The sequence below is a fragment of the Dysidea avara genome, chromosome 7 (genome assembly GCF_963678975.1).
Source record: "Dysidea avara chromosome 7, odDysAvar1.4, whole genome shotgun sequence".
Classification (NCBI taxonomy): Eukaryota; Metazoa; Porifera; class Demospongiae; order Dictyoceratida; family Dysideidae; genus Dysidea; species Dysidea avara.
In genome coordinates this window covers 228-72,316 of record NC_089278.1, presented here as the reverse complement: position 1 = coordinate 72,316, position 72,089 = coordinate 228, and the positions used below count along the sequence as shown (strand labels likewise).

The following is a 72,089-nucleotide window of genomic DNA, read 5'->3' as shown; positions in this document are numbered from 1 at the left end:
GCTCTATTAGAGTATATCGATCTTTCTTTAAACAGGTATTCAAGTGGCCCCTTTCGGGCTGTGGTAGGGGGCAAAATACCCCAGTTACCCCCAATGTGGGCGGCCCTGGCCACTAAAATTACAGTTATATTTTAATATTCTGTCACTGTAATCTGGGGTTTCTGTCAAAACCATGGAAACTCACCTACTGTTATCAACAGTGCATTGCTTATTCTAACAAAAAGTATTGAAATCCCATCCAAAAACAGCTTATAGCTGTAAAAAAAGTGCGCGTCCAAGTAAAGCAGAGTTAACTGCGACAAAAAGTAATGATATCATAATGCGGCCATGTGCGAGGTGTGCAAGTTGTAAAATTAATATTAGCTAATCAGATAATACAACGTTATTGTTAAAGTGTTAATGAGAACTATGTGATGCTGCTAGTTTTTAAGTGTGTGAGCATCTTCATAAATGCCACATAAATTTAATTCTCAATAAAGCAATGTGTATGGATTCTCTGATAGTAATAAATAGTTTGAGTTTGGCCGCCTTTCCTGTATACAGCAATGCTACGAACAAAAGAAAGGTGGCCAAACTCAAACTATTTATTACTATCAGAGAATCTATACACATTGCTTTATTGAGACTTAAATTTATGTGGCATTTACGAAGATGCTCACACACTTAAAAACTAGCAGCATCACATAGTTCTCATTAACACTTTAACAATAACATTGTATTATCTGATTAGCTAATATTAATTTTACAACTTGCACACCTCACACATGGCCGCATTATGATATCATTACTTTTTGTCGCAGTTAACTCTGCTTTACTTGGACGCGCACTTTTTTTACAGCTATAAGCTGTTTTTGGATGGGTCACACTTTACAAATAATCAACACCACATTAGTTAGTATATAATTGTACCTAATACTGTGATTCCCTTTTTTTTCCTGGGAACACCAGCTGTGCTAACTGCCCAGTAGTCATAAATAAATAAATAAATAAATAACCAATGTCAAAGTCAGGAAATTTGTTTTCAGCAGTAAGCGAATACTGGCGGAGTATCCTTTTCGCATTGTACCTCCACAAAGTCACAGACAGTTTCTGGAGAAGTTGGTGCCTAGCAAACTTTCGAGGTAAACCGTTTCTAACAGTTGTTCTGTCAGCTATGGATCATAAAATTGATAGGGCATATGGTGACCAAACACCAAAGGTCTCACATAGCTACAAGAGGGATAAAATGTCCTCCATTATCATTCACAATGTCCTGGTATTGAGTGTCCTTAGCTATCTCACCAACAGCAGTGGCCACCCCAGCCTGAGAAGAAGCAGAAATTTGGTACACTTAAAGGGCGCATTAAGGTGGATCTCCGTACCAACTTTGGTAGGAATCCGATGAACATTCACGGAGTTATTACCAATTATTTGCATATAATAAGGTCGAAGGTCTGTCATGCCTACAGGGTAAATCCCTAAGAGGAATCAGTTGAAAATTGCTATGAAGATGGAGCAACCATCGTAGGAGCGACTTTTTGTGGTTTGACAGGAATTGAGATAAGACCATGCCGATGAAGATATGACACAAAACCAACCTGTGTCAAAACTACGCGATCGATTTTTATGAATAAATAAACTATTAGTTTTCGTATCTACCAGGCAAACCGCTTACAGCAACGAGCTGAAAATCAGTATGTAGCTGGAATAATCATCATATAAAGTCCTTGCAGGAGTACAGAGGAATCTGATTACAAACCACTAAGTTATGATTGGAAAGGCAACGACTTGTAGCACATGCTAGATCGAGATACACTAATAGAACAGCTGCATTTATAATTTACTCAATTATATTACATTGCACGTTATTCTATAGAGAATTCAGCTACAAACAAGTCACCCTGTAGTCAGATCAGCTAGAAGAAGGTACCTAATAGAGAGTTCAGTTACAAAGAAACCATCATGTAGAGACTTCAGCTCAAACAAATCACCCTGTAGAGAATTCAGCTACAAACAAATTGCTCTGTAGAGAGATCAGCTAGAAGAAGTTACGTTGTAGAGAGTTCAGTTACAAAGAAACTAGCATGTAGAGAGTTCAACTGCAAACAAATCACCCAGTAGAAAGTTCTGCTATGAACAGATCACCCTGTAGAGAGTTTGGTTAGAAACAAGTCATCCTGTAGAGAGATCAGCTAGAGGAAGTCACCTTGTAGAGAGTTCAGCTACAAAGAAACCACCATGTAAGAGAGTTCAGCTGTAAACAATTCACCTGTAGAGTGTTCAGCTAGAAACAAGTAACTCTGTAGAGAGATCATCTAGAAATAAGTCACCCTGTAAAGAGTTCAGCTAGAAAAATTATATTGTAGAGAGTTCAGCTACAAAGAAACTACCATGTAGAGAGTTCAGCTGCAAACAAATTTCCCTGTAGAGAATTCAGCTACAAACAAATCTCCCTGTAAAAAGATCAGCTAGAAGAAGTTACTTTGTAGAGAGTTCAGCTACAAACAAATCACCCTGTAGAGACTTCGGCTACAAACAAGTCATCCGGTAGAGAGATCAGCTAGAAGGATCACCTTGTAGAGAGTTCAGCTACAAAGAAATCACCCTGCTTCATCTTTCGTCTTCCTGTGGTAAAGAAAATATGATAGATTAAAAAGCCCTAAAGCCAGCCATAGGCCGGCTTTGGGTATACAAATGCAAAAAGAAGTGACATCTAATCCAAAACAGCCAAGGTGTAAAAAAAGAGTGCGGCCCTCAGAAAGCTATGGTGAAAAGCGATGTGAAATCCAAGGTTGCGGCCAAGAAATGGCTGTGATGGTAGGTTAATGGTAAAAATTTTAATAACGACAATTCAGGTAAATTTTGTGCCAAGACCAAGTGGCACCAAATTCAACTGAATTGTTGTTATTAAAACTTTTACCATTAACCTACCATCACAGCCATTTCTTGGCCACCACCTTGGATTTCACATCGCTTTTCACCATAGCTTTCTGAGGGCCGCACTCTTTTTTTACAGCTTGGCTGTTTTGGATTAGATACATATAATTCATGCATGTGTCAAACTAGTATAGCTAGTACCTCTGGCTAAGCTTGACTGTTGACTTTTGAATCCTCGAGACTATATAACATTGTGTGTAGTTTACTATCAGCAATGTAGACAAAATAATACCGCATTATTTTACTAATGGCACTGACAATTGTCACAACACTTATGATAGCTCACTTTCTGGATCTGATTCTAAGCCTTGAATTGAACTAGCCATAGCTTCAGCCTGTTTCTTGCATAAGAAAATTAATATACAAATAGAAATCCATTTCACGCTTACCAGCTGTTGCTTTCTTAGAACATTTCTTAGTTTTTGAACTTGTTTTACATTCTGGGACTGCTCATTTTCCTCCATTTTCTCTGCTATTGTTAGAACTTGTCCACATGACTTTAGCTGCTTTGTGGGAAGTTTGCTAGGTGCTAGCATAAGCAATAGATTATTAGCCAAGTTGTATATATGCCAACCTAATGGAGTTTTGTTTATAACAAGATATTAGAGCTGTGACCTGGACCAAATGTACATAACCGATTATTGGCTCCCTATAACCGATTGATTAACCGATTGATTAACCGATTAATTGGCTTAATGATTATTTTTACATTTTCATTGTCATTTTGTACATTAACAGTGCTTTCTTAATCAAATGTGCTGTTTGACATAAGAAGTAAGGGGAAAGAGTAGCTTTGTGATGTGCAATTCCTAGCAAACAAACAATAAACAGCCTCCTTGCTCACTTTAGTGCACTTTTCATGACTAAAATTGTAAACAATTCTGCGGTCATGTGATCCAATTGTATAATTGGTTGTTGTATACATAGCCCAATTATCAATCACCCTCAACAATAACCGATTGATTAACCGATTATTGCATAACCAATTCACAGGCCTACAAGATATGCATGAACTTTTACACCTAGTGATAGGCAATTTAATACTCTAGGTGTCCACAATGTACTAGGTCCCGGCGTTTCCTGGCGTTCTTCAGTAGCATCTGGCCAAAGACATGTATGGCATCAATAATCAACTGTCAACATCTTTTATCATCCACTTGTTAATTTGCATACTTCAATGAGTGTCCAGGTTGAGGCATTTTGCTTGGAATTCTCACACAATTCAAAACTAATTTTTGCCAGTAGTACAAAATAGTCTACCAGTCAGTACTAATAGTAATTCCTACAAAATTTCAAGTAAGTCTTATGCACGATTTTGAAATACAGTTAATCAATTGCTAATTAAACATACACTTCAGTACTTTAATGATTTAAGCACATTTTAAAATAAATAACACAGCACATACTTCATCAGAGATGTTACAAAGGTTAGCACAGTAATGCTGGTGCCAATGAGATGAGCCATATATAGCTATGTACCTTGCTTCCTGCTGTGTGGCATTGTAACCAATGCCTACAAGCTCTTTGTCCTTAATTAATAACCAACAACCTCTATTCACTGTGCATGGGATTTTTATCCACTATGTACATCTTGATCATGAGCAGTGGAATATGTCTTCAACACTTGACTGCATGACAAGCCTCCAAAATCTAAAACCAAGTGTATTGTAGTCGATGGTGCCTGAAAGCGGGTGTATTATAGTTTACAAAGACTCCCTTGTTTTTGTAATCAATTCTCCTGCAGTTATGTGGAGAATTTATTTTAGGAATGTTACGTAAACAACACACTGTAAATCACTAAAACCAGCTGACCTAATCCTATGAGTTCATTTTACGGCTAGGAATAGATTGTATAAACACTTACTGATCGTCTGATCACAGAGCTTTTAAACACGACTCCACTAAGACAGCATGATTGATCACATGCATGACACTGTAAATCACTAAAATAGCCAAACTAAACCTATTAACTTGTTCTATGACTAGAAATAGATTGTATGAACACTTACTGATATTCTTATCACCGAAAATCGCAGTTGTTTGAGTACTAGAGAAAATTGCTCCAAGCCAGATGCAACCATGAAGTATATACAATATAACACTTAAAGCACCACCTTGTTTGTGTATATGAAAAATACAGTACTCGGGAGATGTCTCGAGGCAAATACAGCACTCGGCTTCGCCTCGTGCTGTATTAGCCTCTCGACACACCCTCATAGTAAATTTTCCATACACACGTGCTGCTGTGCTTTAACTCTAATTTATTGATAAATCAAATAGATAATGTAATCACACATACAATCCTGAATGAGTATTGTCTGAACTCTAGCATCAGTCTGCCAGGGTGATGATAAGACAGTTAAAGCAGGCACTAGATAGCTAGCTAAATCCTGAGGCATAAATAACTGATGACTAGGCTTGAGCCAATTATGCTTTGAAAATTGCCTATTATTCTTTTGAGCAGTGCTCAAAAATCCAGCCTATTATGCTCAAAATTATGCTCTCAAAATCTAGATTATGCTCGAGCACTGACTGTTTTATTAGAATACATCTGCATTTCCTGACTGCTGGATTAGAATAAGTGACTGCTCTATTAGAGTATTTCAATCTTATTTCCATAAAGTGTGAATAATCAGTCAAGAAATGGTTAAAATAATAACACTACAAGGTTTTTGATATGAAATGCAATAATAACGTGCAGTGTGTTCATGTTGTGCAGTATTTTTGGCATGCGCATTGCGCTTTTTAATTATAATTTTTGAAAATCGTCCTATTATGTTGGCATAATGATTGATGCTTTTGCTAGCCTATTATGCTCAAAATTATGCTGGCATAACTGGCACAAGCCTACCGATAAGGCAGTTGCTTAACTGAAATCACTGTTTATCTAAAGAAGAACTTTTAATTATTCTATACAGTACAATATCATAATATTGTTGACTTACTTGAACATGTGAGAATGACAAGACGCTGCCGTGAGACTGTATTTAGTTAGGTACCTACCTAGATAGAGCTAGCTATACTTTACAGTTGCTCCAAAATATTGGTAGTCAATGAAAAGTAGCAGGATTTGAATGTAAACAGGACAGTCTATTGTTTGTTATAACCGTTTCATCAAATTAAGTGTTGCTATATCAATGAATTAATGTTGAAGACTCACGGTAGTGAGTCGCATGGCTAAGAAACTACAAAGTGCACATCCATATAAAGATGTGCGGCCACTACTGTGAGTTATTTACGTATAGGATTGGTTGCACAATAGTAGTCCTGGATTATGCAACATCTCTCGATAAATTTGTATGGTGTTACATGATTAAAAAATGATTGGGAGTCATCATCATAGTCTTGTGACCTCGTTAAAATAAAATAATAGGTATATTACACATATTTCACTTTATTACTCTACCTTATGTTGCACATACCATCACATTATACCAATCACCATACTCGTGTTTGTGCAGTCTATCAAGCACTGACACTCTCTAATTCTGGTTTGCCCATCATACACATATTTGCTTTGATGAAACTTCTAATCGCTATGATAACTTTTACAGACACGATGTGGACACAAGCCCCAATGTCTGATAAACTAGTTGTGAAAGTGTGTAGATCCGTAACTTCCCTAGGGATAGCATTTTAAGCAGAAATCTTTTAGATTCCAATTGGTGCCATGCCCCATGCCTTAAAAACAAAGTGTGAAGAGCATTTATAATTGCCAGATGACTTATAAACAAGGTGTGAAGAACAAAGTCACTAGGGAAGGTGTTTTAAACGTATGCATAATCTTCAATTTCTTTATTTAACTTTTAAGATTGACAACAAAATAGGGATTACCACCTATGTATTGTGTGATATTTAGTAATACCGTGATATTTAGTAATACCGTGATATATAGTAATACCGTGATATTTAGTAATACCGTGATATATAGTAATACATGGAGTTGTGGCTTTCATTAATCATTATGCATATATCATGGCACAACAAAATTTTGTAATGGAATGTAGTTTTCCAGTGAGTGTGTATGAGCTTCTGTTGTGGCTTTCAAGTTTTGTCACGGATTGCTGGAATGTGGTTCGTGGGTTTGTGCATATGAGATGGGGTTGTTCCACACAACTTGCAGAATATTGGAATTTCATGGATAAGATGGTTGCAAAATCAATGAAAATTTCTTGCCTTATGGTAAACTGACATACAGCAATGCTATTACAACATCTAACACAACTTTAATCAATATCAAGACATCTATATAATAATTCTCTAACTCTTTTCCGGCACTGCCCCTTCGTTCTAGGCCAGATTCCAATCGGATTGGTACCATTCAAATCTAAAATTTGAGGCAAATCTTTTGATCCGGGATTGGTGGCGATTCGTTAAACTACGGGAAATATCCTGTAAACCGCCGTAACTACCCGAGAAAGACACGAATGTGTCCAAAACTTTCTGGAGACCTTTATCGTGTTACCAGCCTTCCCCATCCCAGCTTACACCAGACGTTTCTCTCCCCCTGTGGACGACAGAACGAGAAACGGAAAATCAAGGCAGTAAAATTTTAAAACAAAGACTCCTCCCTGGTTTTTCCCCCGATAAGCTTCAAACTCGCTAGACCAACTACCCGTCCAAAACAGTGTGTTATAAGGTGGTTTTCGTGTCTGTCATTACGTGCTAACCTTGGTTGCGAGATACTTATCACTGTCAATGGCCATTATAAGTTTACGATACGCGTATACGGCGTTCCAGTATACACGCATTGCCAATAGAAATCAGATGACGTATTGGTCTAAAAGCTTACAATGAAATAGGATCAATCACTTTTTCATGATTTAACCAATCACATCAGTGAATTTGATCATGTAATCTGGTGTGTACGCTATCATCCGGCAACTAAAAAAAAAATTTTTTTATCACACCCACCAGTATAAAAGGAGAGTTTTGTAGTGGGTGTGGCAAGTCTACGAGCTATGATCGGGCTACTTGACAGTCTACAGAAGGAAGACTCGCCGGGAATACACACTCTGCACCCTGCTGTACTGTTCACTACAAGGATAGAGAAGTGTCAGCTACTGCGACACGAATATAAGCAGGTCAGGGACTACAGACAGACCTAAAACGGAGGATTACCAGCAACACCACTGTAAGGGAGAAGGAAACAGTCGTAGTAGGTGTGGCAATTTAACGAGCTATGATCACTCCAATCAGGCTACCTAACAGACTACACAAGGAAGATTCGCCATTATGAGAGATGAAGAACAGAAGATTACGTTCAACTACTCTAATAAAACATACATCTACCTTACCAGGCTACGAATCGTGGACAACATCATGAAGTGACTGTTGCAGTCTTCAATGTGTAGGGAGACATAAGATACGTTTTCATTCCTTGGTAACTCCACAGGGACAGCTGAAACTTCTAGAAGCTCTATTACTTATCTCCGTTGAACTACCCTAATAGAACACACATCGCGATATCTACCCTAATAGAACACACACAACCTCTCTACCAACAATCAATCAGTCAATCTCTCTCTCAACCTCTCTAGAGTAACCACGCTTCATATGAAGAATTCATCTTGGTAATGCACCTTGATTCAGAAAGCAACAAAATGCAACTCTATCCAAATCCACTTAGTTCTGTTGACCTTGCTCAGTACAGCTGATAAACTTGAATACCCATACTCAATACTGTACTACATACACACTTTGTCATGCAATAAGTAAACATCACAATACCATGACTAGGACATAGAAATGGAACTACAATTCAGTTACTCAAATTGACTACATAAATATAAACCAAAATGTATGTGACAAAAGCAAGTCGAATTAGAACAGCTCATTGTGGTGATTCACCAACTATTGGTAAACTGATCATACCACACTCAGACACTTCAATATAATATTATATGTTAGTTCATGCAGCATCATCGCCAAAATGAGGTTGAGTACATCTCTGCCACTCAAAACTAATCTGTTTCATGTATGTGCATGGTTGTAATGGGACACATCTTGATACGCCACCTTCATGAGAACTGTTTTCTGCATGATGAGTACTGCACAGATGTGCAGAAATTCCAGTGCACAAGGTCACCAACATTATAACTAGATGTTAGTGCCACACACAATTGAGGAAATTATGCGTGAACATCATAATCATGTCTTTGTTGGTATGTAATGATGTGATTACTCCTCGATCATTAGTAATGTTCAAATTTAAGTGTATTCACACAATAGGACATAACAATTGTCTTAGTATCATGCGCATTTTGCGCGGGTGCCACTAGTTAATATAAATAGTTTAACATTAGTGATGATTTTGTGAGACCTGTAAAAGGACAAGCAGGCACTGAACTATACCTTAAATTAAATACACCTGTAACTAACCTAGAACATTGGTTGCAACACCAAAGAACCTTGCTTGGATACCTGACAACCCAATCTGCCTACAGAAAACAGGTGGGCATTAAATACGATATGCCTACTCCTGGGATATGCTGTAAATAATCTTTTACATTCCACTAAAGACCAAGTATTTTTACTTTGCCATCACTGCCCATCAGCTGAAGAAACTCTCTCATTAGCTGGAAGAGATTCCAAAAATTCTACTGCATTTGAGTTCCACTCTCGCAAGTTCATGGAGGCTTCCCTAAAAATTTCTTTTGCTTCCTGATAAATACTGAAAGTCTGCTCTACCAAATCAGTTCCAATGAGTACATTGTCAACATAGAGATTACTCATAATATCCGGAGCAAGAGGTGTACCTTTTTTTCAGTAGATGATGTTTAAGCGTAGCAACAAGCAAAAATGGACTACATATCAGCCCAAAGGGGACTCTACAAAATCGATACACAGCAATATTGTCATCACTTACATCAGACTTGTTTATATCTTTCAACCACAGGAATCGGGTGACATCTCGCTCATCTTCCGGAACTCCTATTTGGAGAAATGCTTTTTCCAGATCAGCAAGGATGACAATTGAATGTAGCCGAAATTGTATCAGAAGCCCAACCAGATCAGGTAATATCACTGGACCACGAAATAAACAATTGTTCAGACTACTTACAAACCTTTGAGACTTAGCTGACGCATCATAGACAACACGAACTTTGGCTGTGGCCTTAGCTGGTGTAAGTACAGGGTGATGAGGCAAATACTGCTTTCTAGTAACACTTAATACAGAATTGTCTATCCTTTCAATGATACCCTTGTCTAGTTGTTGACAAATTATGTCATCATACTTTTGAAGAAGTACTTGGTCAGATTGAAGACGCTTGACCAATGATTTCATTCTCCTCAAAGCAAGAAGATAGTTATCAGGTAAACGTACATTAGACTCTTTCCATGGCCATTTAAGTAGATACCTTCCATACTCAAACCGAACACTTTCACAAAACTTGTGTAATGCTAGATCGTTATCACTTTCTATCATAGGGTCTGCAATTCCAATGATTTCAAGGGGCCACAACTTATCCACAGGTTCAAATGTTCCAGATATACAATGTGAAGCAGGCAACATAAAATTAACTGTAGATACAAACAATGTGCTGATTGGCAAATCATGGTCACCTCCTGGACATTTGCCCATAACTATGTATCCAAACTTTGAGGCCAACATAAACATCTCAGAAGGCAAAACTACGTTGTGGCCCCCAACAATTTCCCCAAAAATATCCGAGCCAATCAGCACATCTATAGTTGTTGTTTCCATTACATTAGGAATAGAATCAGCAAGCTGGTCAGGTGAAATCAATCTTAAAATCTCAAGATCCTTCTGTAACAGTGGTCCTCTTTGAATGCACCCAGTGATCTGTTGAAGCACATTGGCAGACAGTGTCATAAAAAACCATCATTGACCTTTACCTTAAATGTAACAACATAAGTGTCAACATTCTTAGCCTTTTGTGCTCCAAATGTAGAAACTGAAAGAGTTTCTTTATGCTCTGAATGTAGCTTTAATTTTTGTGCAAATTTGGTGGTCATGAAAGTTCTTTGGCTTGCACTGTCCAATAGCACTCTAGCATTAATCAAAGTCTGCCCATCAGAAGTTTGGATGGGGACAATTGCTGTTTGTAGCAGTACTCTTTCATTCGATGCTAACATTGTATGAGTGACATGAGAGCCAACTGTTTGTTCAGTAGGACTAGATTCATCATGTAAACTGTTCTTTGCAGAAGGTAAACTTGAACTATTAGCAACATCTGAAGTCCTATTATGCTCAGTAACACAAAACATGTTTGCTCCTTCTGGAAATTTATCAGGGAATAAACAACGGTTGTGGTAACCTTTCTTCCCATAATGATCACAAGCTTTCTTCTGTGAAATAGGACAACTTTTGACATGTCCAGGTTTCAAGCAAATAAAACATCTCCCATCAGAACTCAACTTCTGCTTTCTTTCTGATAAATTCTTATACCTATCACATTGATCATTATAGTGGTCATCCTTACAGAAAATGCAGGGATGCATTACTATTCGAACACTCTTACTATCACTGATACTACTGAATACCTCTGCAGGGATATTATTGGTTGGATGGTAACCCTTTACATTTGTGACCTGATGGACTGGTTTGTCCAAACAACTTTTAGAATTAATGGCATACCGGTGAACATTCTTCTGGATTCTAACAAACATCAGTAGGTTTCTTTGTTTCTTCTAATTTCATAACAACTTCAGTTGGAAATTTATAAAGCATTAATTGTATTAGCATTCTCTGATTATTTATGCTCTCACCTTGAGCCTCCAACTGCCGTAGTGTCTTTTTCACACAATCATAAGTTTTTTTGTATCTCTGTAAACTTATTACATGACCTTGGTAAACTTTGTAATCTCGCATATAGCGATTCAACTATCACCTCTTTTCTACCAAATCTTTCCTTCAGTAAAGCAATTGTAGTGTCATAATTTTTGTTGTGAATCAACAAACCGGAAATAACTGTTGCTGCTGTACCCTTCAAAACACTTTTTAGGTAATTGAACTTTGATACTTTGGGCAAGTTCTGCTCATCTACCGATGTCTTAAACATGTCACAAAATTCAGGCCATTGCAGAACATTTCTGTCAAAACAAGGAAGCTGCACTTTTGGCAGATTGACCTTAATGTTAGTGTCTTGACCTCTATGTTGCTAACCTTTGCTTGACTTGAGAGATTTTTCTGGGTCTCTAAAAATTGATTCTGCTGTTCAATTTTTCTTTCAATACATTTAATTTAAGCCTACTCTTAAGCCGACTTACAACCTCACTAGCATTTATTAACACTTCAAAATATCCTTTAGTACCTTTAGCAACTCGTGTCTGTTCCTTTTCTTCTGCATCCTCAGCTTCTCCATGCATTTCCCTCAACAGTGAGACCCAATCGTGGTTGCATCTTTCCAAAATAGAAATATTAGTGGAAAAACGGTCGATTAATTCCTCCACATTTATCTCTTCTTCTTCAATGTGTTTGTCGTTAATACGTGCCAAAAGAAGCTCTTCAACGTCCCTAGTGTATCTTAAAAGCCGCGCCTTCGTCGGACCAATCAGCTTGCGTATTGGGCCAGACATCTCTGGTGACCCTGCTCACTGAGCCAAATCTTTATCACAAAGAAGAGACGAACGACGAGCAATCAACTACTAACATTATTTTACTCTCAAGTAATTTTCATATAAAACTAGTGGTACATATAGCAACCATACAATTACGTATTATAATAATGACATCATAATTAACAATAAATTAGTCAGTGTTCTCTTCATGACAGTAGGCTTGGCAAAAGCAGCTGGTATTCTTGTGATAATACTAGTGCCATGGCAACTATGCATCCTCACGTGACAAAATAATTGCGCTCGTTAAATCACTGCACGTGAACACTGCATAGCGATTGGATAACCCTAGATTTTGAGCATATGTTATATTGTGCCTGAAGGCGTGGAGTATATTAGAAAACAAGGTGGAGTATACGAGATTTATTACCCATCCAAAACAGCCTAAATAGAGTCTAATTAGATGTTATTTAAATGTAACTTTATAGTCACTGTACTTGGATTTGTATAGGACTTTTATTCCAGTTGCACACCGTGTGAAAATCAAATAATAATAATAATAATAATAATGATGATGTAGCTACCTCTGTAAATTATATGGCCATGATTAAGCTATCTCATGTTAATGGTTTAGTATTAATGCTTTTGGCTTAATACTTACAGTGAATTGTTGATGCTGATTATGTTGTAGCAATAGTGAAGAGGTTGAGTTGATTATTTTTGTGATGTGTGTGTGTATGTGTCACAGTGTGAGTGTGTTTGCAATGTTTGTGTATGTGTGTGTTGTGTGGGTGTTGTGTGTATGTGTGTGCATGCATACATGCATGTGTGTGTTGTGTCTGTGTGTGCACACAACCACATGAAAATGATCTTTGTTTACTATCACATAGGAGGTCTGGAAAGGATAGGGTACTACCAGCCTAGTGTACCCTATCTAAATTTTATCCCGAAGATATCGCCACTAGCAAAACGGTGGAATTTACACTTTTTCATTGTGTTCACTGATACAGTAAATATTTCATTACTGTACAAGCAATGGCCACCATTTTTACAAAATGGTATGTAATTGTGAATAATTATATGTATTGTAATATTTTTACTTTGCAACATAGAAGAAACAATTATGTTTTTTAACCAACCGAAAACTCTTGGTGGTAGTTTTTCTACAAGAGTACCACAGAAGTATGAGTGGTTCTTCATAAAATTAATAATTACTGGTAAGCATACCTCAAGTCATACAATTAACAGATCCCATCATCATAGGTGCAGCTACAGATGATTTGAAAATAAAATTAAATTATTTTGTGCTTGCAAAGTTTGGTGAGTATGTTCTATAGATTATGTTATTACTATAACTATAGTACTAGATATGTTGTTACTATACTATAGTAGTTATTAGGATGTATGAGCACTGCTGCAATCAGGAAAATCACACCGTTATTGTATTGTGGGTTCACAGACAGACTAGGTACAATGTATTCATGTGAGGCACAAGATTTGTAGAGAACCTGTTTTAGGATTTAAGAGTTTTAAGATTTACACAGAAATTAACAATAAAAATTTATGCTTCAAAACTTTTGTCACTACTTGTCACAAAGCATTATTAGTCTCATTGCTAAATTTTAATCACTTTGCATACACAGATAAACAGAAATTCAAGGAGATCTAGTCCAATTTTGATATTTAAGTTTATATATTTCCATTACTGTGGTAGTGAGATTTACAAGCTCTTGAATTTTATGCTTAATCTGTGGTGTGATAAGTCCATAAACAATGAGAGACTTGTTAAAGGAGAGAACACTTCAATTCCTAAATGCCTGTTTAGGAATAATTTTTGATCTCACTTGAATTCCTTTTCTATAAATGAACACTTATTTTTGTGTTGATAGTAGCTATCTCTTCTGATTCACATACTGTACTTGGTTTAAACTTAACCAACACTTGCCACTAAAACAATTAATGTTTTATTGAGCTCATAAATTTAAAATTGATTGTAATACTGCTCAAGATGCAGTATAAAATTAATGCAATAATTCAATTTGTAGTCAACACCATTTTCAAAAGCCTGAACTTCAAAACGTGGACTTGAACATGCATGTTATAGTAAGACATGCCTCAACCTGTTATTGTATAGCTCTTGTTGTACATGACTGAAGCTGTTGCGCTCTCTTCTTATTATATTGAGTTGTATTTAGCTATAATCGTAGAGTGCAGCCTGACAAAGTTTGTACATCTAAATGGTTAAAAATTTTGCTCGGTTCATGATTGGTATTTGTGACTGGACCTGCAAAAATAGGTCATGCGGGCACATGATTTTTGCCTACTTTTTCAAGCTTCCATCAATCTTAACTTTCTATACTACCGTAGTCCGTAGAGTCGGGTTGTTAAGCACATGTGTCTATTAAGTGCATATCATACTGCTTGAAGTTTCTTAGTTTACTAGAGTGGCATATCCCCAGTATATGGAACAGTTAATTGTTTGTTATTTTAGTAGTTTTTCAGTAAACCCGCATTCACTGATGTTTTACTGAGAGTTTAAAACTTAGTAAAACAATTATGTTACATATACTTAAAGTTACTGACATTTTACTATTAGTATAACTGGGTACAACTACAGTAAAGTAGTTTAACAAATTAGTAAACTAAGAACCTTCACATTTCTTGTAATTAACCATGGATGATAAGCGCACATGGCAAAATGCGATGATAGAGCTACACACAGCAAGAAATGCTGAAAGTACTGAAAAATTAATGTCTCCTCAAGCACTTACGCCTCTTTGAGGTCTCTCTTCACTATGTACAGCAGCAAATCAGCCATTTGGATAGTGATAGTCTCATTTATCACGAAGGATTTTACCCAGAAATGGAGTCAATTATCCTTACATACTAGCGTGGTGACCAGCACAGACTATTAACTACTCTATTACAATGTAGAGATTCCGTGTTACACTCACCATAATTATTTACTAGGCATATGCACCTAACAGATAGCATGATTTGTACAAAAAGGTTATCCGAAAAATAATATAAGTGCATGCGCTTAACAACCCGACTTTACGGTATTATGCAATCATGCAATGGCAATGAAATTTTCAGGTCTTAATAAACATTTCATTGGCTTTATGATGCAACTTACAGAATGCTATTCTAGTACTGAGATATGATCTGTATAGTGTGACAGCATGTAGTTTGTGCCTACATGCCCTGTTTACGCAGGCCCGGTCACATTTTAAGGCACACCTTTTTCATAGCTTGGCTGTTTTGCAATTGTTCTAACTTACTCCTACAATTAAATTGTTGTATTCCATCATAATTGCTCTATTAAGGTTTACTTTAATGTTAAAGATCAGAAAGTTAGATGGATTGCTCATTACAATATCTCACATGCACCTGACTGTTTTTAATTAAGTTAGCTAAATGCTCTATTAGAGTATATACCTCAATCCTTCGTTGATAAGTGAAGAATTATTCCTGACATTGTGGTTGGTCTTCCGCCCATCTAGCTTTCCCCTAGCTATGTATGCTACTTTATTTATTGCAATCATAAAACATTGAGATGATCAAATAATGATGAAACTTCACCAAATTTAGGAGGTGAAACATAGCAATGTGGGAACAGGATCAATAAATTGCCTTAGAGTAGCTTTTACTACTCTATTATAACACCACTGAATTAGAGTATCTTGATCTTCATAAAGATTATCTAAATGCGTACCCTTGTCCTTTCTTTAACCACTTTCAAGGGCTTATACTAGCTTTACTGTCTTGTATTTTTGAATTTGTGCTGCCAAATGATAAAAGTTAGCTAAACATTGAGATGATGAAATATTGGGTAAAACTCACCAAATGTAGGAGGCGAAACATAGCAATGTGGGCACAGGATCAGTAAATTATCTCAGAGTAGCTTTAACTGTTCTATTAGAATACCACTGAATCAAGACACACGATAGTGTGTCGTGCGGCCCAAGAAGCCCGCGCGCCACACCGTGAGTATATTGAAAGCAAGAAAGAAACCGTCATTTTCACACCTTTGTATCTCGGTGATCCCTTATCCGATTGGAACCAAATTTGCTACAGCGTTGTCCGCTAGCAAGGGGAGTCTACATTCCACATTTGAAGAAAAACGCTCCAGCCATTTCCGAGGTACGAGCTGCCAAAGTTTCGATTTTTTTTCTTTTTCTTCCTCGTGTTTACGCACACTTGTGAAAATTGCTAAAAATGCCAACGCGTACTCCGATCGCCTTGAAATTTAGCACACAGAAAGGGAGTCCAAAGGCGAATGCTAGCATCAAATGTGGTGCAAATCCGATGAATGGTTCAGGAGTTATGACCGATTATTCGCGTAAAACAAGATCGATTTGTTGTCACGCCTACAGGGTAAACCGCTTCATGGATTGAGTTGAAAATTGCTATGTAGATGGAGTAACCATCGTAGGAATGCCTTTTGGTGGTTTGAAAGGAATCGAGATAAAGACCACACACAAAACCCAACCTGTGTCACAATTACGCAATCGATTTTTATGAATAAAATAGTATTAGTGTTACGCCTAATAGGCAAACCGCTTAGAGCAATGAGCTGAAAATAGCTGTATAGCTGGAATAATCTTCATAGGAAATCCTTGCAATTGTATAGAAGAATCGGATTACAAACCACTGAGTTATGATTCGAAAGCCAACTCTGCGTAGCAAATGCGAGATCGAGATACTTTAATAGAACAGTCACCCTAATAGAGCATTCAACTAATTTATTTACGCCATTATAGAATTCTATTACATTACAAGTTATTCTGTAGGGAGTTCAGCAGAAACAGTTAATCTTATAGACAGTTCAGCAAGAAGCAAGTCACCCTGTGGAGAGTTAAGCTACAAATATATCAGTGTTTTCGTTTTAGCAACTAAATGTGTCGAAGCCTTCACTGGTGCTACTTTCATCAAAGCATTTGCAGATTTACCAGATTTGCATGATGATAACACTCCCCAGTCAACAATTCCAGCAAGTCTTTTTATTACCCTCTACCGTCCTGATATTGTAATGTACAACCCTCAGAGCTCATCCATTGCACTGTTGGAATTAACGTGTCCGCTAGATTCTATTCATCATATTCAGTCGGCTCAATCTAGAAAACAGAACAAAACTAATTACCTTCAGTTGTTGGCTGAATTTGGTCGCCTCAATGTCACTAATTATTCTGAAACAATTGAGATAATAGTATTGGGGCATTGCCAAGTCTCTTCTATCCAGAACTAGGTCAATTTGTTTATAGATTTATCCTTCCTGAGTTAAACACATCAAAAAGTGGAATCAGGAGTTGGTTAGATGAAGCAGCCTCTGCCAGTATCTCTGCCTCTCAGAGGAGTTTCATGGCGAGACAATGTAAAGAGTGGTGTACGAACTAGATACATAGTTACCTAATATTGTAATTATTATTGTAATTGTAGGTGTATAATAATTGTGTGTTTTTATTTTCTCTTGTTGTACCTTGCCATGCCCACAGTAGTGCACTAGGCAGCCTACTCTGTGGTCGCATGCAGTCTGAGGTTATTGAATAGAAAATTCAATTGATTATATCTTCGATATAGTCAATTGAATTTGCCATTCTGTTACACATGCTTCTTTCTTTTTCATTCATGTACTTATTTTTCATGTGATGATGGCTCTCTCTCTCTCTGTAGTGATTCAGAACATTACAAGTCACACTGAAGAGAGTTCAGCTATAAACAAGTAATGCACCCTGTAGATAGTTCACCTACAATTAAGTCACTCTCTAGAGAATTCAGCTACACACAAGTCACTGTGGAGAGAGTTCAGCTACAAATAAATTACCCTGTAGAGAGATCAGTTACACACAAATCAACTTGTAGAGAGATAAGCTAGAAACAAATCACCATGTAGAGAGTTCAGCTACAATAAAATCACCCTGTAGAGATATCAGCTATAGAAACTAGACACAATGTAAGGAGTTCAGCTACAAGTAAATCACTCTGTAGAGAGTTCAGCTAAAACAACTCAACCTGCAGAGAGATCAGCAACAAACAAATCACCTTATAGAGAGTTCAGCTACAAACAAATTACCATGTAGACAGATCAGCTACAAACACATCAACCTGCAGAGAGATCAGCTACACACAAATCAACTTGTAGACAGATCAGCTACAAACAAATTACCCTGTTGAGAGATAGAAACTAGACACAATATAAGGAGTTCAGCTACAAGCAAATCACCCTGTAGAGAGATCAGCTACAAACAAATCACCCTGAAGAGAAAGTACCTTGTACAGACAAACAAATTACCCTGTAGAGAAATCAGCTAGAAGAATTTACCTTGTAGAGAGTTCAACAACGAAGTAACCACCATGTAAAGAGTTCAGCTACAAACAAATCAGCCTGTAGAAAATTCAGTTACAAACAAATCACTCAGTAGAAAGATCAGCTAGAAGAAGTTACCTTGTAGAGAGTTCAGCTACAAAGAAACCATTCTGTAAAGAGGTCAGCTACAAACAAATCACCTGTACAGAATTCAGCTACACACAAATCACCCTGTAGAGAGATCAGCTAGAAGAAGCTTCCTTGTAGAGAGTTAAGCTACAAACAAATCAGCCTGTAGAAAATTCAGTTACAAACAAATCGCTCAGTAGAAAGATCAGCTAGAAGAAGTTACCTTGTAGAGAGTTCAGCTACAAAGAAACCATTCTGTAAAGAGGTCAGCTGCAAACAAATCACCTGTACAGAATTCAGCTACACACAAATCACCCTGTAGAGAGATCAGCTAGAAGAAGCTTCCTTGTAGAGAGTTCAGCTATACAAACAAATCATCCTGTAGAAAGATCAGCTAAAATAATTCACCTTGTAGAGATTTCAGCTGCAAAGAAACCATCATATAGAGAGTTCAGCTGCAAACAAGTCGCCCTGTAGAAAATTCAGCTACAAGCATATCACCCAGTAGAAGATCAGCTAGAAGAAGTTACCTTGTAGAGAGTAGCCACAAAGAAACAATTCTGTAAAGAGCTCAGCTGCAAACAAATAATCTGTACAGAATTCAGCTACAAACAAATCACCCTGTAGAGAGATCAGCTAGAAGAAAAAGTTGCCTTGTAGTTAGGTCTGCTGCAAACAATTCACCCTGTAGAGAGATCAGCTGGAAGAAGTCACCTTGAAGAGTGTTAAGTTACAAAGAAACCACCATGCAGAGAGTTCTGTAACAAATGTATATATGTATTATATATATAATTTGTACATTTACTGATAAATTCAGAAAGTATTTAACATCTGCTTCATCTTTCTTCTTCCTGTGGTAAAGAAAAAAAGTCTCAAAGCTGGCCTTGGGGTATACAAATACAAAAAGAAGTGAAATCTAATCCAAAACAGCCAAGCTGTAAAAAAAGGGTGCAGCCCTCAAAAATGCTATGGTGAAAAAAAGATGTGAAATCCAAGGTGGCGGCCAAGAAATGGCTGTGATGGTAAAAATTTTAATAACGACAATTCAGGTGAATTTGGTGCCAACACCAAATGGCACAAAATTCACCTGAATTGTCGTTGTTAAAACTTGAGTGTGCTGAATGTAAAGTCGGACTCTATAAGAGTGTTAAAGTCTGCGTATAAGAAATAGAGAGCCACAGATGACCAATGGTTGAACCTATGTGTACCAAATTTTCACATGTTTTGCACCAATTCCTTTGCTTCCACAACATCCATTGTGCAAGTGTTCAACAACTAAGTTTCCTGCAATTTTAGATAGCTTTTAAACTGAGGTTGACTGTATCAGGCAAGCTGCAAAATGAGTGGGAGGTGGGGGGACTGGAAGGTGAGCAAGATGGTGTTCAATATTGGAAAGGAAGGCGTAGGGTTGAATTAGGTAATGGTTTGGGCCATTTAGGCCTCAAAATTGGCTAGAATGAAAGGAAATTCATAGCAGAAGTACTTCTTCAGCACCACAGAGCTGTACTTGTACAGCCACATACAGTCATCCCGAGACTGACTAGAGTTCCATTAAGGCTCCACCCTGCACGTACTGATCACCACTGAACTTAGGAAAAGCAGCTAGCTTAACCAGACCACTCAAGTCTAGCTGATTTTGATTGTGGAATCAGATAGTTTATTCATGTAGCTTTGTGTCCTGGGTGAAAAATCATATCTGCTGACATGGGCGATAAGATCGGTTTTGTTGGACTGTGTCACAAATAGTGATTTATTTTCAAGTAGACAATTTCACAATTGATATTTTGGTCAAAGAAGTTTACGTACTTATGAATATTCAGTACATGTTATAGGCTGCACATTGGTTCATGAAAGAACTCCAGAAATTTTCTCTGCAGTATATATATATGTATAATGCTAAAAAATTGAACAAGCTTGGAACCCGGCCCTTGGCATTATGAACTGAGGTACTGTATAGGAGGAGAATAATAATATTAGACAAGAAGTGAAATGTGTAATGCATACACTTTGGAAATATGCATCTTTTAATCCTATAAATCACGGTGCAATAGGACGTTTTCGAGCATTGCTACATTCAAAAATAAAATATGATTTTTGCATTTTTAAATTCACAAAAATCTAAACGAATGGTTTTGGTAAAGATATAACTATGAGTAGAAACCTAAAATATTGCATGATTATATTTTCATAAAGAATCATTACTCATGAAATTTATGAAAGTTTTGTCCTTCAAAAATTTCTGGCTCTACAAATACAACTGTGAATTATTTACCCTTCAAAGAGCTGCTGTATTATGAGATCAAAACTTTTAGCCTCAAAAGTGACTCACTATCAAGTAGAGGTGTAAATCAATGTTGATAGGGGAAGAGAATTCTGCAGCTCAGGGAAACAGCTGGTACTTTATAATGAACAAAACTTTACAGTCGATAGAATATTGACTCACTTTATATTTCTATGCAGAAACCCTACAAGTGTGCAGTCAGCCATGTGATATGTTATCACTTTAGTAGTTACCAATGTGTGTTTGTGCGTGTGTTTGTATGTGTCTGTGTTTGTGTAGGTATATATGTCTGTGTGTTTGTGTGTGTGTTTGTTTGTATTATGTGTGTGTGTTTGTGCATATATGTGTGTGTGTTTGTGTGAGTGTGTGTGCGTTTGTATACTATGTGTGCGTGTTTGTGCATATATATGCGTATTTGTGTGTGTTTGTGTAACATTTGTGCATGTCAGGTGTGGATCTAGGATTTATAATGGGGGACTAATTCAAGGTACTAGTCTCTTGGGTAGATGTGTGCAAACTCTGGGGGGTCTTGTGGCGTGCCCCCCAGGAAAAATTTGAAATATAGATGCTGCAATTTGGAGGCATTTCCACATAAAATGCATATGTCTGCCTGTAGATATTTATGTACTGCCTTTAGAATATATGACTCTCTGCAGCATTTGCTAATGAAAAGGTTTGGGTCGGTTCAGACAACCAAGCACATGATGCACCCTCTCACAATTGCATGCATGATAGAATAATAATGTTGAAACTGGAAAATTTTGAAATCTGACTGATACAAGATTGAATCTGAGAACATTTTCAATGAAAATTGTGTAACTGAATTAAGTATACTGGTGCCAGTAACAAGGGTGTAGGAGGCGGTGCGACAAGTGAGGCAATACCCCACCACATTTTGATCCAATTTTTAGAAATATCCGGAAATCGTATTGCTAGTGTTGTGGAGCATAGCATACGCATATTTTTGATTTATGCTAGAATACGCATCGGTAAGAACAATCGGTAGGATTCAAAACTCAAGGACTGTTAGGCGATATAAGTAATCGTTTGAGGAAAGAAAGCCTTAACCTTTACAGTCATGCACGAGGGTCACGCAAATAGTTTTCGATTAACACGTAGCGTGATTACCCGGGAGGGATTCCCGAACTCAGCCAGGTGCGAGGCCGCCACGTGTACAAGGATGTCATTGTCGAACTGGCTGTTAAATGGTCGACTCCAATGATTGGAGAAGAACCTCACCACCCAGCGATTTCTTTTACCTTTCCCCAGCACGAGTTTGGACAGAAGAAGGTAACTAAACGTTCGTTTCAAGCCAAATGGCTCTCCAAATGGCCCTGGCTGCATTACAGTGAAAAATTGACAGCGTTTTTTTGTTTTTATTGCATTACAGCATACTCACAAAACAAACTTCATGGAGTAGCCAATCTGGAAAGAACCTACATTTCGTTGGGATTTACTAATTGGAAGGAAGCTACCTCAAGATTTGCTTCACATGAAGGGAGCAGATGCCACAAAGATGCTCTGCTTACGATGGTCACACTTCCTGCCACTACATGTGACATTGCAGAAAACCTTTCAAAGCAGCATTCCAAAGAAAAACTTGAAAACCGGAGATGCTTTTTGAAATTGCTATCCAATGTAAAGTTTTTATGCAGACAAGGTCTACCATTTCGAGGTTCTGTAGATGGATCTGATTCAAAATTTCTGCAGTTACTGAAGCTCAGTGGAGAAGATAACCCTAGAATCTTTGATTGGATCAAACGGAAGAGCGACAATACACTTCACCTCAGGTTCAAAATGAAATTATCAAGCTTTTTGCTTTCAAGTGCTTCGTGAAATAGCTGCTAATATACACACAGCCCCTTTCTTTACTGTCATGGTGGATGAGACAACTAATGTTTCAAACCGTGAACAAGTTGTCTTGTGCATTTGTTGGATTAGTGAAAATTTTGAAGTTCACGAAGACTCCATTGGTCTTTATAAAGTTGATAAAATTGATGCAGATACCTTAATTAAAGATGTTCTTCTTAGACTGAATCTTGCCTTGACCAAAATCAGGGGTCAGTGTTATGATGGTGCTGCATGTATGGCTGGTATCAGATCAGGAGTAGCAAAGCAGCTCCTTGATGAAGAACCAAGAGCAGTCTATACACACTGTTATGGCCATGCTCCGAATCTAGCTTGCAGTGATGCAATAAAACAGTGCAGTTTAATCAAAGATACACTTGATACTACACATGAGCTTATAAAGCTCTTGAAGGAATCCCCAAGAAGAGATAGCTGTTTTGAAACGCTTAAAACAGAGATGGCTCCTGACACTCCTGGAATTAGAACTCTTTGTCCAACCTGTTGGACATTTTGAGCAGAAGCTTTAAGAAGTGTGCTTGAAGTTCTTAATGAACTGTGGTGCAAAAGTCTTGAATTTGTGAAATGAGAGCACGCATACTTGGTGTTCAATCACAAATGGAAAAGTTTTATTATTTTTGGGGAGCTGCACTTGGAGAATTGATTCTTTGGCATACAGATAACTTAAGCCGAACTTTGCAAAAAGCAAATATGTCAGCAGCAGAAGGTCAAAAGATTGTAGTGAGAACACTTCAATCCTTGAGAACAGACAGTAATTTCCAATTATTCTGGGAGAAAGCCATCAGGGAAGCAGATTGCCTTAAAGTCAATGAGCCTATCCTACCTCAATGAAGAAAAACTCCTAGGAGATTCGAAACTGTGGTTATAGTTTTCCAACCATTCCAGAAGACCATTACAGGCGCATATATTTTGAGGCTATTGATTTGATTACTGCTTGCATTGGCGGTAGATTTGACCAGCCACGGTACAAGATTTACTGCAATGTTCAAGATCTCCTTTTAAAAGCAGCTAATGGAGATGATTATGATGTAGAGCTGAAATTTGTGACAGAATTTTATGGCTCTGATTTTGATGGTTGTCAGTTAAAAACTCAAGTGTTTTCAACAGATTGTACTGCCAATTCAGAGTGTAAAGGAAAATGCCAGATTTCTGATCTCATTGAAATATTTAAAAAACAAGTCTGAAGCTCAGAAAGATTTACTGTCTCAAGTTTGCATCCTGGTAAAATTACTGTTGGTCATGCCTGCAACGAATGCTGTTAGCGAACATTCATTTAGTGCACTGAGAAGGGTCAAATCTTATCTACGTTCTACCATTAAACAGGAGAGGCTTACTCACCTTATGACACTCCATATTCATAAACAGCTTACTAATGAACTTGACCTTATTTTGTTGACCAATCAGTTTGTGGCAGAAGATACACATAGGTTAACAGTTTTTGGCGCATTCGCTTTAAAGGATACTGAGACTTCTTAGCTATTATTAGTTGACTATTCAAATGTACACTAAGCAGCACATCATTATTCTGTATATAAAAAAATAATATAAATGTGTATGCGGCTTGAACTAGTAAAAGTATTCATGCTACTTATATGCACAGCTAACTTTGAATACATAATGCTAGTTAACTATACTGTTTCTATAACCTAGTTAGCTTCTTAACTAACATGTCCTACTAGTATAATAATACTATATAAGCATGTATCAATGCATGCAATTAGGTATAATCATACAGCTATTATTCTAAATCAGTAGCAGGGAAATATGCCCAGAAATGGTCCAAAATGCACTCTCAGATTAGCTAAAATTTAAAATTTTCCTGGGGGGGCATGCCCCCAGACCCCCTACAATAAGCTGCTTTAGGAAACTCTTATAGTACATAATTTACCTAATTTAAGCTATACGATTGCACGGGGTCTTCAGAGACTTGGATTTGCCTTACCGCTTTTAAAAATTCTCCTATGCCCCTGAGTAATAACTGCACAAGTAGCCTTTTAAACAGACCACTGCACTTCATTGTATGTATATATAGGCATAGGAAAATTTGAAAAAGATTCTAACTTTTGTACTTACACTGAATGTTCTATTACAGAAGTTAGGTGGCTGTTCTGTTAGAGTATCTCAATTTTGTACACCTCCAATGCTGATCAGGGTCATTGTTGCATAACCTTTAGCATAAATCCACTAATAATGCCTTGGAAAGGTGTTTATAAGGTGGGTTTATGAGTATTTGTATTTTAGTTATCATCACTGCTTGAAGGTTCTTAGTTTACTAATTTGTTAAGCTGCTTTACTGTAGTTGTACCCAATAATAAAGTGTCAGTAACTTTAAGTATATGGAACATAATTGCTTTACTAAGTTTTAAACTCTCAGTAAAACATCACTGAATGCAGGTTTACTGAAAACTACTAAAATACCAAACAATTAACTGTTCCATATACTGGGGATATACCACTCTAGTAAACAAAGAAGTTCAAGCAGTGCATATAATTATCCTAAGACAAAATTTCATTATAATCCTCAGCATGTTGATCGAGTAAAGCCTAAAATTGAAGGGGGGGAGGATTCAGCCCCCAAAGCCCACTCACTCCCTAGATCTGCACCTGTATGTATGTGCGTGTTTGTGTACGTGTGTGCCTCTTTGTGTGTGCTGGGCACGCAAATTAGATTTTGCAAACCATTGTAAATTTACCCAGTTTTATTTTCCATGAATGATCACTAATAATGCTGCAACTGCTGTTGACATTTGCTACCAATATAAACCTTTACCCTTTTATGCGTACTAAATTTTGAATAATGGAGTTTATGGCAAGCAGACTACTTTTATGAAAGTGCAAAAAATTAAGAGAAAATCCAATTTTCAATTGCATCTCAGAAAGATATCTGGATTACTGTAGGTCATTCAATCACTTGTTTTATAGAGGCAGCACAGAACTATGTATGCGTTATCTTTATGTGGCACACTGGTGAAGTGTACTGACATTAAGGCCACATAACATGTAGGGCTGAGGTAATTATGCTCATGATTCTTTGCATTATTCTATTCAGAATTTCCTTGGAAAAGCTTGTATTATGCTCAAAATTATTCCAATAAATTCAAATACAAATGTAGAATTGACTGAATATTTAAATTTCTATGGTTAAAGATTGCACATAAACAAGATAATTGATTGTTCTGTAGAGTAGTATGCAAAAAATAGGATTGATTGCTTTGTTAGAGTAAATATAGGTGAATGTGCTATTGGAGTATCTCGATCTGGTGACTGTTCTATTAGAGTATCTCGATCTGGTGACTGTTCTATTAGAGTATCTCGATCTGGTGACTGTCCTATTAGAGTATCTCGATCGTTCATTCATGAAATCTTTAATAATTCTTTCAAACTGCTAGCATAATGTTAGAATAATGATTTCTGGAATTATGCTGAAAATTACTCTGGCATAATTACCACACCCCTAATAACATGCCATCTTGATATGTAGGCTTAGTTTCTTGATATTGCATTTACTGTGCTATATGCCATATAGTCATCTCATGGGTACCTAGTCCAACCACTTCAATGATTTGCTCAAATGCAAGCCCCACCCCTTCACCCAGTCTAGAAGGTTGGCTAATACTAATACATATTTAGTGTACACAATCATAACAGTTCTACCTACTACTGAAGTGGAAGATGAGAATGTTCAAGTGAACATCACCATGTCAGTTGGAAATGTTTGGAATAACACGATCACTATCCCTGTAACATCTCCACTTGGTAAGTCAGTGGTAGTCTCATCCCCTACTGGTTATAAATAGGCACCAGCCTATTGTTGGCATAATTTTGAGCATAATAGGTGCCTACACAATCATAGCAGTTCTACCTACTACTGAAGTGGAAGATGAGAATGTTCAAGTGAACATCACCATGTCAGTTGGAAATGTTTGGAATAACACGATCACTATCCCTGTAACATCTCCACTTGGTAAGTCAGTGATGGTCTCATCCCCTACTGGTTATAAATAGGCACCAGCCTATTATGCTGGCATAATTTTGAGCATAATAGGTGCCTGAAAGTATTAAGCATAATGCTAGCATAATAGGCAGAATAATTGTCATACTGTAAACAAAAATGCATAGCATAGAAAAAGGTCGACTTACAATAACAGAACAGTCGATGTCACTCATATGGCATTAAGTAGTTATTTGACATGACTGTTATTATAGTTTACAATGTAGCCAAATTCTTAATGCACAACAAGTACATTTCAGTTGTTCATAAGTCAAAGTTTATCACGATCCATTAGTAACAAAACATGGGAACTGTAGCAAAAAGGTTGAGCATAATTATGAGCATAATAGGCAAAAATTTGAGCACTGCAGCATAGCATAATAAACAAAATTAAAAGCATAATAGGCTGGTGCCTAGTTATAAAGGATTGCGCCAATTTTGCTGGTATAATTTCAAGCACAGCTAATAGGCCAGCAAAACTTTTAAGCATTACAGCAGCTAATTTTCAAAACTTTATAGTGTGTGTTTGTCTAAAATAAAACAACTAATGAAAACACTACTCATCAAGTCATGATACTCTAATAGGCAGTCACTTGCTCAAATACAACAATCAGGAAATTCTGATACACTCTAATATACCGGTTATTTCTCATGCATTAATAATGTTCTTTTGAGGCTATGTATTTTCAAAGCGTAACTGGATAAAAATTTTTCATTATGTGATACTAGTTCAGTAGTATTAGACTAAATTCATATTGACAACTGTACTAGAAAAGTTAGCTTAATAATTGGAAATGTTGCATTGTTCCATGTTTTCCTTTGCAAACTGACAATTATTCAACACTCATGTAAAGCGTAGATCTAGAAAGGTATTTTATTGGATGTAAGTATATATGAATAGTATATTGTGGGGACCAAGATATTGGACTAATACACCAGATGAAGCACATGTACACACATGTACTCATTGTATACAAGAAGCTTTCTAAACTAGTTCATGTGCAGTGAATCAGATTACTAGATTCAACCTGGATTAGTAAACTGCATTTTTGTAGGTTGGGTGGTGTTGATGAGTGACCTAATGGACTATAGCAATGTGAACATAATAATAATAATTAATTATTCTTATAGCATAGCATGTCATGACAGTGAATGAAGACAATGTGGTATACGTGGAAACATAAAAATTACAGCGACTCTCAGGAAATAGACCGGTTATGAGTAGTTCTTCAAAAGCAATAATTTTTTCTATTTTTGTAGCACAATAAAGGGAAGCCCTGCCCATAGTGCTAGTGGAGGGTTATAACTCGAGCTGCATATGCTGTATGGGATTAATGATAATTGTCACTGTCACAAATTCTAAGGCATGCTGTTTGGGCATTTTGCTTGGGCATGCTGCGGCTAATCAACGCAAATTGATCATTAATTTTGTTTAATAAATAGAGTATGAATGTAGTCTATTAGCTACATAGTAACCAGACTAGCTACTCCATTTGTTCATTTATAGCATTGTTTAATCTTTGATACAGATATGGTAACATCAAGCACTAACAACAATGAATGCTCAACAGCCTTGTGGATGTTTTATGCTGCTGGTGGTTGTGCTGTGATAATAATCATAGCATTGACCATCACTGTAATTTTATTTATGCTGAAAATCCATCAATATAAGAAGTGCATCAGTGAGTAACTATTTTACCACTATGTGAGTAACCAATGTTGCTACAGCTTCCAATCATAAAGGCAAGGTACTTGCAGGTATCAAACATGAAAGGTGGGTATTATTTAGAGTGAGTTATTGTATATAACATTTTTTTCTATAGCAACAGTACCAAATGAGAACTTACACATCTTGCATGCACAACAAAAATTGTATTATGTATATATATATAATAAAAAACATTTTTATATATTATTACTTTTAACTAGTGGTACCTGTGCAAAATGCGAGTGATACTAAGACAATTGTTATCTCCTATTGTGTGAATACACTTAAATTTGAATATTACTAATGATCAAGGAGTAATCACATCATTACATACCAACAAAGACATGATTTCACATAGCTACTGATGTGCACACATAATTTCCTCAACTGTGTGTGGCACTAGCATCTATTTATAATGTTGGTGGCCTTGTGCACTGGAATTTCTGCACATCTGTGCAGTACTCATGCAGAGCACAGTTCTCATGAATGTGGCGTATCAAGATGTGTCCCATTACAACCATGCACATACATGAAAAAGATTTTTAGCGGCAGGGATGTACTCAACTTCATTTTGACGATGATGTTGATGAACTAACATAAAGTGTCTGAGTGTTGTATGAGGATCATATACCAATAGTTGGTGCATCACCACATCAAGCTATGTTCTAATTCAGCTTGCTTTTGTCACATACATTTTGTATATTTATGTAGTCAATTTGAGTAACTGAATTGTAGTTTCATTTTTACACCCAAGTCATGGTATTGTGATGTTGACTTATTGCATGTATGCAGTACAGTGTTGAGTATGGGTATTCAACTTTATCAGCTGTACTGAGCAAGGTCAACACAACCATGTGGATTTGGATAGAGAAGAGTGGTCTTTTGTTGCTTCTCAATCAAGGTGCATTACCAAGATGAATTCTTCACATGAAGAGTGGTTACTCTACAGAGGTTGAGAGGGAGATTGACTGATTGTTGGTAGAGAGGTTGTGTGTGTTCTATTAGGGTAGATATCGTGATGTATGCTCTATCTAATCCAAAACAGCCAAGCTGTAAAAAAAAGGGTGCGGCTCTCAAGAAAGGTTATGGTGAAAAAAGATGTGAAATCCAAGGTGGCAGCCAAGAAATGGCTGTGATGGTAGGTTAATGGTAAAAATTTTAATAACGACAATTCAGGTGAATTTTAGCGCCGCTTGGTCTTGGCACAAAATTCACCTGAATTGTCATTATTAAAATTTTTACCATTAACCTGCCATCACAGCCATTTCTTGGCCGCCACCTTGGATTTCACATCTTTTTCACCATAGCATTTTTGAGGGTTGCACCCTTTTTTACAGCTTGGCTGTTTTGGATTAGATTTCACTTCTTTATGTATTTGTGGGCTTTTTTAACCTATCTTTTTTCTTTACCACAGGAGGAAGAAAAGATGAAGCAGATTTTAAATATTTCTGAATTTATCAGTATATAAATGTACAAATTATATATATAATACATAATATATTTATTGCAGAACTCTCTTAACGCTCTACAAGGTGACTTCTTCTAGCTGATCTCTCTACAGGGTGAATTGTTTGCAGCAGAACTATTTACAAGGTAACTCTTCTTCTAGATGATCTCTCTACAGGGTGATTTGTTTGTAGCGGAATTCTGTAAAGGTGACTTACTTGCAGCTGAGCTCTTTACAGAATGATTTATTTGTAGCTGAACTCTCTACAAGGTAACTTCTTCTAGCTGATCTTTCTACAGGGCGATTTGTTTGTAGCTGAATTTTCTACAGGGTGACTTGTTTGCAGCTGAACTCTCTACATGGTGGTTTCTTTGTAGCTGAAATCTCTACAAGGTGAATTCTTCTAGCTGGTCTTTCTACCGGGTGATTTGTTTGTAGCTGAACTCTCTACGAGGGAATTTCTTCTAACTGATCTCTGTACAGGGTGAATTTTTTGTAGCTAAACTGTCTACAAGGTAACTTCTTCTAGCTGATCTCTCTACAGGGTGATTTGTCTGTAGCTGAATTCTGTACAGGTGATTTGTTTGCAGCTGAACTCTTTACATAATGGTTTCTTTGTAGCTGAACTCTCTACAAGGTAACTTCTTCTAGCTGATTTCTCTACAGGGTAATTCGTTTGTAACTGAAGTCTGTACAAGGTGCTTTTTTGTTCTGCAGGTTGATTTGTTTGTAGCTGAACTCACTAAAGGGTGATTTGCTTGTAGCTTAACACCTTACATTGTGTCTAGTTTTTGCTACTAGATCTCTCAACACGGTGATTTGTTTGTAGCTGATCTCTCTACAGGGTGATTTGTTTGTAGCTTACCTCTGCAGGGTGATTTGTTTCTAGCTGATCGCTCTACAGGGTAATTTGTGACTGGATCTACGAAAACCGTTCTTATCGCCCAAGACAGGAAGTTTGATTTTTCACACAAACACAAAGCTTAATGAATACACTATCTAGTTTCACTGCCACAGTCGACCAGAGTAAAGTGGTCTGCTTTTCTAGAGCACAGTGGCGAGCCGTACGAGTGGTCTGGGGTCTTGATGGAGCCCTGGCCAACCAGGAGATGGCTGTGTGTGTGGCTGTACAGCTCTGTAGTGTTGGACAATGACCTGTGCTGTAAAGTTCCTTTCATTTTAGCCAGTTCTGAGCCCTGAATGGCCTATAACTTGGCCTAATTCATCCCAGCACGTCTCTTTTCAATTTTTGAACACCATCTTGCCCGCCTTCCACCCTTCTGGAGCTCGCCTGATACAGACAACCAGTGGCGTAGGCAGACTTTTCGCCATGCCTGGGCAATGGGTGGGCAAGCCATTTCCCATGCAACACACGTACACATGCCCATCTTCATATGGACATCAATATAAAATTTTTTAAATGCATTATGTATCATGCTACACTACTGCATGCAAGATGACTAATATCAACCTAATAGAAGCGAACGCCTAGCTAGCTATTGGCCTTCTAACATATTACATACATCTAGCTACATGTGTCTTAATACCAGACTACAAAGATTCTTGAATTAAAGCACGAGGCGCTCTATCACGTGATGACTATGCTCTGCCACTACAGTTGTTAGCCTAGAAAAGTGGAAACAAAAAGAAAAGAATTGCTGACTGAACAAGTACTCCATACCGTTTGAACTGAGCAGTATCCACACGGATAGATGGGTGCTAATTTCACAAATACCTCCAGACTGCTTTGCCTCCCGAGTTTTTACCACACCAATAGCTACCGTGATCACTTAATCCAAATGTAAACCGTCCATTCTTTGTCTTTCACTCCTTGCGACAATGCTGCGCGGTTTTTTTTGTAATCACGTGATCTTGCTTCTATTTATTGCCTCCTCTATTTGTGCACAATCAAGTTACTCGTAGGGAAAATCCCTTGGATAACCCCATCTCTGTTTAGCCAAAAAGAAGGAAACCATCGGCGAAAATGGCATGGTGAGTGTTGTATAAGTTGTGCTATACTTATTCTTGTACAGTGACTAGTTAAGTAACTTTAGCAAAATCTCGAGCTATCCAGCCCACGTCTTTATAATTACTCTAGGAGCTGATGGTGGGGCAAAGAAGTCTGATGCCCGGGCAATGCCCTGGCTTGCCCGGGTTTGGCTACGCCACTGCAGACAACCTCGGTTTAAAAACTATTTAAAATGGCGGGAAACTTAGCTGTAGACTACTTCTTCAGTGGATGATCAGGAAGGTAAGAAATTGTTGTGAAACGTGTGAAAATTTGGTATGCGTAGCTACCATGCACCATTGGCCAGCTACAACACACAGAATATTTAAAACCGACGTTTCTCGATACTTTTAAATGGGCGATAAGACCGGTTTTCCCAGAGACAGTCACATTTCATAGTGTTGAACTCCTTACATTGTGTCTAGTTTCCATCTGATCTCTCTACAGGATGATTTGCTTGTATAGCTGATCTCTCTACAAGTTGATTTGTGTGTGTAGCTGATCTCTCCGCAGGTTGATGTGTTTGAAGTTGAACTCCTTACATTGTGTCTAGTTTCTAGCTGATGTCTGTACAGGGTGATTTTTTGTAGCTGAACTCTCTACAGGGTGATTTGTTTCTAGCTCATCTCTCTACAGGTTGATTTGTGTGTAACTGATCTCTCTACAAGCTGATTTGTTTGTAGTTGATCTCTCTGAAGGTTGGTTGGTTTCTAGCTGATCTCTCTACAGGTTGATTTGTTTGTTGCTGATCGCTCTAAAGGTTGATTTGTTTGTGGCTGAACTCTCTGCGCAGTGACTTGTGTGTAGCTGAATTCTCTAGAGAGTGACTTAATTGTTGGTGAACTCTATACAGAGTGCATGACTTGTTTATAGTCGAACTCTCTTCAGTGTGACTTGAAATATTCCGAATCTCTACAGTGATATATTTGTAGCTTAACTCTCCACAGGGTGACTTGCTTCTTGCTGAACTGTCTATAAGATTAACTGTTTGCAGCTGAACTCCCTACAGAATAACTTGTAATGTAATAGAATTCTATAATGGAGTGAATAAATTAGTTGAACGCTCTATTAGGGTGACTGTTCTATTAGAGTATCTCGATCTCGCATTTACTACACGGAGTTGGCTTTCGAATCATAACTCAGTGGTTTGTATTCCAATTCTTCTATACTACTGCAAGATCTTTCCATTAAGAGTAACTTTAGTTTTGTACTTAAATTTATAATTTTTTTTCCTTGCCATGCCCACTGCTGTCCACTGTTGGTCAGACATGTGGTCGCATGTTGTCCGAGGACACATAATATATAATTTGTTTGTAATCATGCATGTTTTCTCATCAATTATTAGTGATGGTTTTCTCTCTCAGCTATACACCGATTTTCAGCTCATTGCTCTAAGCGGTTTGCCTAGTAGGAGTAAGAACTACTAAAAGTAAATTAAATTACAATACACCAAAAAAAAATTATCTATATCTACATATATGTAATACTTAAAGTTTACCTAAGGTGGTCTAAAAGATCCCAGTCCGGGGAGGTTCTAGAATTAAAAATTCTGTAAGAACAGGACACAGCAATGCGAGCTGCCTGCTCAAACAAGGATCTTATGGTTTTCTTTGGCACTTCACAAGCAGTAGCCATTTGAGCAATTGTTTCTGACAAAAGTGGCCTAAACAACCAATTTCAATGGGAACAAGTTTGACAGTTAACCCAGAAAGCTGGAGGTCATATTGCAAGGAGCTATATCGATCTTCCTTTCTAGCTCTAGCAGCAAGAAGATGTTGCTGGGTATTAGTTGGTACTGTCAATTCGAACAAACAAATGGAATCGTTAGAAGCCAATACCAAGTCAGGCCTTCTGAGGGTGGAGGAAAGATTGGTTGGGATGGTACTAGGGGGGCTGGAACTAGCTAGATAACCTGGCTGGAACTAGCTAGATAACCTTGAAGGTCAGCGTAAAGTTTGAATGTTTCAGGTAAATGCTGTTGGAGCCCATGAACAAGGACCTGTAAAACAGAATCATGTCTCCAGGTATACCTGCCTTGATCTAGAGCAGCAGGACAGCCAGTCAAAATATGGTTTGTTGTGGGTTGAGGAGCTTGACAAAGAGCACATCTAGGATCACAATCATAACAGTTCTACCTACTACTGAAGTGGAAGATGAGAATTTTCAAGTGAACATCACCATGTCAGTTGGAAATGTTTGGAATAACACGATCACTATCTCTGTAGCATCTCCACTTGGTAAGTCAGTGGTAGTCTCATCCCCTACTGGTTATAAATAGGCACCAGCCTATTATGTTGGCATAATTTTGAGCATAATAGGTGCCTGAAAGCATTAAGCATAATGCTAGCATAATAAGCAGAATAATTGTCATACTGTAAGCAAAAATGCATGCCACAGAAAAAGGTTGACTTACAATAACAGAACAGACGATGCCACTCATATGGCATTAAGTAGTTATTTGACATGACTGTTATTATAGTTTACAATGTAGCCAAATTCTTAATGCACAACAAGTACATTTCAGTTGTTCATAAGTCAAAGTTTATCATGATCCATTAGTAACAAAACATGGGAACTGTAGCAAAAAGTTTGAGCATAATTATGAGCATAATAGGCAAAAATTTTGAGCACTGCAGCATAGCATAATAAACAAAATTAAAAGCATAATAGGCTGGTGCCTAGTTATAAAGGATTGTGCCAATTTTGCTGGTATAATTTCAAGCACAACTAATAGGCCAGCAAAACTATTAAGCATTACAGCAGCTAATTTTAAAAACTTTATAGTTTGTGTGTGTGTCTAAAATAAAACAACTAATGAAAACACTGCTCATCAAATCACGATACTCTAATAGGCAGTCACTTACTCAAATACAACAGTCAGGAAATTCTGATACACTCTAATATACCGGTTATTTCTCATGCATTAATAATGTACTTTTGAGGCTATATATTTTCAAAGCGTAACTGGATAAAAAATTTTCATTATGTGATACTAGTTCAGTAGTATTAGACTAAATTCATATTGACAACTGTACTAGAAAAGTTAGCTTAATTCATAGTGCATTGTTCCATGTTTTCCTTTGCAAACTGACAATTATTCAACACTCATGTAAAGCGTAGATCTAGAAAGGTATTTTATTGGATGTAAGTATATATGGATATATATAGTATATTGTGGGGACCAAGATATTGGACTAATACACCAGATGAAGCACATGTACACACATGTACTCATTGTATACAAGAAGCTTTCTAAACTAGTTTATGTGCAGTGAATCAGATTACTAGATTCAACCATTAGTAAACTGCATTTTTGTAGGTTGGGTGGTGTTGATGAGTGACCTAATGGACTATAGCAATGTGAACATAATAATAATAATTATTTATTTTAATAGCATAGTATGTCATGACAGTGAATGAAGACAATGTGGTATACGTGGAAACATAAAAAAATTACAGCGACTGTCAGGACATGTTGCAAGACCTGGGACACTAAAGGACATCCTAAGACAAACCTGGTGTTATTCAAGTATTGTGTCCCAAGTCCAAGTAGTCCTTGCAAGACCTGGGACATCAAAGGACATCCCAAGACAGTCCTGGTGTTAATCTCTTTTTATTAGTGTCCCAACTCCAAGTTTTCCCTGCAAGACCTGAAGCACTAAATGACATCATAAGTCAACCTCTTATCAAATTAACATTGAAGCTTGTTGATGATTGCACTTCTTGGAAACATTTTTACATGTTGCTGCACTTGGTTTATTCTTTTTATTAGTGAAAATCATGTAAGGAAGGTAAAAAGGATAAGAATGTGGTCTTTTTCTTATTTTGCTATTTGTGAGCTTTAAACACATACTGTCTTTGTAAATATCTTTTTTCACTCTTGTAATAAAGAATGGCTATAGCCAATTGCTGGCATCTAAATGAAATCAACCATGTGTCTGGATATATGGTAGTAGTGGGAGAGCTATGCTCAGGATATAATTTGTTGAATTTAACAATCCAAAAGTAGCTTGTAGCATTTATTCATGCTGCTAAGTGCTTCAAACCTATCAGGGTTGCAGTCATCCGAACACCACTTAAGTGCATTTTGTCAACCACAATCTCTTCTTTGCAAAAAGTTGTGCTGTCCAGCTTACCTATGAAAATAATCCCATTATACTATATGTGCATGGGCATAAATCGTTAATTTAGTAGCCACTTTTACACTCCTTAATAACAATTGACCAGTTTTTATTACAGTATTCATCACAAGCCTTGTATTTCAGTCTCGTGTTCTCCAATTTGTTTTTTGTTGGGTTTTTTATTATTATGCAGGAATTAAAAGGCAAAGCCTGTAAATCCTGATCCTATGTTACAATAAATCTATACTAAACATAATGTCATTGTTCAAGTTGTCAAACAACTTCTTGAATTCATCAGTTGATTGAGCCTCCACAATATCACTAGGAAGGGAGTTCCAGTTGTTCACTACACGGTGAGAAAAATAATTCTGTCGTACCTCTCTAAAAGCAAATCGTTTGAACAGTTTGCAAGAGTGCCCTCTATTTGCTGTCCATGCTCTTGTAAAAAAAGTAGTTTCATTCACATTTAGATGTCCATTTAATATGTTGTAGGTCATGATCATGTCCCCACAAAGTCTCCGATATTTTAAAGTTGGTAATTTGAGGAATTTTAGATATTCTTCATAAGGTAGATGTTTGATAGATGGTACTAGCCTTGTTGCATATCTTTGGACCTTTTCGATTGCATCCTTGTCTACTTTGTAATTAGGACCCCAGATGATGTTACCACACTCAAGACATGGTCTTACGATAGACTTGTATAAGTAAGAAAAGGTTTGAGGACTTAAGTTAATAAAGCACTTACTAATAGACCCAGAAGTCTTCTTGCTTTACTAGCAGTTACTGCTACGTGCTTATGAAATTTTAGTTGACTGTCAATCATGATCCCTAGGTCTTTTTCCTCACTAGTTTGCTTAATGTCACAACCGGCCATGGTATAAACATGACTACAGTTTGTCTTCCCTAGATGTAAAGTTTTACATTTGGAAATGTTAAATGGTAACTGCCACATCTCCGACCACATAACTAGATTGTCAATGTCCTGTTGCATGCTACAAATGTCAGCATCATCTGTCACACAACTGTATAATTTAGTATCATCAGCAAATAACAAGCAGTGATTAGTCAGAACTTGAGGTAAATCATTGATGTACACCACAAAGAAAATAGGGCCAAGGACAGAACCTTGTGGCACACCTGAAAGGACATCAGCCCATGAAGATTTAACTCCACTAAGTGTTACTCTTTGTTTCCTGCCTTGAAGGAATGATCTTATCCAATCTAAAAGCTTCCCAGTAATTTCATGTGCTTTCAGTTTAATGAGAAGTCTTTCATGGGGCACTTTATCAAATGCCTTCTTAAAATCAAAGTATAACACATCAATTGGGTGGTCCATTAAACCATTTGCTGACATGATGTACTAGTTCTGCTGTAGACAGGCCTTAGATGGTCTACCTGCCACACCACACTGAGCTGACAGTGAAAAGACACCAAGTTTGGTCCCAAGAGAGCATTTAATGCTTCCTGGTTGATCTCTTATTCAGTTATTGGGTCACATAAATTGGTGCTTACAGTATGCATGTGACTTATACATGTACAATACATACTGTATCACATGCACATATTGAAGGCAAAGGTTCAAGTTCTGTTTGTGGTGATGGATCATAGTCCAATCGTAAACATAATTATGGGTGTCATCTTCAAAGATATGCTCAACATGAGTCAAAATATGATTAGTAAGAGGCCCATTATAAAAGGCTCCGATTCTAGTAGTCCAAAATTAAGGTTGGTTAGGGTTTGGGTTTTGCTTTAGCTAGTAATTGCAGTTAGTTAGGGTTATGGTTTGGGTTAGTGATATTCTGTTGCAGACTACATCATTTTTTTGTATTGTTAAAATCCAGATTCCGACAGCTGGTACATAGTGGTGATACAGTGGACAGGGCTCAATGTATTTAAAAAGTGAAGAGTTCTACTGTATGTTCAGAAATCTCTACAATATAATTTTTTCTTTTTACAAGTTTTGAGTTGTATGTAAGTCACAAAGGAAATTTAGTGTTACCCGTGAAGAGAAGAACAACAGAAATACAGTAGTATATAAGTGATGGATGATGAAACTGATTATTGAAGTTTTGGTCACTACCAAAAATGTGACTGGATTTTGGAAAAACGATCCAAATCGCACATTGGAAGTTCCGAGATAAACGGTTTTAAAGAATTGAAGCCAGCATAACTCTCCAAGGATAGCAAGCACGCGTATGAAAGTTACACAAAAGATGCATCAATCTGTTACCTTTCAAGCCACTTCCAGTACTTGTAGCTGCTTGTACAGTTTCCCGCCAAATAAGATAGAAAATCTGAGCAGTTGGACGAGCGAAGTAGTATCACGAGTGCTCACAAAGGGGTGGAGGCTGGGGGGTGGTGGGGAGGGCAAAAGTTAGACCTCAAAATGGAGGCAGACCACGATTGGAGTCCAGACACGAGATTACAGGGCTGTGCTGGCTCCTTAGTGGCTGATATGTAGCAAAATCAACAGAGAACACGTCTGGCCAACATTATAAGGCTGTCCACCAGTAAGCCACTGACTCTTGCCAAGCCAGGTCCTTCACAAGGCCTGAAACCGCCATTTGAGCACTCCACACCACCCAGAAAAGACGTGTGTAAAAACCAGCCTCGTGTAGTTTGAGTAGTGCTGAGGGTCAAAACTTGTAGTACGATGGTGTAGCTATCCACTGGTGGTGTTAGTTTGATTTTGCCTGATGTGCGATTTGGATCGGTTCTGTAAAATCTGGTCACAAATGTATTGTATAACAAGAATTTAAAGCAAGAGTAACATTAATTTTTTAAGTAAGAGAGAGCAAGGTTACTGTAACTACTAGAAAATGTTGACCTTGTCACAAACTATTAAACCTTCAACTGATTATTGAACATGTAACACTACAAGCTATGCATGAAGTACATGCTGTGACTTTAACCTCAGTAACTCATCGTACCTTTATGACTGACCAGCTACATACATAGTCAAGAAGTTGAAGTTAACTCCAGTAGATAATGAGTTAGTGTCTCTGTCAACTTTTGCAGCAAAAATACTTCAACATGTTGACATGTTTGTTGTTTGTTTTATTTGAGTAATGACAACTATGCTTGCAGTTTCATTGTAATGTGATAAACTGACCCTTTTACTGGATAAATGGCTGATACCATTTCTAGCAGTGCAGAGCCAACAAATGTTGACCTCTTAATAGGGTGTGAATACTTTTGGGTACTGAGAAAAAGTTGACACCGCCATCAGATTGTTTTTGATATCTTCAAAGATTTGATACATCTTTTTAAAAGTAGAAGGAATTTTAAGGAATAAAAGTATAAACAAGGGAATAGCTAAAAAGTGGTGAAACAAGGAAGGTTACCTAATACCTGCAGATATACTAGTGGATATTTAATCTTTAAACTGCAGTCTATACCCATGACTGCGTTATGGATTAATGTCCACTAGTATATCTGCAGATCTTCCTTGTTTCACCACTTTTAAATATATAGCTGTTCCCTTGTTTCATTACTTTTTCTTCGATCCTAATCCAGCTTAAATTTTTTCTTTCTACCTGTATTTATAACATAATTCACTGTATTAAAATAAAGAATGGCACCAGGAATGCCATGAAAGTAATTTTGCATCAGAACATGTGCCCCAACAATCAATTACATAATGGAAGATGAGGTGGCCATTGCACGTTGTTTTCACCTATACTTCACCCGTTGCACAGCATTACAAGTAAAGAACAGCACAAGAAGTATCTCTGCAATCAATCCAGTCACTATGGATAAGTCAACACAGCCACAGGGAAGCCGCATCACCCTATCGTGAATCGACACCTTGCAGTGTCAGCAAAAAGAACTGGAACACAAAACAAGTCCATGATATGTGTATTGTACATACTGTGGTTGGAAAAAAGGCACATCTCTGGAAGGGTTTGGAGTTAGCCTGAAAACATTTTTGGGGTTGGCTGTGCTTGGTTTAGCCAATGCTACCAAGCTATCATGAATGAAATTGCGGCTGGTTTTAGGGTGATACTTTTCGCTGGAAAAGCTCAGTTCTTCATGATCCCTAGTATACAGTACTACCATCGTGTATGATATTACAGGAAAGTGGTTCAGGTTCTAAGCATCATTTACAGTGTATTAGATGTTAATCAAATTCCACTATTTGTTTTGAGAATAGCTGGTAGATATCGTGGCCATGGAAGAATGAGAATTTGCATTTGGTAGACTTGGGTCCTTGGGGAGAAGCTTTCAGAAGGATAGAAACCTACTTGAGAAATATGATGAAGTCAGTTGAGCAGAGAATAGTTGGGAGGTCACTAAGAACAAGTCTAAACAGGCTTATCATCCTGCAATAACACCAGTCAATAATCACATATTGTGTATGATACTTCAGTTGCTATAATGTAAAGTGGGGAGGGAGAATTTAATGAATGTCTTCACAGAAGTCCAGCTATATGTGTATTACTACATTTGTATAGTGTCTTGTTTGCCATGCAAGTGTAATAGTCACTGACATTTGCAAAAGCATATTTTGAAAATTGGTTGATATCCAAAAAAGATGTAAGTAACATGTATGATGATTCCTCTGGTTTAAAGATGCTCATGATTCAGGTAATTTTCCTTTTTAACTTGAAAAGGTACACCACTCCTTGTAGCTTACAAGGCCTGCTTATTTTTCAGTCACTATATACCTGTTACGTAGGCTAGCCCCTACTGAACTTTTATACACATCATTTCAGTGACTGGCTCTACCCTTTGACAAAAATAGATAGCTAACCTTTAATATGGTATGTAAACACCCTTTATGCATTGAGTGAAGGTTTATTTCTGTAGCTCAAAGCCTGTTTGCTCACGTTGCTGTTGGACAGCCATACCAACACGCAAACAAGGAGACATGCAGTTTTTGACAAACCAATTACAGGAAACCACGTGCGTGTCCACTGTGGGGGTGCTCTTGGGTTAAAAATGAATAGCGAATAGCATAAATGGAGGGTGGTGAATGAAGTGTCAAAGATCTGGAGGATTATTCTCATCTGAAAAAGTGGTCCAGTCTGGGAAAACCGGTCTTATTGTCTATAAAAGTATTGAGAAATGCTGGTTTTAAGTATTCAGTGTGCTGTAGCTCACCAATGGATGAGGCTATGAGTACCAAATTTTCACATGTTTTATACCAATTATTTACCTTCCAGAGCATCCACCATACAAGTAACCAACAGCTAAGTTTCCCGCCATTTGAGATAGATTTTAAACTGAGGTTAACTGTATCAGGCTAGCTCCAAAGGGGTGGAAGGCAGGGGCCGGAGGAAGGCAAGGGGCTACTTAAAAAGTTAGAGAGGAAGGTGCAGGGGTGATAATTATTACCCCATAATTATGTATCAGCCCAGTTCCTATAGTAATGTATTCATCACTGGTTTTAGTCAACTGAAAAGTAACAAAATGGCACTTTTGATCCACCTGCAACTCTCCATTGCAATGACTATTAATGTTCTTAATCACATGATATTACAACATTCAAGGTCTCACAAATGTGACGTAAACTGTTACTTCAGCTTTGTGTGATGTAGGCTGACTTAAGCATTTCAGGTACGTAACATGTTGAATGAATTGCATATTATCTAACAAGTATGGATGGTAGTAGTGTTTAGGAAGGTTCCTATTAATATAAATGGTACCCGTATGCACCAAAATACCACTGTTAAAAAAAAAACCACCTTTATGGAATAGTCTTAGTGACATCAATTCAGCATTTACAACAAGAAAATGCAGACAACTGGAGATTGAATTTTAAAATACTTGAAACCCAAGTTTGGTCCCCTTGCCTACCCACATTCCTATCTGACTGCATGCAGTCACAAGAATAGAGAACAAACGAGGCCACTATTTCACTCTACAGTAGCAAACTCACAAGTGGCATGTGATTCCTCTGGTTCCGACAAGTGTTTGCCTTCTACTACAATTTGCCTTTCTTATGTTCTAGACCACTTTACCAAAAGCTATGGAATGTTAATTGGATAATAAATTGGCAGTCTGGTGTACTATGGCAGATCGGATTGTCTTCTAGAAAAATGCTATTATTTGGCCTATGCTTTGCCACAAGTCAATGAAACTACTGTAGTACAGTTATGGTCTAGAGATAACTGATAAGGTCAATCAGAGCTATGCTCATGATTTGTATGAGTGTGTTCAGTGATAATGATTTGTAGCACAGTAATAAAGTGTAGGTTAGAGACCTAGTAGGGTTAAGTGTGTTCGTTTACTATAATGTAATCCTATTAGCGCACACCACAAAGCTTAATGCGCTTTAGGTGTGACGATAAGTGGACCAATTTTAAGTGTCATTGGTAGGCAGTAGTTAGAATTAACATTTATTATAACGCGGCGCTTATGATCACCTTGTGATCTCCAGAAATATATTGCTGGGGTTAATGACGGGACTACCTGCAACTAGCGTCAAGACTAGTAAGCTGCTCCATGTAGATTCGTTAGTATTCAGGTGGGGACACAATGATGGGTGGATTCGAGGGTGTTCATAACTTTCTGTGACGGAAGGCTGGTGGCTAGTTTGGTGCTGGCCTCCCCAAACACTGTGGACACATCCCTCTCCACTAGCCATCTCACTTTGGTACCAAGATAGGTATCAGAAAACTGGAGATACAACCGGTAGGGTCTTAATTTACTGCATCTTCTAACCATCACTAAATAAAAGTCTATGCAGTAGTAAACACGTTAGTTGCTAACAAAAGTACAGCCTAAGGGTCCATGTTGTACATGTGTAATGGTAGGAGCCGTTACATGTAAAAGACACCTATCATTGGTGCTTGGCACAACATACTGACCTTTGTGTGGGTCATGTCGTAAGTTTGCACTTAGTATATAGAATGGTTGACTGTTCCATGACTTTTAAACTAGGTGCGGAGTGGCCTTTGCTTAGCGTGCGTGTTGTGCGTAACATGTTTCTGTGCAAGACTGTTCAACTTTTTTCTTTAATTTTTGTAGCAAATACAGTGCACTTGTAACCTCATCGTTGAAGAACTACAGGCCACAAGGAAATGTCTGCAACTCCATCATTCCCCAAACTGGACAACCACCAGAATATGAGGCGGTCGTTGTGATGGTCCCTGCTCTGATTGGTTCCATCTATTTCCCAGATTTTAATAACCCTCCTTCAGGTGAGTGAATTGTTTGTATTGTTCCATTATGAAAACCCATTTTCTTCATCATATTCCAATAGTCTTGTATGACCAGACTGCTTTGCCTTTGAGTGATAGTTAACAGAAACTCTGCTGGCCAGATAGTCCGAGTAAACCAGTCTGTAATTGTACTAGCGATGGAGGGACTGTCACAGTGAATGCCAAGTTCTAGGCCAGCTAGTCCCAGAAGACCGTTCAACCAGTGTACCAGTGGTGGAGGGACCATCACAGTGACTGTATTATTATGTTTTAGGCCAGCTAGTCCAACTAGACCAGTTTATCAGTGATGGAGGGACCACCATGCACAGTCACCAGTAAGTTCTGTATTGTTGTTGAAATATATAGTATGTTATCGCAATGTAGGCTAGCTAGACCAAGGGGACCAGTCTGTAATTATATAAGCATTCCATATTTGTTTCAGATTATGATGTTGTTGTCATGGGAACAGCCTAAGCTGATGAGCGTACTAGAGAAGTGATGCTACGTTATGTCCAGGAACTTGTATCTGGGAGGAATGAGAGTACTTATAGTAAGTGTAATGTGTGCTGGTACACCAAGCAAGTGTGTGTGTGTGTGTGTGTGTGTGTGTGTGTGTGTGTGTGTGTGTGTGTGTGTGTGTGTGTGTGTGTTGTTGTTGTTGTTGTTGTTGTTGTGAGGCAGCAAAGCCAAGTGGTTAGGGCATTGGCCTGGTAATCAAGAGGTCCCAGGTTTGATTCCCAGTGTGGCCACTTTGGTGTTGTTGTTGTTTCCTTGAGCAAGGAACTTTACTCACATTGCTCCAGTCTACCCAGCTGTATAAATGGGGACCTGGTGGCCTAGTGTTAACTGGCTGGTATAAACTGGGGAAGCAAACGCCAAACTGTCCATGTCTTGCATAATGGGTGAAGGCTGTGGTGGGACTTTGGGTGCCCACACCTTCATCTGTGAGGCATGGTACAGCTCCCTGCAGGCTACTAGTCCTACCCCAGGGGGATTTGCTGGAGCTGACTCCTAGTACCTGAGTAGCGCACAGGTACCCCAGTGCTGGTTCACTGGGTAGGCGTGACCGCTTTGTGGCAGCCAATAGGCTTTGCTTTTGCTTTGTGCGTTGTTGTGTGTGTGAACATGCGAACACGTGTGTGTGTATGTGAACATGCATACACACAGGGTTTGAAATGAGCTAGTAACCTTCCCAATGTAATACTTTGCAGAGAACTAAGTGAAGCTCGTAACTCCAATTCAGTGCTCATGATGGAATGCACAAAATTTAGAGGAGAGCTGTCAGCTGAAAAGGTTTGTTATGATGCTACTTTGTGGTCTGCATGTGTATCTATTGTCAGTTGCTATACTAATATGAACATTCCTACTATGTGTATGTTTTACTGACTCTTTGTCATCTCAAGATAACTGTAGTCAGTAGATTGAGAAGATCAAGACCAACTACTGGTCACAAGTCAATGAATTGAATGCCACAATCGATGATTTGGTGAGTTGACAAGTAAACTCATCAGTATGTGATGTATTTGGTAATTGTCTTAAAAGATAGCACAAGTGGATGAGACAAAAAAGAAATACGACCGACACAAGCTCAATGTAAACAGGAGAAAAGGTAACTAGACAGTTGTGTTGCCATAAGTAATATAATGAGTTTTGTTATTACATTTCTAGGAGGTCTATAAAGAAGTTGTGGATAGGCTATCTAGTGATGCTGAAGAGCTGAGGACACTGTAAGCTGAAGTGTCAAAACCACAAGCACAGAATCAACGTGAAGAAATGTCTGTTACCAATAAGGTGATTGCGTGTGTGTAGTGATTAGCATAGGATACCAATATATTGTGATATATGAGGCCATGTCAAATTAATTTATGTTTCATGGACCCCGCCTGGTCACTATTTTGGCAAAGAAAGAAATCCAGTGATCTCTAAAAGTGCTATTATGGTATAGACTATTGTGGAAGAACTAATAGGTTAAGCGTCAGAATTAAGTTCTCTTTACTTCAGATACTTTAGTACCTATACAACTATGAAGATCTAGACACTCTAATGCATACAGCTGTAGAAGAATGACTTCTAGCCGAATGCTAAGTATGAGAGCAGTCATACGTATGTACTAAAATAAGCATCCAACTGCAGCTAAAAATGATTTTTTTCCTTCATTTTTTGATCTGCTGGATCACTTCTAGAGTGCAAAAAGTCCATGATATAATTAATTTGGTATGGCCTGATGTATCGACTCATGTGTTGCGATACATTGATATATCTACTTCTCACTCACAAAATCAGGACATTTGTCTAATGTGTTTGTATTTCAAAGACTAGATGTAAATATACTCGTTGATAATGTATATTTATTCCTACTTGATAATTCCTACAGGCATTTATGACGAACTTATCTCAGAAAACAAGACTATGGTGGAGCAGAGAGATAGAGAGAGACCAGCTACAGGCAACTTGTAACATGTATACTGAAGAACAACTGCTCCAAGATTGAGAAGGAGAAGGCCAAAGCACTGGAGGAACAAAAGAGGGCAATGCCAAAGGTGCAAGAGATTACATGTAACATGAAATGTGACTCTGCTCAACTACAGGTACTGTAGTCTTCGTAAGCTTTGTTACCTACCCTTGTTAATACTATACACAGTCTACCCCTTCACTACAAATCCCATGGAATTTTCAGACCCACGAAAAACCACCACTAGTCCCAATGGATTCGGATAACTGAGGTTCCACTGTAATAGTTTGGTGAAGAACACATTTTTAAAACAAAACAAAAGTATAATTTTGTATACATACATTTATATTCTATATATTACTGGAGATAAGTTGTTTAAATTTGATACACTTGAGTATAAGCAAGCAATTACATAACATGTTAACTATTACCATCCAATTGTCCTATGAAATAAGTGATTGCACTGCATAAGATACCGGGAGTTGAAAAACCGTCAACCAACTGTGTTGCCTGCATGTTCATTTTGTCCTTATCACTTACAGTGACCACTATATGGTAAATGCCCAATGCCCTATGAATATGTAGGCCATGGCCTTTCAGCACAGTGACCGGCTTTCTTGCCAAATACAGTTTAGGAGCTCGGCAAGCTATACTAGTATGTACAGCAGCAACAAGTTCACCTACTTTATTGGTGAGAATAGAGTTAGGATAGTAAGATGATGAGCAGGTCATCTGATGGCCCATTTGAAGTTTGCCACTTTCTTGACTGCTTGGTAGATCATCACCATCGTCATTCTGATCACCATTATCACGTTTATCAGCATCATTACTCTGATTAACATCATTACCATCACTCTTACTATCCGTACCAAGGATGCCGTCAATGTTTGTTTTTTTAATGATCATATCTGGTGAGCCACGAAATAGTAGGTACTTGGAAGCTTCTTTACGCGGCAACCTACTGTTCCAAGATTGTGCTACGTCAGTGCATCTGTAACAACATGTAAGTTCAGCCTTAACCTCTCCCTTAAAATTTAGGCAATGAAATAGCCTCTCTGTCCAATCATCTTCGCTGTAATTCCCTGCCATATTTGCTTTTAAAAGACAATTGGATATAGGCGACATAACATTCGGGTAATTACTCTTCAGCAAAACTTCACAGAATTCATTACCGTAAAAATACGGCAAATAATGTTCATGACAACTTCTTTCTTCACAAGCTTCAACGAAGTGTTTACTCTCATGTATTTTACAAAAAAAAAAGATGCCTTTTCCATGCTTACTGAAGAGTAAGTCAAGTAATCGTCAAAGGAAAAAAATATATAGATAGTCAGGATCATCTTCACTAGTCTTACCACATTTAAACACTTCTTGTACAAATTTCCCCTTTTTGATTTGTAACTCGTGAAAATCCAACTTTATCCTGCCACATGAATCCTTTGCGTATTGCTCTAGTTTGGTGTTTTCTGCTATTAAGGTAGTCCAATGTATTATCGGACGTAAGTAAGGTTCAGTTGTTTCCACATTAAATTTCACAAATACACTTCCCAAATAGACAAACAATGCCTACAATATATGAAATAACATCCATACGTATAATACTTTTGCATACTTTATAAGTTCTGTAAGCTGACAGACTTGTTGTTGACTCTCCACTTGGGTTTCTAATACATGAAAACACAACCATTGTAACACCCCAGCAATACTAGTAAAGTAACACATAGGGTATACTATCTATGGTAACAACCACATTCAAGAGTGCTTGGAATAAATGTCTGCATGTCAGGTATACAAACATTCCTTTGCCAAAGCAACACAGCCATGCTGTCAGTCTTGATTTGATCATGAGTTTTGTCAACTTACCTAGTGGTCACTTCAGCTATCCCCTCGTGTGGTACATAAATTTGTCACTTGTCAACGAGGGCTATATACAGTAAAAATCACACATGCAGGGGCACATCTTGTATCGTGTTGCCATTAGCGACACCATTGTTAATAGATTTGCTAAGTTAGCTAGTTCATGGAATATAGCACTTGGCCTTTTCCCAGGAAAGTTTCTGATGTATTCATTCACCATGCTACATGTGTTTACACACACCACCATGGTAACAATACATCAACACACTCACCATTCCAAGCTAGAGCTAGTACAATAGACAATATGCGCACTCTATTAAAACTGATCAATTAAGCGTAGACGGCGCAAAACTCAACGGTTACTAAAAACCTGAAGTCCCATATAAAAGTAAATGCGGCTCGAGCAATAACTTACCACTCAAGCTATGGGCAGAGCCTTTCACACTTCATGCTCTTCTTTGTCACGGAATGAATAGTATGAAGAATGAGACGCCCTGTCCATAGTTTGAGTGGTAAGATATTGCTCGAGCCGCATTTGTTGCCCATACTTTTATATGGGACTTCAGATTTTCAGTCACCGTTGAGTTTTGCGCCGTCTACGTTTATTTGATCATTTTTCGTTTGAGTAATAGAGTGCGCATATCGTCTATTCATCTACTGTTTGGGGTTTAGAATAATATACCTGGGTACCCTAGAATTGTTTCGCGCAAAATATTGCTCCATCAGTTTTCACCCACAAAACTAGGCACTTTTACAAAACAAACTACATTATTTGAATCCTTACACGATGAGCAACTGAAATATCTAGCGATTATCAGCGATCACCACCATTTGCTAGTGGGACTATTCAGGTTCATGTAATATTTTAAACAAAACTATGTAATTAAAATTAATATTATCAAGTAGCGTCTAAAGCACTTCCACCTTCCTCAAGGTGACTGGGGTAATTTCGTGAAGATGAGCTGTCACTCCCAAACTGCTTTATGAAAAAATCTACTACTAGAAATGTTCGTGGTGCATAATTTTTTTGCGGATTTCGTGGTATGAAGCTGATCCATGAACATAAAGCTGATCCACGAAAATTAATCCATTTAGAAACTCCGCAGAAATTGATAGCAGGGCTACTGTCATACTGATGGCCTTGTTCAAGACCGGTTGCCTGATTCCAGCAGGCAAGATTCTTTGTACACACACCCTCCTCGTGGCACCATCGGTAATGAGTATCAATCGTTACTAGACTGAGCTACATCTACGAATTTGCTCCCCACGAGGATCCTTGAGAAAATCAACTCGCTCGTCGAGATTACATCACAAAAATTATACCCACAAATTTCAAACTTATGGTTTTGGCAAACCACGAAAATTTTACCCACGAAATTAAATATGCTTATAGTATTTGTGAACTAGAGATACACCAGGTACAGTAAATACCTGTACCAAAGTAGAAGTTTCTAGCTACTATGGTTTTTGCGACAGCCTGGTTTTATCAAAGTTGAATAGTGCCATTTTGTCATGAATTTCAAATTTGATAGACAGTAACTCTCAACGAAATCATCCAGCTTTCTTGTAGAAGATACACCAGGACATTGTGATTACCTGTACCAAAGCAGAAGTTTCTAGCTATTCCAGTTTTCACACAGTTCAGTTTGATAAAAGTGGTGTACCGTGACTATGCTTGCACAAAATTTTCCTTCAAGAGCGCTACCTCCAGCACTACAAGGCAGCTGAGTTAAGGACTGATGTTTTCTAGCAGGTTTTATAACAAAGACTGTTTCCTTACATTACAGCAAGATTGGTGGTGTTTGCTGGGTTACTGTCAGTGATTCACAAAGTTACTCCATACGCATTTTTCAACACAAGCAGATACTTTGTGCCATATCTCCTTAATGGCTTTGTCGAATCATTTACAATTCGGTATGTATAGATGTATGTTGCTTTTACCCAAGCTTGGTTATAATTGGTTCTGTTAACGATAAGTTATGAGCGTGAACGCATGGAGTTACCTCCACTTACCTCCGTTTACATTATTGTGAGTACAGTGGAACCTCTCTTAACAAACTCTCTATTAAGGAATAGGAAAAAAACTTCCCAAAAGTTTGCTGTCAAGAGGGAAAGTCAATACTTTTTTACCTCAGAAAACCTGTATATCACAGCAAAATTAGTCAGGTCCCAAAATGTCCATAATAGAGAGGCTCCACTGTATTGGTACTTTACTTAAAATGGTGTCACGTGTCCAATGCATATAGGTTTATAGATTGATGTCAAATGTGACACACCTTGAATCGAGCCTTGAATCCAATTTAACAACAATACATTCCCACTGTTTTCAGCACTAGCTTACACAGTACATTTTAAAAACTTGTGGACAGGCTTCTGTTAACAGCTCAGCATATAATACATGAAAGGGGCACAACAATTGCAAGATCAAATGATTATCTCTTGCCAAGCACACTGGCAGCTAAAAACTCAAGGGCTGATGCCCCTGGGTTTCTGAAACTTAGGACACTGGCTTGCCCTGAATATTAGCACTTACTACATTATACTACATAATACATGTATAGGTAAGACATGCAGTGCTAGGGTTCTTCAGTGGATAAACAACCCCGAAGGAATGATGTAATAATCACCTAGGCAGAGCCGAGGTGATTATTACAGCATTCCTGAGGGGTGTTTATCCACTGAAGAATCCTAGCAATGCATGTCTTAGTTGTTTAGACAATGGCCTGTGTAGCTGGAATGTAGTTATGAATCCACAAAGTATGCAAATTGTTTTTCAAAGTTTGTGGCTAGGTGTCTTACTGGGTACACAGGTGTCTTACCAGAATAAAAACCCTGCATACCTTGCAAATATCAAAGCATTCTTTACATACCATTGTTTAAATTGTAGTTTTTTCTCACCTCGTCATCCTTTCCAGACCTCCTACATGCACATTAAAATTTAAAATAGCTCCTGTAATACCAAAGCACTCATTAGCATTAGACAAACAATATTCTACATCTTACAGTAGAATGAGTGATGTCATCTATGTTGCAGTCATTCACACAAAAGCTAGCCTCCTTATTTGATCGAGGTATCGTCAATCTGCATAGAAGGCATGGTTAGATGTAGTCTATTACACATACATGACATATCTATATTCAAGCATTACTACATATATCTAAACAGGCTGAACTACAAATGCGACAAATTCACTTGGCTGTGACCAAATAATAAAGTTAAATTTTATGGTTTTAACAACAAAGGTTTGGCAATGTGTGCTAACAGTTAAACTCAAGCACCAAAATCAATAAATGCATGTACCAGTGTTGCTTAGAGGTCAACTGATAATCAGATCGGCTATATCGGCCTTCTTTTTGTGTATCGGCATGGGATCAGCAAGATGTGTAACAATGTGCAGATACAATCATGTAGGGCTTCCATAGCTTATACAAAAGTTGAGACTACAACCTTGAACATAATCATGTTTTTCTACTGACACAGCTACCCATAAACATGTGTTTCACTGTTGCTTTACAACGGAATTTAAAATGTTTAAAGAAAAATCTATGCTATGTTTATCCGCTTGTTGATATTAGTTTATATCAGTTATCGGAATATTGATATCAGTGCACCTCTAGTACGGCACCTTCTTGAAGTTAAGCAGCTCTCTAGCTACAGGACGATTTGTCACACATCTGAAGTCTTTACATGCACTGACTGAGTTAAATGTAGCTACTCGAGCTACCAACACATGTTAAAAAGAGCAACCAAACAAAGAAGTTGTTGTAAGGAGGGAATATAGGAGTTTAGATAGAAGCCAAGCTAGTGGGAAGCTGAGAAGTCACAGAAAATGCTGCAGGCTCATTGTATATCCACATGGTCTTCCTTGCTGGTAGTACATTAAAATTAGGCAATAATGTTACAGTATCAACAAGAGTGGCCCCTTCGTAACACACTCTAGCTAGTAGCTAATGACTGGCTACATAAATTTCAAAAACTGTCGGCTAAATATCCACTTCGAATGCCACACATCTTGAATCCTCAGTTTTTAGGGTAGTTTCCCCCCACCCAAATACAAAAGGGAAAAAGCGGTCTGGGAAAGAGGGTACATATGGACTGGCTTCTGTCAACAGCCCAGCATATAAATAAATGGGAGGGCGCAACATTTGCAAGAACAAACGTACAATTGATTATCCTCTTGCCTCCCACACTGGCAGCTAAAGTCAAGAGCTGGTGCCCAGGGTTTCCGAAAGGATAGGACATTCGCTTGCCCAGAATATCTACAACAGTTAACACCACGATACGTACATCTACAAGAAACTTGCCAAAAAAACGCCGCCTTGACCTTTAGGATACCCTGCATCTTCAGACTGCTTGTCGTGTTTAACGCGCACTTCTGAAGCGCACTTGATAGTGGAAAACAGGGCCACACTACAGCTACCTTAACCATCTCCGTTCACGTATGAACCTTTAACCTTCGTGGATAGTGACAAATGGTTTGTACTTCAAAACTACATCAACTGAACAAGATCAAATAAGCGTACACATTCCTTATAAGCGCCACATTAACCAAAAAAATGTTTCCATGAGCTACATATTTAAAGGTAGATTTCTCATTCATGACAACTTGAAAGCAAACAAAAATTGCTGCATAGCTCTACCACACATAATTCTATTTCACCAAGAGAGATCAGTTTTGTAGCTGATTGGGATCCAGCTACCTGCATGTTTGAAATTCAGCTTTGATCAATTATACGATGCTACTTAATTACATAACGGATTAATCAACAACTACAATTTTTTGTAAGATACATTTACTTAATCCTCTACACAATTTTATCAAAAATTGAAGCTTTTCAACAATGGCACTATGATATACCAGAATCCGCAAGTATTAATGCCGAGTCAGCAATCGGGATACTCTCAGTTTTTAGTCCTTCTCACTTCAGAACATTTTAAATTTTGTTGGCTACATACAATCCAAATTTGGAGATAATTGCACTTGTCATCTTGGAGAATTTAGCGAAAGTAAAAATTTTTAGTACATATTTTTAAAATTTGTATGTCTGGACAGCAGCCATGCATCCACATAAAAACCAACGTGTGACATGAACAAACACTACTGTATAAACTGACAAATTTTCATATAATTTGAAGCACTGTTTCTGCCACAAGCAGTGCACCTTTTTGTCCTTGATAATATACCATCTGTGTTTGATAACAAGTCACGCCCCTAATGACTTTTATGATATGGGCATCATCACCATGACCTAAACACCCATTGTTTCAGTAAAACAAAATGAGTAGTTTAGTGTGCAGGCATTTATGCAATGAAAGGACTGAGCACAGAAAACCTATTAGAACTTGACGAAGGCTATGCCCCCAGGCAGTTTTTTGGTGGTCAATGATAAATGGACATCATATTGATGTAATGGTATGGATAGACTGCTTAAAGTCAGTTTCTGGTATGTACAACATTGCCAAACTTGCCTGGCAAGACTTATGATATTTTTTTACTTGCATCACCACAAACAGGTATATACTCTCTGCGCAAGTAAGCACACATAAAGATCAGTTGGGTGTAATTGATCATGATGCAAGTATTATATATAAGTTTGGCAATGTTGTACATACCAGAAACTGACTTTAAGCAGTCTATCCATACCATTACATCAATATGATGTCCATCTATCATTGACCACCAAAAAACTGTCTGGGGGCATAGCCTTCGTCAAGTTCTAATAGGTTTTCTGTGCTCAGTCATTTCACTGCATAAATGCCTGCACACTAAACTACTCATTTTGTATTATTAAAACAATGGGTGTTTAGGTCATGGTGATGATGCCCATACCATAAAAATCATTAGGGGTGTGGCTTGTTATCAAACACAGATGGTATATTATCAAGGACAAAAAGGTGCACTGTTTGTGGCAGAAGCAGTGCATCAAATTATATGAAAATTTGTCAGTTTATACAGTAGTGTTTGTTCATGTCACACGTTGGTTTTTAAGTGGATGCATATCTGCTGCCCAGAGATACAAATATTAAAAATATGTACTAAATTTTTTTGCTTTTGCTGAATTCTCCAAGATGACGAGTGCAATTATCTCCAAACTTGGATTATATGTAGCCAACAAAATTTAAAATGTTCTGAAGTGAGAAGGACTAAAAACTGAGAGTATCCCGATTGCTGACTCGGCATTAATACTTGCGGATTCTGGTATATCATAGTGCCATTGTTGAAAAGCTTCAATTTTTGATAAAATTGTGTAGAGGATGAAGTAAATGTATCCTACAAAAAATTGTAGTTGTTGATTAATCCGTTATGTAATTAAGTAGCATCGTATAATTGATCAAAGCTGAATTTCAAACATGCAGGTAGCTGGATCCCAATCAGCTACAAAACTGACCTCTCTTGGTGAAATAGAATTATGTGTGGTAGAGCTATGCAGCAATTTTTGTTTGCTTTCAAGTTGTCATGAATGAGAAATCTACCTTTAAATATGTAGCTCATGGAAACATTTTTTTTGGTTAATGTGGCGCTTATAAGGAATGTGTACGCTTATTTGATCTTGTTCACTTGATGTAGTTTCAAAGTACAAACCATTTGTCACTATCCACGAAGGTTAAAGGTTCATACGTGAACGGAGATGGTTAAGGTAGCTGTAGTGTGGCCCTGTTTTCCACTATCAAGTGCGCTTCAGAAGTGCGCGTTAAACACGACAAGCAGTCTGAAGATGCAGGGTACCCTAAAGGTCAAGGCGGCGTTTTTTTGGCAAGTTTCTTGTAGATGTACGTATCGTGGTGTTAACTGTTGTAGATATTCTGGGCAAGCGAATGTCCTATCCTTTCGGAAACCCTGGGCACCAACTCTTGACTTTAGCTGCCAGTGTGGGAGGCAAGAGGATAATCTGTTGGTAGTCTCGCGCAGCCAGACCGCTTTTACTTCTTTTGTATTGGGTAGGGAATTTCAAAAGTGGTCTTGCTGCGCGAGACTAAATCAGTTGTACGTTTCTCATGTATTTATATGCTGGGCTGTTGACAGAAGCCAGTCCATATGTACTCTCTGCCCAGACCGCTTTTTCCCTTTTGTGTTTGGCCAGTTCTCCTAGATAAACAGCTAAGAAAAAGGCCTAGTGCTGAGATGCTTCGAGTTTTTCGCACATGATTATCCCTTACCTGAACAGTTGGGTATAGGTCGGGATTTGATCTAGTGGTTTATCCCCAAGGTGGGGAATTTGACTTTCTACATGGTCAAACCCACCCTCCCCGTACTTTGGGGGGGTGGGGGCTTAACATTGATATCTGCATAATTAAATCGTGACTACTACTGTATTAAATTTGCACCGATTCTTATCTTGTTTTGTTTTCTCTGTAAGGTTCAGTGTGTGCACTATTGAAGTCAGGCAGACAAATCCTCCTGCAGCAAAATTGGTAACCCAGAGAAGATGAAAGTGTCGGCACATGAAGTACCACCTTGGCCTTCACCCACTGTATGAGTAAACAGCATGTACATCCAACCGAAAGTCATTCAGAATAAAGGATGGTGAAAAGCCAGAATCCAGTGTGTGTATGTGTGTGTGTGTGTGTGTGTGCGTGCGTGCATGTGTGTGTGCGTGCGTGCATGTGTGTGTGCGTGCGTGCATGTGTGTGTGCGTGTGTGTCTGCGTGCGTGCGTATGTGTGTAGTGTAGAAAAGGCATGACATGTATTAGGCGCACAGGCAAAATTATTTTGCTAAGCACTTGTCTGTCATCAGCAATGAGACATGCATCCTGTGTATCGAGACATGCTGTTCGCATGCTAGACCACCAATGGGTTATTCTTAATCTAGGGATGAAGGAATTATGACATTGGACATTATGACGAAGGAATTATGACATTGTGATGACGCAATCCCTATGGTCTAATTAGCGCACATCATATGCGCGTTAGGTATGACGGCAGGATGACTGATTTTAAGTGCCACTAGTGGGCACTAGTTCGAATTAAAGGTTTTTGAAATTGATGCGCTTAAGCTGAGGACGTGCTGTCTTAGCTGTATCTTTCGTAACGAGACTGGTAAGCTGTTTATACTTAAGCTTGTGAGTCTCAATGGCATATAAATGATTCTTGAACACCTATAGATTCTAGATAGGGTTCCAATGAAAAATTGCTAACTACCAACTGAGTGTTTGTGTCCCTGCAAGCATGCTGGAATTATGAGCATGGCTAAATCACGGGGACACCTGGCTAGGACTGCGGTATGCAGATAGCAAGTAAGCCTGTATACGTATAGTTACTTGTATGATTCCGTGATGTTAGCCACTGTCTTGCATGTGAAACTCTTTTTGTGTGATAATCGGTGTACTGCACTGCTTTAGGTTGGAACTATACCGTAGATCGGGAAATGTTCGACAGTAAGAATATTTCGTGGTTGCCTAGTGTGTAGTATGTCTCTGTGCAAGACTGTTCAACTTTTTACTTTTTTTTTTTTACTGTAACAAATACAGTGCACTTGTAACCCCATCGTTGAAGAACTACAGGCCACAAGGAAATGTCTGCAACTCCATCGTTCCCATGTGGCAAACCGGACAACCACCAGAATATGAGGCGGTAGTTGTGATGGTCCCTGCTCTATCTATTTCCCAGATTTTAATAACCCTCCTTCAGGTGAGTGGATTGTTTGTATTAATTGTGCCATTAGGAAAACCCGTTTTCTTCATCACATTCCAGTAGTCTTGTATGACCAGACTGCTTTGCCTTTGAGTGATAGTTAGCAGAAACTCTCTGCTGGCCAAGTAGACCAGTCTGTACTTGTACAAGCGATGGAGGGGCTGTCACAGTGAATGCCAAGTTCTAGGCCAGCTAGTCCAAGGAGACCGTTCAACCAGTGTACCAGTGATGGAGGGACCATCACAGTGACTGGATATTATATTTATCACAATATAGGCCATCTAGTCCAACTAGACCAGTTTATCGGTGACGGAGGACCACCATTCACAGTCACCAGTAAGTTCTGTATTGTTGTTGTTCTGTATTGTTGTTGAAATATAATTTTATGTTATCGCAATGTAGGCTAGCTACCAGTCTGTAATTATATAGCGTATTTCAGATTCTGGTGTTGTTGTTATGGGAACAGCCTAAGCTGATGAGCATACTAGAGAAGTGATACAACGTTGTTGTGACCAGGTACTTGTATCTAGGAGGAATGAGAGTACTTAATAGTAAGTGAAGTGTGTGCTGGTACACCAAGCAAGCGTGTGTAGTGTGTGCGTGCGTGTGTGTGTGTGTGTGTGTGTGTGTATTATAATGTGTGTGTATTATAATGTGTGTGTATTATAATGTGTGTGTATTATAATGTGTGTGTATTATAATGTGTGTGTATGTGTGTACTGTACTGTACTGTACTGTACTGTACTGTACTGTACTGTACTGTACTGTCAGTAGTGTTGCACCGATATGACATTTTGCCGATATTCCAATAACCGATATTTGATAATAGTTCCAAGTCGCCTATAGTGGCAGTAGTACTGAAACAATATCTGAAAGTACATTCTAGCAGTATTAACAATGTTGTACTGCAAAAAACAGGACTCAATACATTTATAGACATTGCTTGGTACACAAATATGCATGTATTTCAAGCAAATGCAGATATCTGTATCTGCTGCGTTTTCTGTCATGGAGCCGATCCGATATTAAAAAAATACTGCCGATATATGGTTTTTCCGATAACCGATCCGATAATCGGTGCAACACTAACTGTTAGTAGTAGTGTGTACAGTAGTGTATGTGTTCACACCATATAAACATGACCTACCACAACACATGCACAATGTACTAGAGGATATTGGATGATACATGCTTGGAGGATACTGGAAATGTGGATTCCCCAGTACAAGTTTTTTTAAACTGGCTTCTATCGTCACCTGGATTTCTCTGTGTTTCATATAAATTCTTAAAGTCACAAAATAAGCAAACTGTAGTAGTATTTCCTTGGAACATTGCGTGAATGCTAACTCCTTACATGAAGAGTAAAGAAAGTGAGACACAAGTTATGACATTGATTGCAATTTTCCCCTGATAAAAGAATTGTGAACTCTTTATGAGATTTGAGTCTAAAAATGTCCAGATTAAATCCGCCAAGCTACCACTGAGTGCTATCAAATAGTGGGCTTCTAAGTAGAATACCTCTAATTTTTTTTGTACAGTGGAGATGATATTTTTGTGAGCAACTGTAGTAATCTCTCAACACAATGGTTATTATTGTTTAGCATGCATTGAAAGGTCATGTTATTGATGAAAGGATGCATAAAATTTTAGCACATCTTTGGTGTACCAATTTTCTTTTCCAAAAAAATGATGTGGTAATAACACCTTCCTGTGAGATACATAATTCACGACATGGGATATTGTACTGGTTATTGACTCTACAGTGAAGCTCACCTGTCAGATGAGCAGCATGTAGTGACACCACTTTGTTGCTTACAATTTATTTTTCTCTGCTATGTAGTTACCAAAGGAGACCATGGTGTTGTTACCACAATTTTAATTTTGGGCAATGAAATAGGCTGCTAAAGTTGTGCTAAAATTTTATTCCACCAACACCAGGACCAGCCCAGCCCAGCACTAATGTACTGTGTAGAGTGGGAAAAAAAATTCCATTTATCCATGTTTAGCTTGAGGTACTTTTACCATAATCAGCTCCAGTGAGTCATGGCATAGCCCCCTACAGGCTACTAATCTTGTCCCATACTTGCACTCAGTGAACTAACTGACCCGTAGTATCTGCAACTGCGTTTGTGTACATGCAAGCTTCCTAAATGCATTAGTACACCACACATTCATGTCACGTTCACACATACAGTACTATGCACCCAGTTTCTGTTAACTTGATTCAGCCAGTAATGGGCGTGGCTACCTACCCGGAAAAAGTTGTGGTGTAAATCTGTATAGCTTCGTGTAGTTGGGAGGGGCTAGGAGTAGGTGTAGTAGCTGTAATATAAACTAAGCAAATATAAATTTTCCCATATACATGCGTAACATGTACACGTCTTGCTGTGCTATTCCCACTTGAGTGTTAATTGACATAGTGGCCCATAACTACTCTAGCATCAGAAGACCCCAGTCAACCGGAAATTGTCAGCAAACTTAAAAACATGTGACCCCAAGCCAAGTGACAGCTGCACTTTGGTGGCTTCACTATTGTTCTTGGCGGTCACTCTTCATACCAGTCACTGAAAGGTGAGTCCCTCATTACACAATGTTCTGTGATCTCATATGACATCACAGGTTCGATTCTATAATGATGAGCGGTAACATTTCTACTTGACTGAAGTAACTTGTTAAATGGTTGGTGTATGGTACTGTGTGTGTGTAATGTGACATGACATGTCTTATTCCCACTCAAGTGTTAATTGACATAATAGCCCATAACCATGTCTTTCTTAGACACTAACATGAGTGTGTGTAGTAGCTAGTCTAACATTAATTTTAGTGTTTCCAATGAATTGTGTCAAATTTGTACTATTCCTTCCAGTATAGTCCAGCTACAGCAACCAGCATAATACAGCTAGCAGCTGTGAGCATGCATGTGAAACTTTGCACTGAAAGTTTGAAATCATGTCCTGTTCTATTGCAGATAAGGAAAGAATAGCTCATGTGATTCAAGGTAATTTTCTGCTGATGGCTTTCACAATATTATGTGTGTGCTCACACTTTAGATGATAGTATGGAGGCAAACAATGAAGATACAAAAAACTTGACGAGCTATCCAAAACTGTACTTAATAGATTGGTTGAAATTTATAATGACATGACAGTATAATATTATAATAAGAGTATCATCAGGAATTGAAAAAAGTTTGTAGTAGTATAGCATCCAGCTGGAATGCTGCTTTAGTTTCACTTTGTTGAGATGATGACCTTGTATGGTAACAAGTTAGTACTCTAGCGGAGTTTGTGATGAACCAAACTGTGGGTCACCTTGTGAGGAAGACGAAGAATACTGGGTTCCTTGTGAATTGTGTTGATGCCATCTCTTCAAGACTTGACTTGTACTGCTTGATTTCATTGTGCAACGTCTCTGTCAGCTGGATTGACAGTCTTCAGTTAACCAGGCTGTAGGCTACAGACCTTTAGCTCTTATGTTGTAAAATATATAAATAAATATTAGAATGCTAAAAGTGTAATTGTATCATAGGCGTAGCAAGATTAGGCGGGGCTTTGTTCTAGGTGGTTGTACGCCTAATGTGCAAAGCGTGCAATTGTGGGGGATTCTGAATACTCTATTAGAGCAACTGACTGACTACTACCAAATCAATTGGAGGGCTCCAGCTTCCCCCCGGGTTGCTATGCCTATGTGTATATATTCCAGCAGCACTGTATTTCATCAGTGATTTGAGGTGGTAAACACATGTGTATAATTGTTGTGTACATATTTCAACATGGTGTATACCACTTCTTAGAGGATGCTCCAAACTATGGCACAGTTCTCCTGTGCTAGTGGAAGGGAACAACCATACTGTAACAACAAAGCGACTCACGTGATATTGAATACATCACCCCCTTCACATTTTCCAGTACCTTTTGTAAACCCTTTCCAGGTTTCTTCGTTTGAAGATAAGCCTTTTGAATTTCAACCCATGACCTGCTTATGACAGGCTGTTTTGTGGTCTGTACCTTTAATCCGTGTCCATTAATCTGGTGCCCACCTTCTTGCTACATGTGCAATGCCAACTGTCTATGTCTTGCATACTGGGTGAAGATTTTGGATGCTCACACATTCACCTGTGAGACATGGTACAGCTAGTACAGCCTTACTAGTCCTGCCCCAGGAAGATTTACCTGCACTGCTGTATATCCACTAATTAACAGTACTTCCATGGCCAAATTCGTACCCACAGTGCAATTATGAAAATTATGGAATTTTTGCTACAAAAATTTGTATTAATTTAAGTAAACAGCTTATAATGGGGTAGGGAGAGTGTTGAACTGTGCTTTTCCCTGTGTACCATAAAGTCCTATGGCCTTGTTCACTACTGACTTTACAAATAAATTTAACATGTCTCCAGGACAATGGCTTGACCTCAATCCGGCATCACCTATCAACAGTTCTTTAAAGTTACAGTTAGAACATAACATAGGTTACTATGCTATTTATAGCCTCTTTGATGACACAAGTGTTGTTGATGAAACATAAGTCATGCAATGTACACATGCTGCATAGACAGAGGTGATGTGATTAAATTGGTGTGCAATCAAAATTGATATGTGACAAAGTATCATAGTATGGTATGGAAGGAAAATTTGACGAATCAGTTTAATTCATCCAAGTTAAATGCGTCAAATGACCATAAGTGCCTTTTAAGTACATTATATCCACAATTTCTTGAGTTTTGTCAACATTTAATTCGTAAAATCTGACTAAGTGTGAATCATCATTTTTTTCTTGCATACTGTAAGTGACTATATTTTGTCAAAATCCAACCATATGATTTTAGACAATCCACTAAAAATACGTTACTATCTATAGCTTATAAAGGACACGTTACTATTTATAGCTTATTTCAAAACATTCATATAAGGACAAGTCTCTGGGTACCATTAATTAGGAAGAAAACTCTGGCGGTCAAAAACGTACACCAAGGCACACAAAGGTTACTATACTAATTGGGTTATCTTGACATTTATCTTGACGAGGATGTTTGTTACTTTCAGGACTTAAGACTCTCCTGCGCTTTAACCCACCGACCATCTAGATCAGCAAAATGACAAAACTATAAGACAATAACCCAATTGTATCTACATGTATATTGCTACATACCAACATTATGAAATAGTATCGTTTAAGTTTTTTCCACAGGACACCGTAATCTGCATCTCAAACATCCAATAATTTTCGTACTGCCACACAAATATTTTCTGGAATGACAGAATTGAGTTTCGTTTGTAGTGTTAACTTGGCAAAGCTTTCTCTAGATCTGGTGGACAAATCTTCTGCCTTGACAACTGGCATTTCATATGTGAACAGTGATATTCCTGACGGCCTACTAATTAGAATTCCTGCAATCTTTAATTTTTCAATATTCATGTCTAAAAGCCTTTTTTCTTTTAACATTTTGTCAACTAAAGAGATGTGCATGTTTGCTAAAAGCTCACCAGATTTCTCAAGTATTACTTTCCTTAAAAGAGGATCCATGAATTTTTCATCTTCCTTAAACTTTCCTTCAACTTGCACCGAATTCTCTACTGTAGCTACAGTTGTACCTTGACGCTGTAGAGAAGGTACAGCGGGAGTACCAGGATCATCTGTATCTGAATAACTTGATTCTTCTGTTGCAAGTACTGTAGCCACCCCTCTTTCATCTTGATTCATTCGAATAACCATATCAGGTGCTCCATGGAATCTGTGATACAAAAGTCGATTTGTATATATACGATTTCCCTTGTCACCTGTGTATTCAACTGTATAAGGATCTTCTAAAATAAATTTTTTTAAGCATGCAGCTAGTCTTTTCGACCACACATTTTCATCCCAAAGTCCACCCTCTTCATCAAATTCCTCTTTGTAGGCAAATATTCCTTGTTTCTCTTCCTTCTCTTTAGCCGTAACAAGCACGCCTTTCAATTCACTTGCCTTAGGAACTCTGCTACATTCCTGTAAATATTCTTCCATGGCTTGATTATCCCAAAAGTATGGTAACAAAGTGAGAGAACAATTATGGTTCAAAGAACATGGTTTAAAATTGAGGGTAGAAGCAGTCATATTAACACCCTGTACCATAAATATTTGCCGCCAAAACTGCCACTTTGAATCACTGGACCTTTGATATTTCTTGTAACAGTATATATAATAATTATGTTGGTGAAGAAAAAAGTAATCGTTCCTAACTCCCTCGTTGTCACGTAGGTAGGAATTCTTAAAGGAATCGAAAAAGTTGGCATTGTCTTCACACAACTCTTTTTTAAAGTTTTTCCAAATGGGCAAGTCATCATGGTTTATCACTTGATCTACTTCATTTTCAGTTAATTTTTTAGGTAGATGATCCCCTACTTGTACTTTGGCGCAAAATCTTAAAAACTTGTATACACCAAGGTACATAAAGGTTACTAATTGGGTTTGAGATTCATCTTGACGAGGACGTTTGTTTTTGTTGCTTTCAGGACTTCTCCCCCGCTTTAACACACTGACCGCCTAGATCAGAACAAAACCAACAACATCAATTAACAGAAAAACAACAACACTACAAGACAACAATCCAACTGTATCAGTATTGCTACATACCGACATTATGCGTTTCAGCTTCTTCCACGAGAACCGATTCAGTCGAACCGCAGCCGTAACAAATTACGCTTTAAAACGGAGATTTAGTTGCAAGCGCGTATTCCGAGCATAAAATTATAGTTTTGTGGCGCGTATTTTCTTCGATTTGCATTGGCTGTAGCTTCCCCTTAATGCACCGTATGGCTTCACCATTTGTCCAGCACACGGTCTTAACAAATAGCTATCTCACAGTATCGCACAGCTGGCCTCACACAATAGCAAGCCGATGCGAAGATAGCGCGAATGGACTCGGTGAGTTAGCGAATGCTTCACTTTAACGTAGGTACAATCCGTTTATACACTTGTGTGGCTCCTTGAGTAGCATTAGTCAGTACTTTTAGAGCTGAATTAAATTATAACGCAGTAAAAACAAGTGTCCCGGAATTTATTAGCGAAGTATGGGGCTCGAGAAAAGTGTGCTGTTTAACTACGCATGCTAAAAATAATGTACATAGCTACTACTATTACACACAATTTTTTTAAATACATAACAGCAAGATGACAGTCAGTGTTCATCCCCCTGTCCTTCAAGAAGTCGACTACATCGTACTGCAGATACTGATGAGTCCGTAAAAGAGTGCATCCTCTGTGGAAACAAAGGCAACCAGCAATCACGGTATGTAAAATGGAACGTACATATTTAGAGAAACATTTGGGTGTTTCGCCCCACAACAAATCCTTCATTTGTAAGAAACACTTGGTTGAAGCTCGCAGGCATGGCCATGAGCAGGATCATGTTCCATCTTGGAAAACTCCATCACCGAACAGTAATCTACAATGTAGTAAACAGCAATGCGGTAATCCACACTGTAGTAATGTAGAATGTGATAATTTAATAAAACCAATGTTTACCACCAGTGACAAACTCAAGGAATTATTTGGAATAGAACCTACAGGTGGATCATTTGTTCTTTGTAGGAAATGTTATAATGCGACATATGCCGCAATTTGTGGTTCCCAGAGTAAGCCATGTAGTTCATGTGGGGCTAAACCAAAGAGAGGGACTGCCTTTTGCCGATATAGCCCAGACGCTGAAAAAGTATCACAGCATTTATCAGACCAGACCGGGCAGAATGTGACAATCAGCCCAACAGACTATATCTGCTCCACTTGTTACAAAGTACATTGTTCAATTATTGAATCACTTAGAACCCCACATGGTAGTGATACAAGTCTTAAACAAGCTATTGATCAGTGGGTTGACAAATACAATGATGATAATGCAAACAAACTTACCAAAGCAATACTCCAAACAGTTGTTTATGTTGCTAACCACTTGCTCCTGGAACAAGCTGTCTTGCTTCCATGGGCTTGCAAGGTTTTCTTGCAGTCATATGAATCTGAGTACGCAGGTAGTGTGACATCAGCAAAGGTCACTGTAGAAACAGGAGACAGCATAGTAACATTTTCTGGTAGATGGTTACTACACCATTTGATTGAATATCTGAATTGCTATATGTTATATAAGTGTGTGCACATGAAGTTTGGTACAATCCTATACCGTAAAGGTGTTGATGTGTTAGTGAGCCTTTCATGGGCTTTAAGTAGTGTCCAAGGTTTTGCACAAAAGTACACAGATGGAGACCACATGTGTGTGCACGGGCCAATAATAGAGGACAACAAAACAGTGTTACACAATGCCGCTTGCATAGTAAATAGTTTAATTCATGATGAGATTGAGAGGCAATCCACAATCAGACAAGACTTCTCTACTAATCCTTTATCATTTAGTATAGAAGATGAGTTACAGAACATGAATCAACTTTTGCTAGAATTCGTAGACCGCATCACAGCAACTGTACGCGAGATGAAACACCAAACGTTGAGAAAGGAGAGCAAGGCTAGTAAGCAATTGAAGAATATCAGAATGTACAATGTGCTAAGCCTATTGCAGTTTTGTACAAATCCTAATCAGCCATTGCTGTTCCATGATTTGCTGGCAGATGCTGTTGAGATGTGTGGTGGTTCCAGGGAGTTATTGAAAATACTTAACAAACTTGGATGCACCAGCTCACCTGACACTCACGATCGATTTGTTGCCCACCATGCTGAAGCTTTCATTGCTAATTATGGACATTCCACACCAGTACAACTTTACAATTCAATAGACAGTAGTCTACCATCATCAGAACAGCATCAGTGTTGGTTACAGAAAATACGACAAACAGTTAGTAACAGAATAGTGAATGAAGAGGAACGAGTCCCAACATATACTTCACTTTGGCGACATTGGCTTCGCTCATGTTGGGTGCACCAGATGTGGCAGAGGTCTATACATGCAGACATGTACTCCTCTCTATCACCTCCTGAGCACAGTGGTTGGACTAAAGATGGTGACACTTTTGCAATCGATTGGGAAGACACTGAAGTAATGAGCAAGATCAGAGGAACAATAAACTTTCTAACTAAAGGATGTAGTTGTAAGAAAGGTTGTGCAACCAACAACTGTGGTTGCAGGAAGAAGTCCAACCACTGTGGACCTGGCTGTGAATGCCGAGGTTGCATAAATTTACCATTACCACAAGACCCTGCTACTACCCAAGATACAAGTGACGATGAAGACAACAGTACTGATGATAATGATAGTATAACGGATAGTGAAAATAACTCTGAAGAATGTGAAGACTTGGAAACTGAAGTGATTACAGATTATTTAATTTGATTCCTCAGGTGTTCTATTTAATTTTCAGTTGTACATGTATTAACTACTGTTGGACACTTCTAGTTAGTTATGTCGTATGTATAACCAATATTCTAACAAGGTACAATTCTGTTTAGCATACACTACACGCTTCATACTCAGGCTACGGTTAGCTGGCACAACAGAGAATTGATACAGATAATAAAACTTATTGTCCTTGTTACCTTTTGTATAAGCACAGAGCTTCCTTCTCTCCCTGAGTTTCTTGGTCGTCAAAGAAACACCCGCTGCATTCACGAATTGGATAGAGCTGGAAGAAAAACGGGTGCAAACGACTAAAAACACTATTGAGGGCATTTAAAAACACATTTTAGTACAAAGACTTAGAGAAAACGTCTTTTTCGATTGTGTTCCAACGGCCATTTTTAACAAACGCACGCCGCGGTGTTGCAACCAAATTTATGCGGATAGTTACGGCTGCGGTTCGACTGGATTTATTAATGAATAATTATTTGAGTGTGCACATGACGCGAACCCTGCATGCGGTTAGTCTAGTACCCGGCCGGGCCCGCGCTGTTTGCGCTATTAGCGCGGGCCCGCCTGGGCACGAGACTAGCATGCGGTATGGAAATGTGGGGTAAGGGAGGAGAAAAGGAAAAGAAAGAGTTTGTGTGGAAGGCAGCTTATAAATTATGACAGTAAGTTTGTGCGCGCGCGTGTGTGTGTGTGTATGTGTGTGTGTGTGTGTGTGTGAGAGAGAGAGAGAGAGAGAGAGAGAGAGAGAGAGAGCCTGCATAGCCAAGTGGTTAGAGCATCACCCTGTTAATCAAAAGGTTGTAGGTTCAATGCCCAGTGATGCCACTTTGGTTTTGTTGTAGTTTTCTTGATCAAGAATTTTTTTTTTTACTGACAGTCTACCCAGTTGTTATATTGGTCAACTAGGGAAGCACACCTAGCTGAAGCATCCGTTGATACCTGGTCAGGTGTGACTGTGCCAACACCTTCGCCTCTGTGACATGTCCAAGAAGACCAGTCAACCAGTGCACCAGTGATGGAGGGACCATGTGCTATCGCAATGCAGACCAGCTAGTCCAAGTAGACCAGTTTATCAGTGATGGAGGGGACCACCACAGTCAACAGTAAGTTCTGTATTGTTGTACAGTATGTGTACTGTACCTGTACTGTACTGTCAGTAGTAGTGTGTACAGTAGTGTATGTGTTTACACTATGTAAACATGACCTACCACAACACATGCACAATGTACTAGAGGATATTGGATAGGGGGAGGATACTGGAAATGTGGGTTAGAGGGAGGATACTGGAAATGTGGGTTAGACGGAGGATACTGGAAATGTGGAGGATACTGGAAATGTGGGTTCCCCAATACAAGTTTTTTTGACTTGAGCGTAACTGGCTTCTGTCGTCACCTGGATTTCTTGGTGTTTCATATAAATTCTTCAAGTCACAACTGTTATTTCCTTGGAACATTGCGTGAATGCTAACTCCTTACATGAAGAGCAAAGAAAGTGTGACACGAGATGCATTGAAAGGTGATGAAAGGATTATACATAATTTTTTAGCGCATCTTTGGTGTGCCAATTAATTGATGTGGTAATAACACCAGGACCTCCTTCCTGTGAGATACATAATTCATGATAATAATTTTGGGATATTGTACTGGCTATTGATTGTTGACTCTACAGTGAAGCTCATCTGTCAGATGAGTAGCTGTGTGTGCATGTAGTGATTTCAGGTTTCTGGCTGTAGGTTTAAAAATAATGTCACACCACTTTGTTACTTACAATTTATTTTTCTCTGGTATGTAGTTACCAAGGAGACCATGGTGTTGTTACCACAATTTTAATTTTGGGCAAAAGAAATTGGCTGCTAAAGATGTGCTAATATTTTATTCCATCAACACCAGATGTAAAGGATAACTTGAACTAACATGCTAAACAACAGCCTTAGCCTGTTGTTTAGCAACAACAGCTTACAACAATACAATGCTTGTCATGAATGAGAAATCTACCTTAAATATGTAGCTCATGGAAACATTTTTTTGGTTAATGTGGCGCTTATAAGGAATGTGTACGCTTATTTGATCTTGTTCACTTGATGTAGTTTCAAAGTACAAACCATTTGTCACTATCCACGAAGGTTAAAGGTTCATACGTGAACGGAGATGGTTAAGGTAGCTGTAGGGTGGCCCTGTTTTCCACTATCAAGTGCGCTTCAGAAGTGCGCGTTAAACACGACAAGCAGTCTGAAGATGCAGGGTACCCTAAAAGTCAAGGCGGCGTTTTTTGGCAAGTTTCTTGTAGATGTACGTATCATGGTGTTCACTGTTGTAGATATTCTGGGCAAGCGAATGTCCTATCCTTTCGGAAACCCTGGGCACCAGCTCTTGACTTTAGCTGCCAGTGTGGGAGGCAAGAGGATAATCTGTTGGTAGTCTCGCGCAGCCAGACCGCTTTTACTTCTTTTGTATTGGGTAGGGAATTTCAAAAGTGGTCTTGCTGCGCGAGACTAAATCAGTTGTACGTTTCTGGGCTGTTGACAGAAGCCAGTCCATATGTACTCTCTGCCCAGACCGCTTTTTCCCTTTTGTGTTTGGGCAGAAAACTACCCTAAAAATTGGCAATCTACTATTTAAAAGGATTCAAGGTGTAATGCATTCGTTGAGTCCACAATCCGAAAATGAACTTTTACGAATCGATCCCCCCACCATTGTGGGATGTTCATCGTAGTATCCCATTGCTAGATCTGCCATGAAACTGGAGGCACGAATGTTGTCTTCACAAAATTATCGATTTTAGTATTTCACAAGACTCAAAAGTTTATTTTTTAAATTTTGTCAAAGGACCGAATGACTTAGCCAGATCTTATCTAGAGTTGTTGTAGTTAAATAGTACGCACAGCAGTAAGCAAATGGTTGGCTGGATTCCCGGCACAGGGCTGGCTTCTTGAATCTCAGGAAACAAAATATAAATTTTTGAAGTCAAACTGCCCTACCACCCAAGACAAGAAAAGCCAACTCTTCCTCATAGTGATGTGATAACGTAGTCTGTCTATGTTATTAGTCTGGAAAGGATCTGAGACTTCTCACCATCTGGGTAACGAGCGTCAAAGTTTTTGTTACATTAAGGAATTATAATGTGTTTTCTAGCTATTTCCAGTGCTTTTGAAGGCTCAGTGGCCATCAATTATTACCTAGAACGATGGGAAAAGATGCAGCTGGACGTATGTCAGCAGTGGTTGTTAATTATTATACCTCCAGGTGTCGTCCAAAGCTCCGCATCACTGCAAGCAGCTAAATTGTCCAAATTTGATTTCACCCTTCATGTTCCACAGAGGCTTCAAATCTTTACTAAATCACCCTACAGCATCATCAAGTTGCAAAATAGCCAAAAATAATCCTTTAAAAAAGCTCAAAATCTTTCATCTTCGAATCGAGCTAGCTAGGTGGAGCTCCTGGTGAGCTGCTGGAAACTGCATCATATGAAATCACAGAAACACCGACTGCCACTGCTGCCAAACGTTTCAACCATCATTTATCATCATTCTAGATGACCATTGTGGTGTCAGAAGTGCTGGAAAGGACTTTAGAGCCATTGAGAGACCCTTGCATAACGAAGCACGAAAATTTTGACACTCGTCACCCAGATGGTGAGAAGTCTCAGATCCTTCCAGACTAGCAGCATAGACAGACTATGCGTGGTCTAATTTTCAGATGACTTCTCAATTCTCACTAGCTTAAATTCTCTACAACAACTTGTTTGCTTAGTGTCAAGCATGTGTTGGTAGCAAAACTGGGTATAATTAAGTACAATCGATGAATTCGGTGGAATATTTGATGCTCGAGTTTAACTGCTGGCACAGCCAGCCACAGGTCGCCAAAACTTTATGCCTAACCAATACAGTCAAGTGACTGTGAAGAGTTTTTGAGAATGGTTTCTCGCCATTGTTATTTTCTGGGGCCATGCCCCAACCTTAATTAATTCTCAAACCTTAATTAATGCACTTGTTTGTGTACTTTTTGTAAACGTACAGGCTGTACATGCATACATGTGAATCACGTATGCTTTGTTTTATATTACACAGGATAGTGTCTGCTGATCCTTTGCAACCCAGCTTCATGCCCATAAGCTTGGATCCTCCCCCTGTAGATGATCTTGAACGGTAGCAGCGTATCCAGAGGTGTTTACCAAACTTTTTAAAAATTTACTGTATTCCAATTGATGAGTTGGGGTGTACTCTGATGGAAGCCGTACCGATAGGTGATGGCCACCATAAAGAAGAATCAAAGGAATATCAGTAAGACTACTGTATATAGCACATACATACATATATAGCATATGTGTGTGTGTGTGACATACACAAATGCTTTGGTCCCATTGTGTCTGCTATCAGCACTTCTAAATACTAGTACACGGTCATAGGAGGCACTCCTAGCAGCACACCTCACACCTTCTTAGTCGCATCAATCATCAGCCCTGGACCAAATATTAGCAACCATGATTATATGATTAAATTTACAAGGATTAAATGACATGTGAGGCCTGGGGCAACATGCGACCACAAAGTGAGTCATCACAACCAGCAGAATCACATCAAGGGGGTGTCACTCCAATAGCCGCTGTACTACAATCTGTGACTGCGGACAAGATCGATTTCGACCTTGACCACTGACTTTTGTCAAAAATTTGTCTTGTCCATTGACCTCATTCTATTTATTTTCGCTACATTTTCGTATACTACTGGCAAAGCTTTTGACCATGCTGAAAAGCATTGTCCTTCGTGTAAAATTGGCCTTGTCCTTTGACCTATAGCTTTGATGGTGGTCGCAGATCGTAGTACAGCAGTGACACCCCCTTGTCACATCATAGGCATGGCAAGGAAAAACAAAAGTTAGTTCATACAATATAAGAATAAAGTTTGTATACCACTCCTTACAGTTTCTTGCCAGAAAAATCCCCTGGGAAGCGGAAATTTACTGGCAAAGGCAGCAGTATCCAACCAATTCCGGAAAGTTGAATTTGGAACCTTAATATCGGAATAAAGTTAAGAGAGTACGCTTACCAGTTACCTTTCTGTTATCTCTTATCTGTGAGCATATCTAAGCTGTGAGTTTTAATAACCACACACCATACACTCATGCGCATTAGGTATGTCTTTAGGAGGACTAAATGGACCTTATCCGCAATGACGTCAAAGCACAAAATGGCGGCCGATAGTGTGGTGACTTTTGTACAGAGGGTATTGGGAGAGATGGCGGTTCGCTATGTTAACATTTAAGTACTGCATTAAAGGGCAAGGTGAGGCATACATACTTAATTACAAGACAAATGTGCGTGGTTTTGAGTCGATACCAAAACTTAAGTCTGGTGGGACTATTTTGCATGGCCAGATCACGCTAACTAGCCTCTTACCTTATTATCCAATAGTTCCACGTCTTGAAATCCACAAATAAAACTCAATTTGTGATTGCATATGAAGTCCCCACACTAAACGCGGCCATTTTGTCAATTATGACGTCAGTGCGGATAAGGTCCATTAAAGGCCACTGGTAGGCACTAATTCGAATTTAGGGTTAGGGTTAGGGTTAGGGTTAGGGTTAGGGTTAGGGTTAGGGTTAGGGTTAGGGTTAGGGTTAGGGTTAGGGTTAGGGTTAGGGTTAGGGTTAGGGTTAGGGTTAGGGTTAGGGTTAGGGTTAGGGTTAGGGTTAGGGTTAGGGTTAGGGTTAGGGTTAGGGTTAGGGTTAGGGTTAGGGTTAGGGTTAGGGTTAGGGTTAGGGTTAGGGTTAGGGTTAGGGTTAGGGTTAGGGTTAGGGTTAGGGTTAGGGTTAGGGTTAGGGTTAGGGTTAGGGTTAGGGTTAGGGTTAGGGTTAGGGTTAGGGTTAGGGTTAGGGTTAGGGTTAGGGTTAGGGTTAGGGTTAGGGTTAGGGTTAGGGTTAGGGTTAGGGTTAGGGTTAGGGTTAGGGTTAGGGTTAGGGTTAGGGTTAGGGTTAGGGTTAGGGTTAGGGTTAGGGTTAGGGTTAGGGTTAGGGTTAGGGTTAGGGTTAGGGTTAGGGTTAGGGTTAGGGTTAGGGTTAGGGTTAGGGTTAGGGTTAGGGTTAGGGTTAGGGTTAGGGTTAGGGTTAGGGTTAGGGTTAGGGTTAGGGTTAGGGTTAGGGTTAGGGTTAGGGTTAGGGTTAGGGTTAGGGTTAGGGTTAGGGTTAGGGTTAGGGTTAGGGTTAGGGTTAGGGTTAGGGTTAGGGTTAGGGTTAGGGTTAGGGTTAGGGTTAGGGTTAGGGTTAGGGTTAGGGTTAGGGTTAGGGTTAGGGTTAGGGTTAGGGTTAGGGTTAGGGTTAGGGTTAGGGTTAGGGTTAGGGTTAGGGTTAGGGTTAGGGTTAGGGTTAGGGTTAGGGTTAGGG

At 38.5% G+C, this 72,089-nt stretch overlaps 2 protein-coding genes and 3 long non-coding RNA genes across 29 annotated transcripts in view; 3 read left to right on the top strand and 2 right to left on the bottom strand.

Annotated features, from left to right (window-relative positions):
- Nucleotides 1–28,946, top strand: part of LOC136260362 (uncharacterized) — a 58,921-nt gene extending 29,975 nt beyond the window's left edge. For 2 of the 6 annotated variants that reach the window (XM_066054072.1, XM_066054068.1), the window contains 9 exons: nt 13,332–13,496; nt 13,551–13,655; nt 13,702–13,758; nt 26,548–26,625; nt 26,670–26,777; nt 26,857–26,985; nt 28,542–28,694; nt 28,741–28,786; nt 28,836–28,946. In XM_066054072.1, coding sequence (XP_065910144.1) covers nt 13,332–13,496; nt 13,551–13,655; nt 13,702–13,758; nt 26,548–26,625; nt 26,670–26,777; nt 26,857–26,985; nt 28,542–28,694; nt 28,741–28,786; nt 28,836–28,851 — 857 coding nt within the window. In that variant the 3' untranslated portion in view covers nt 28,852–28,946. Of the gene's footprint in view, nt 1–13,328; nt 13,497–13,550; nt 13,656–13,701; nt 13,759–26,547; nt 26,626–26,669; nt 26,778–26,856; nt 26,986–28,541; nt 28,695–28,740; nt 28,787–28,835 lie in introns of all 6 variants that reach the window. The other 4 variants (XM_066054070.1, XM_066054067.1, XM_066054069.1 and 1 more) reach the window with 3 other exon arrangements.
- A 13,600-nt stretch (nt 28,947–42,546) lies between these two features.
- On the top strand, nt 42,547–46,278 carry LOC136260196 (uncharacterized). 5 transcript variants are annotated; one of them, XR_010703451.1, is made up of 10 exons: nt 42,547–42,932; nt 43,269–43,441; nt 43,504–43,776; nt 43,884–43,991; nt 44,653–44,734; nt 44,845–44,927; nt 44,984–45,050; nt 45,110–45,232; nt 45,816–45,981; nt 46,083–46,278. It is a non-coding gene; the product is annotated as an uncharacterized lncRNA (long non-coding RNA). The 5 variants fall into 5 exon arrangements; XR_010703450.1 differs by having other exon boundaries at nt 46,030–46,278; XR_010703448.1 differs by having other exon boundaries at nt 42,548–42,731; nt 45,816–46,029.
- Nucleotides 46,180–50,614, bottom strand: LOC136260198 (uncharacterized). The gene is made up of 2 exons (XR_010703452.1): nt 47,506–50,614; nt 46,180–47,459 (listed from the first exon to the last, which is right to left on the bottom strand). It is a non-coding gene; the product is annotated as an uncharacterized lncRNA (long non-coding RNA).
- A 3,664-nt stretch (nt 50,615–54,278) lies between these two features.
- Nucleotides 54,279–59,597, top strand: LOC136259741 (uncharacterized). Of its 15 annotated transcripts, none has more exons than XR_010703353.1 (9): nt 54,279–54,505; nt 55,110–56,128; nt 56,222–56,381; nt 56,445–56,720; nt 56,787–56,935; nt 58,824–58,955; nt 59,004–59,063; nt 59,251–59,382; nt 59,435–59,597. It is a non-coding gene; the product is annotated as an uncharacterized lncRNA (long non-coding RNA). The 15 variants fall into 15 exon arrangements; XR_010703352.1 differs by having other exon boundaries at nt 54,279–54,522; XR_010703354.1 differs by having other exon boundaries at nt 54,279–55,294; nt 55,564–56,128; nt 59,435–59,596.
- A 1,874-nt stretch (nt 59,598–61,471) lies between these two features.
- On the bottom strand, nt 61,472–66,250 carry LOC136259740 (uncharacterized). 2 transcript variants are annotated; one of them, XM_066053261.1, is made up of 3 exons: nt 66,205–66,250; nt 62,997–63,027; nt 61,472–62,906 (listed from the first exon to the last, which is right to left on the bottom strand). In XM_066053261.1, exons 1-3 carry the CDS (start codon nt 66,216–66,218, stop codon nt 61,593–61,595), a joined length of 1,359 nt encoding a protein of 452 aa, XP_065909333.1. In that variant the 5' UTR covers nt 66,219–66,250; the 3' UTR covers nt 61,472–61,592. The 2 variants fall into 2 exon arrangements, with proteins under 2 accessions (XP_065909333.1, XP_065909334.1); XM_066053262.1 differs by lacking the exon at nt 66,205–66,250 and having other exon boundaries at nt 62,997–63,114.
- Between the last annotated feature and the right edge of the window lie 5,839 nt (nt 66,251–72,089).

Coding starts and splice junctions, on each gene's coding strand:
- LOC136259740 (XM_066053261.1), bottom strand. Junction 62,907..62,996: donor AGCTGAAACGCATAATGTCG/GTATGTAGCAAT, acceptor GTTCTGATCTAG/GCGGTCAGTGTGTTAAAGCG.